At 43.0% G+C, this 63078-nt stretch overlaps 2 protein-coding genes across 2 annotated transcripts; one reads left to right on the top strand and one right to left on the bottom strand.

The window, feature by feature from the left end:
• Nucleotides 1-2802: 2802 nt before the first annotated feature.
• Nucleotides 2803-19874, top strand: cdhr5a (cadherin-related family member 5a). The gene is made up of 14 exons (XM_041940362.1): nucleotides 2803-2872; nucleotides 10109-10281; nucleotides 11019-11078; nucleotides 11230-11319; nucleotides 11709-11795; nucleotides 12274-12378; nucleotides 12698-12883; nucleotides 13692-13782; nucleotides 14373-14470; nucleotides 14590-14796; nucleotides 15527-15640; nucleotides 15727-15793; nucleotides 16239-16399; nucleotides 17549-19874. The coding sequence occupies exons 1-14, from the start codon at nucleotides 2803-2805 to the stop codon at nucleotides 18146-18148; spliced, it is 2109 nt and encodes a 702-aa protein (XP_041796296.1). The 3' UTR covers nucleotides 18149-19874.
• Nucleotides 19875-21006: 1132 nt separating this feature from the next.
• Nucleotides 21007-29305, bottom strand: ctsd (cathepsin D). The gene is made up of 9 exons (XM_041943646.1): nucleotides 29158-29305; nucleotides 26175-26331; nucleotides 24549-24672; nucleotides 24319-24437; nucleotides 24014-24213; nucleotides 23133-23255; nucleotides 22820-22964; nucleotides 21849-21947; nucleotides 21007-21567 (listed from the first exon to the last, which is right to left on the bottom strand). Exons 1-9 carry the CDS (start codon nucleotides 29217-29219, stop codon nucleotides 21406-21408), a joined length of 1191 nt encoding a protein of 396 aa, XP_041799580.1. The 5' UTR covers nucleotides 29220-29305; the 3' UTR covers nucleotides 21007-21405.
• Nucleotides 29306-63078: the final 33773 nt, after the last annotated feature.

Raw genomic sequence — 63078 nt, 5'->3', positions numbered from 1 at the left:
ACTGTGATATGCACAGGTATGAACAGGTATATAAACTCAGACGTAAGCAGGTTGTAAACAGTGAGTAACCAGGTAGGTAAGCAGGTGGAAGCAGTGCAGTAGAACGTGTGTTTATAGTAACTGTAAGTGTAGTATGAGAGGGATAGTATAGGAAGTTCAGGATCTGGTCACAGATGGTGGATCTGAGTCCAAGGTCTCTAAACTTCATGATGAGCTTAGAGGACACAGTGGTACTGAGTGCTGAACTGTAGTCAATGAAGCGTGGAGGGCCAGGGTGATGGACTTTGGTCTGTATGCAAACTGAAGTGGTTCCACTGAATCAGAAAGGGAGGGGGTGGTGAAGGATTTCACTAACTGCGTGCAGCACTGCATGACAGTGGAGGTGGGTGCTAGTGGGCGGGAGTCATCCAGGAGGACGGGTTTGGTCTTTTGGGGGCAATGAGAGACTGAAAATGTCTGTGAAGACATCCACCAGTTGCACTTCTACTAGTGCTACTGTTATTCTGCTGCCATTAGTACTACTATTTTAATACCACTGCTACTTTTACTACTACTATTCATCTACTAATATTACTGCTGTTCTACTACCACTACTACTGTGTAGTCTGGGTGGGATGAGACCCTCTATTAGCAGCCTTGATGATGCTAGCAGAATTTATCGGCCGTCGATAGCTGACTAATTAGCTAACTTAACAGCAGGATGTGGATGCTAACGTTAGCCTGAATTCTAACTGAATTCTGATAGCATCGTCGTAAGCTAATGATGACCCATTGGTGTTGGAAGTAGTGCAGGGTTACTGTACTATGGGTAGCAAGCTAGCAAGTTAGCTCGACTTGCTAACGTTATCTTGTTATGCTAGAGCCAGACCAACACTATTTGATCCATTTCTTAGAGTTTTGCTGTTGTGTTTTTGAATGCAGAAAAGCTTAACAAAGACCCACAACTCTAGTACTGCTCTCAATAAACTATGCGTAGCAAGCTAGTTAGCTGGACATGCTAATTTTAGCTTGTTATACTAGAGCCAGACCAACACTATTTGATCAATTTCTTACAGTTTTGCTGTTGTGTCTTTGAATGCAGAAAAGCTAAACAACGACCCACAACTGAGGAAATATTTTTACACATCAGAAAAACTAAACTTGGCTCTGGAATTTGTTATCAGCTGAGGGCAGAAAGGCTTTTAATCCCAGGTCTGCTTTTCACAGCCACAGTGTTATAATCAGACGTCACATGCAGCAAACAGCTGACAAGTTTTCTAGCAACAGCTACTTTTGATCTCGCTGCAAAGGTGTTCGTGCCGCGGCAGCTCCTGTGGCATGAATATCATTAGAATAAAGTCGGCGGCAATTAGCCTTTCACACATTGTCGCAAAGCCTTGGGAGGAGAAGCAGAATAGCGCACATGCCTAGAAAAGCACAACACAGATGTTTAACTCGCCTAAAGTCCTTTCAGCAGACTGTACATGAAGAGAAGAAAATGAATGGAAGTAAAGGAAACGATTTGAGCTAATCTTCATTTCCTCCTCTTGGATTCAGTGATTAAATGAGAGCAGGATGGTAAACTTAGTGGAGTCGGCTCTTTCGATGCACAGAATTACCTCTGAAGCACACATGAATCACACTGAGGCAAAGCAACAGGCTTGATTAATGAATGAGATGTAATGTTTAAAGATTTTCTGCTAGAAAGTTATCCTACTAATAAAACTGGAGAGTGGTTTGTGTGTGCCACCATTACCCAGATACACATCACTCCAATCCCCTCCAGACCTGCCCCAAAGAAGGTTCAGGGTGCCGGCCCTTGCATGAAGTGTCCGTCATTTTAGATGTTAACAGGCTCAGCTACATAATGCAAAAGTTTGTCCGCAGGCATCTCAAAGCAAAAGTATTAAAACTGTTCTGAAAGGCCACATTTAAAGGTGAGACATGTTCATCTCAAAGGTATTCCAGGTGCTGCACTTGGATGCATGTATGAAAAGTCAAAGAAGTAGCTGTGTGAAGACTGAGATGCTCCCTCACCTCCAGACACCTGGCCAGCTGTTGTCAGGTGTCAGTGTTGCGTTTGGAAAGTGTCAGGAAGGTGGGATTTACGGGGAACTTAGGGGATCTATGGGAGCTATGGGTAGAACCCAGATGCAGACTCGAGGGCGCTTGGTTCAGTTAATTAAATTTATCAAACACAAAGAGAAACACAACTAAACGAACTATGATAAAACACACACACTATGGACAAGGGCTATACATACATCGAAGGCAACTCAGGGAAACAATGAATAAACATAGAACACGCAAACTCAACGGAGCGGGGAAAAGACGAAGACAACACAAGAAACTCACTAACACAAAACGTGGCAGGACTGTAGACAAAGACAAGACTATGAACAAATTATCAATGACTAAAATAAAGAACAAAAAACACTCCCGTAGGAGGAAGAAACTATGAAAGAACTTGAACTTATTTAACAAAACAACAGAAAAAAAATCACATGACTATTAAATAAAACAAAACCAAGGAACAATCTAACAAAGAACTGAAATTCTGCTATAACTAGCGAAAACAAAACAAAGCTTGACTATACAAATTCTAATAAAAGGAAAACTCACAAGGAACACGGCACGGACGAAACCAAGAGGTAACACAGACATGGACCGAGACACGGACATGAACTAAGAAAACACAACGAAGAAACACATACATGAAACGTGACACGGACATGACAAAGATTACGCAACGAAGAAACACGACTCAGACATGACAAAGAAATTACACGACAAACACTCACTATGGGGGCAATGGCTAGGACTATGACTGTGGCTAGGACTATGACTGTGGCTAAGGCTGTGGCTGTGGCTGAGGCTGAGGCTGTGGCAGACGGCAAGGGGACAAGACAACAAGTTAGCGTAGACAACGACCCGACAAAGACAGGGGGGAAGACACGGACTTAAATACACAAGGAGGAAACACTAATGACAGACAGTTGGAACCAATCAGACACAAGGGAGGGAAAACACAGGGAGCAAAGCAAACCAAAGACACATAACATGAACCTTCAAAATAAAACAGCATGCAACAAAAACCAGACAAAGACAACACACTATGGGAAACTTCACAAAAGAATGGTGAAATATGGTGTTTGAAACTGCCCTTTAGAACGACACATGGAACCACGGGCTGAGAGAATGATTGTTTAGGATGTTTAGGGAGGCTTCTGTGAACGTGGTTGCTTTTTGTTGTGCATGCACATGTGTGTGACAGGTGTGTGTGCACAGGGGAGGGCTGAAGCTCCCCGTTAGTTCAGTCACATCAAAGTGTCTCAGAGAGAAAACAGGATTGACAACCAACGAACAAGTCAAGGAGAGGAACAACAGATACCATTTAAATCCTACATCTGATAAAAATGTAAGTAGTTTGGGCTCATTTTGCCTTCTTCACGGTGCTATAACTGAACTCAAATAGTGGTCGTTGATACATTCATAGTGAACTAATGTCCACATGCAATGAAGATGTGACTAAATCAGATTCAAACTGTTACCACCCGGTGAGCTGTTTCTTTCACCTGCAGCACAGCTGGATCCTCCTCCTTTTATTGTGTTCCTGCCACTTGACCGAGGTTTGTACAGGTCAGACTGCCCCCGAATGAGCCTCTGATGGCTTTGTAACAGGTACAGGTAACACACACACGCCACATAAATCAAAGATAAGCCCCTTATACAATAGTTATATTTAAAAAAGCTCATTTCATCAGGAAAGGAAACGATTCCGAGGCTGTGTGAGACAGAGCTGATTGAGGGGATAAGGCTAATTACTGAGGGACAGTGTGTGTGTGTGTGTATATGTATATATATATATATGTGGTGTGACCTCCCAGCCTAAAGAGGAGCAATGAAACCTGATCATCATCTCATGAGGAGACATTCACCTCTGTCCTCCACACCAAACCCGTCTGACATTTAAACCTGTAGCTTCTTCTTCACGCTGTGACAGATACAGATGCTCAGCACTGCCGGCTGGGACTTCATGCTCATACGCTTTTATTAATATGGTTTTAAAAAAGAAACCATCACTTATTAATGTATTCTGCTTTATGACCCAGTCTGTATTTTAGAAGTCAGTTCTGTTCATTCCTTTATATGAAACTAAATACATGTATTAAATTACCACTTTTGCTTGGATACATAATAGCGAATGTGTTATTCTGTAGCATTTCGTGAGCAAATATTCAGCGATGAGCGATTCTTATTGGACTGAACAGGCGCCATCTTTGGGTTGTGTGTCCAGGTTATAATACATCTATGGCCGAAGCTAATCAGACCGTCACAGTGGCCACTCTGTCACTCACATGCCATCCATGTGACAGACCGGCATCCCTTAATCCCGTGATGTCACAGGGTCGGCCACAGGTCAGACCACATGTGAGTTATCCTCGCTCGCCACACTGATGCAGGTCAGGCAGGAACACGATGCATCACCTATGTTTCATCATTACTGGACAGATTTCATATGGAAAGTTTAATGACCATCAATCGGCCAATCAGGAGTCCCTCACCAGACCACATGACAGCAGTGGTGGATGTAGATTTTACTACCATTATTTGCTACTTGAAGCCATCACTCCACCACATTTAAGACAGAATTTTTTTCACAGCCCTGCATTTTTTGATTTGTTACTATTACTACTACTACTAATTATTTTGTACATTAAGTTTTCACATACAAAGATGAACTCAGTGTCACCTTAATAGAAATGAAACAAACGTAACGTATGGTATTGTTATATGTAATAGTACCAAACTGTATCATACAGTGGCTGTGAGAACTCAGTGTGCTGCAAGTTAAGAAACACATGAAGGAAACATTTTGACATCCACACAGTTTTGAAAAATGCTGCGAAGTGAGAAAACAAATACAGAAACACAACCAGAAACCCTGCAGGTCACACTGACGACGATGGAAACAGTTTGAAATGGACGATAAAAAGTGATGCTCAGAGCTGGGACTTGTTGCTGCTTCCACAGTTTTATTGAAGTTAGCTATCTGTAAGTGGCGTTGGAAAAATTAGCTGCAATATTAGATTTCACGGTGGGATAATGAGCGTGTCGCAGCCGTGGTCGTCACTTTTTAGTGTCCTCTGGAAGCTGTGCTACTTGCAGCATTTCTGTATTTGATGCTTTTTCTCACTTTGCACCATTTTTTCCAACAACAGCAGTATAACAAATATATTACTATGTTATATTGCATAAGAAGTACTTTTAGTTTTGATATACTAAGTACATTTTGCTGATAATTCTGCTGTACTTTTACTTGTAATGGAGTATTTTTACTTGGAGGTACTGCTGCCTTTATCTGACCACCGCTGCTCTTCAGTATAGAAGAACCGTTCTCACGGGTGGAGGTTGAGCGTTCCTGCTTAACAACTTACTTAAAAAGTAACGTCTAGATTTTTTTTTAAATTTCATCTTAAAATGAGATTTCCACCTTGTCTCAGAAAAGCAACTTTACACCAGTAATTCAAATAAAAACCACTGTAAACTAACATTTCTGTCTCTTTCTCTGCTTTAGGCACAACAAGAATTCTGTTAAGTAGGTCTCTAATGAGATTAGCTTCTCTGCTAAACCCCACCAACCCCAAGTTAGCGTTACATCACCAACACTGCTCAAATTATTATATAAAAATGGGTCAATTAAAAGTCCAAAGTTTAGCATTACACACACACTGAATACAGACCAGAACAGGGCTGAAGGTTTACAGCCACACTCGCAGCTCCGTGAGGCTGAAAAACTGATTAGAAACAAAACTTGTGTGGATAAAAAACAGACACAACGTTGCTTTCTTATGTAAAATATGTAAATGTGTGATACTGGACTTTGTACATGTACTGGACATGTACGTTTCGCCTCAGTTCTGTCTCAGTTTAGAGGCTCACAGGTGTCACTGATGTGTAATTGTTCTGTAATGAACTCTCATATCTGACAGAATTCACCATGTTGATATCATCCTCTTGGCTGCAAATAGTTGCTTCAAATAAATCTTGATTGTCAAATAGTGCTGGTTAATCTAAGAAACCATCTCTATCTGAAGCTAATAAGGGACTTTGAGGGGGACATAACAGGCAGAGGGAAAAACACAGGATTTGATCTGGGACTGAAAGGGTTAAGTCATTTATACCCTCCAGTTCTTCAAAGGTCAGTTTTTGTTTATTAGGTTGTGTGTTTTGTTTTGATATATTTTAATATTTGGATATAAATGAAAAAGTGTGAAAATGTAGTGAAAATAATTAAATAAGTCTCATTTGAATATGTAGCTCTGAGGTGAAAGAAACACTATCAACGTGAATAAAATTCTACTAAATAACTGAATAAAGTTCAATTGAAAGTTTGAATTAAAGAGCTGATAGTCGTTGATCTGAAGGCTCCTCCTGGTGGTCAGATGGGAAAACAACACCGTGTGTGTGTGTGTATTCAGTGTTTGTGAGGAGCATCTCTGCATGGAAACATAATGCATGAGCTTCATCACGACACTGTGAGCTTGTTGTTCCCACACAGAGGAGCTGAGGGTGGGGCAGCAGTGTGTGTGTGTGTGTGTATGTGTGTGTGTGTGTGTGTGTGTGTGTGTGCGCGCAGTGCATGGCAGCCTGCTGCTGTGTGCACAGCGCCGCCTTGTCCACATGTGAAGCCATTATGTGTCCCAGTTTGTGCTAATGTAGCGTTCCGTCATGATCACCATGTGAAGACTCAGACAGGATGAAGATGAAAACATGTCTGACTCTTTGCTTTGTGTTTGTATAATATTGATCAGTCAGTATCAGCGCTGATAACATGCTATATGTTTTCTTATTGTAAACAAACCCCATGAAAACACCAACATCAAAAATAAGTGGTGGTTCTCCTCCCAATATTTTCTCACTTCCTGTTTGTGTTGCTCAGCTCCATGCTCATTGGTTCCCACTGAAGATCTAAATCTTTAATAACACCTCACAAATATATAATATATATTTAAAAAAAGGCTCAGTAATTTCCTAAAGCAGCTTCTCGCTGTAGCTTTTATTAAACATTAATAAAATAACAGGAAATAAAGCATTCATTGGGGACTATTTTCAGCGGCGGATTAATCCACATTTGGTGCTTGCGTGAGTATTTGTGGCAGCAGGAGGCGTAAGTGGGATCGAGTCAAAATAAAGTAACTATATACTGTGTGTGTGTGTGTGTGTGTTTATCAGCTAGAAATGGAAAAAATTATTTAATGTAGGATTTTAATATCCCATTGTGGTCGAAAGTCGGCTTTCCTACCCAGGAAACTTTTCCAATCCAGGTCCCGTCTGGGAAAATGGGGCCATCCGAGCAGCACGTTCAACATTTACTGGTAAATGTCTTAATTTACTGTGACAAAATTTAGTTTTCACCTGGTTGACTAATTTAACATTTTCACAAATTTCTTTTTCTAGCCTCACACCTGTTTTATTTGTTTCCTGTTTCAGCTGCGTTCACGTTTCAGTTGGTTCCACTCGACGTGCGTTTAGTTTCCTCTTTAAGTGGCTTTAAGGTTGTTAGAAACTCTTCTTCCATCTGACTGACAGGAGCATAAAAACATCGTGTTCCTCCTCTGATGCTCACACTGAGCAAAATATTCAAACCCAACGCTGATGTTTGTGTCTTTATGTTATATGTTTGTGTCCTTTATGTACAGTATGCATGTATATATGTGCAGTATGTGTATGTATGTGTATATATATATACACACACAAATACATATATAAATGTTAAACTTAGAAATGTTTCCAGCTGCCAGCATTCCTCTGCTGGATTCCTCCCAGAATGCATCAGGGCCACTGATACAGAATGACCCGTCCAGCTAAAACAGATGCAAGTATTTTAGTAGGAGGCTGCGAGTCCTCTGCTGGCAGGCGCTTCATGCAATATGTGCCCGTAAGATGAAGTCACAAACATTGCAACTGTAGTCGACTCCCACTCGCCGGGCAGCACAGACGGGGCATTATGTGGACGAGTACCAGCTGGTACCACCGGCTCCTCATCCTCCTCCGGGACTTCATTTGTTGGTGCCTCTGAAATCAGGACATGGAAATGAAATCGAAGAGCAAACCTGTGAACGTGGTCCTCGGATGCATCGCGGCCGTCTGCTTTTGTACAGTTTGTCCGGCTGAAAGACGTGAGTAGAGCTCTGAGACGTGTGGACGGACTCGTCTGTGGCTGGCGAGGGCCGCGGGGATGAGGATGTTGATGAGGCTGCAGAGTGCCATTCAGGCAGACAGCTGAGCGTTCCTGCTCTTCATTTAAACCTTTATGGCTTCTTGACCCTAAAATGAAGCTACGTTTGTGTGCGATCGCTCGTGAAGAGAATTGAAGAAGGATTTTTCCTTTTTGATTTCTATCTTGAAAGATTTGTAGAGGTCTGAGGAGGTCAAAGGCTCCAGAATTTATAAAGAAAAGGCAGAAATAAGACAAAAGTCAGAAAAAATGAACAGAACCACGTGAAACTGAAATCATCCGGTAACCCCCTCGGTTTTTGGGGCCCGTTGTGGGTTCCTGACCCTCAGGTTGCTTTGAAGAGAAAACACAGATTGTCACTGTGTCAGTTCATGTTTCCTGCAGACGACAGCAGAGTCAGTGCAGTTTGCTTTCAGTACAGCATGAAAACAATCATAGATGATAACAACTTTTGTCTTTGGGACTCGATATTGACCCTAAAGATTTGATTAAGAACTTGATTTTGGTCTGATTTTTCTGTCATTTAAACAAACAAGATATAAGATATTAATTAATGAGCTTCACAGGTGCAGGTAGCTTCAGACACAGCTAGGCTAGCTGTTCCCCCCTGTTTCCAGTCTTTATGCTAAGCTAAGCTAACAGGCTTTTTGTGATAGCTTCTTATTTATCATACAGACAAGAAAGTGATTTCTCAAAATGAATCAGACTCTAGTATTAAAATCTTCTTTATTTCAGTTTATGTTTGGTCCATATGGGTTTATTCCTGTTTCATTAAACCACAAACTAATTAGGCTGCTGTGTGAATAAAACCCTGGAGGCCACTAACAGGTTGATAAAGTACTGCAGTTAGTGCAGTTTTAAAGTTTGATGTTGTAATGTTGGTACAGTACATGTGGCGATACATCACCAGGAAGTATCCAGATCCTGTAAATACCACACTGTAAACATATTAGATTAACGTACAAGTTAAAGTCCTGCATTGAAAATGTTACTTTAGTAAAAGTATGTGAGTATAATCAGGAAAATGTACTTCAGGTATTAAAGTCAAAGTACTGAGTGCAGTAAAACGTCCCTGTGACTGTTCTCCTGTTCTCCTGTTCTATCTGTTCTCCTGTTCTACTGTTCTATCTGATCTCATCAGATTACTGTGACTCAGTCGTTCATGTCAAAGCAGGATTTTACTGTTGGAGCTGGCTGAGCTTCATTTGACTCTATTTTGTATCAGACTGCAACTAATGATTCTTTTCATTCTGGATCAATCAGCTGATTATTTCCTCCATTAATCGATCGATCGTTTGGTTTGGAAACATTGTGAAAATAGTGAGAAATGTGGTGACGATGAGGCCAAAGTGACGCCTTCACAGTGTTTGTTTGGTCCAAAGCTCCACATTATTACAAACACATTCAGGTCATTCAGATCAATCAGAGGAAAAGCAGCAAATCAAACGTCTGAGAAGCTCAAACATCAAATGATTTTACAGCAAAAATGACTTGATGATGAAAACAGTCTGTTCATTTTCTCTCAATCAACTATTTGATTGATCAACTCTTCTTCAGATTGTATATTTTCATATGTTTTGTGTGCAAAAATCTTAATTTGTAAAGTAACTAGTGACTAAAGGTGTCAGATAATTGCAGTCAAATAAAAGTACAATATTCCCCTCTGAGGGAATATTGTGGAGCAGAAGTATAAAGTTGCATGAAGAAAAGCTCCTCAGTACTTTTAAATTATTTGAATGTCATTAAAGTCTGTAAAAGTAAAACACCTGAAGATACTCACGTCCATCGATCGTCACGTCACAGCGTTTTCCTCAGACAGCTTGAATGAGCCTGATGTTGATTGCCTGTCTGAACTCTGATTGGTCCGCTGCCTCTCGCCTCTCTCAGTCTGCACGGTTCCTCCGGGCCCCGTGACGGTCCCAGAAAACAACACGGCCGACGTCCAGCTGGTGAAAATCAGCTCCGGGGGCGATGTGACCCTCACAGTGTCGGTGAACCCTGAAGACCTGTTCTACCTGAAGGGAAACGCCCTGATGGTGAAGAAAGGACTCGACTATGAGGTGATTACAGCCAGACTGACCCCGGATCAGCTGCTGGTCAAGTACATTAACTAAACATTTTGATCAGGACGCTTTAAATCTGTTATTTAGTCAAACTATGATGAGCAGGACTGAAGAGTTTTTGAAGATGAGCTTCGTTGGCGATTTCTTGATACGTATCAGCTGAAATATACACCGATATTCAATATAACCATATAGCAACAATAAAATAATAACTGTCTGTAATCCAGTTTAATCCCATGCACTGTGAGTACTGTCCAAACAGGACAAATGGAGATTATTCCTCAGTTTAAAGGTATTGTTTTGGACACACTGGCTCAGGATTAGAAAAGTGTTTCTAACACGTTGCTCAGATGAAAAGCTTTGTTGCACAATAATTGTGGAAAAAATGCTGCTGAGATAATCCTGCAGAATTTGAATTTCAAATCATTGTAACTGCCCTGATTGGACGGATTCTGTGAGTGAGGGGAGCCAATCAGGGCCCGGTCCCGCTGCGATGCACTTCCTGAAGATAGTCTGAACCCGAAATCGATTCGAAGCACTCAAACAAAATGAAAATGATTAAACATGAATGGAAGACAAACCTAAAGCAGCCGGGTGGCGACAGCATGAGGAACTTTGAAATGAAACACATTTTACAATAAATATATTTGATTGATCGGTGTGGAAAGTGTAACTTCCTACCAGGTAACCAAGTTACTGTGTGTTGAAGCTCCGTCTCTGTGTGTCTCTGTTAGTCGCTGTCCAGTGCAGCTCTGGTGGTTTGGGTTCAGTGCAGCAGAACTGGCTCCAGATCAGTGAGTAAAACACAACATCTGCTTAATGACACCTGATGACTGTGAACAGCAGCCGGCAGGTGGAGGCGCCGTGCTTCGTCTCTCACATCACGACGAAGAGAAAACGTTTCTGAATGCAAACTGATCCGGTTGCTGCTTCGCTCTCTTCAAGGTCAACGAGTCCGTCGAGGTTTTGGTTGAAAATGTGAACGACAACCCGCCGAACTTCGCACAAAACCACTTCGTGCTGGAGGTGAATGAGGTGAGTGGACACAGCTGCATGCATGTGTGTGTGTAGTGGGGGGAAGTAACTGAGTACATTTACTCAAGTACTGCACTTAAGTACAGCTTTGGAACCATTTTTACGTCATTAACACAAAATGTTACCAACAAATAAAACATGATTCAGTCTTACAGACGACGTCACACAGCAGAATATAAAGACGTTAAACTCATGTGAGCAGCAGCAACATCAGAGTGATGAACACATTCATACATCATTGATTAGAATCACATGAATTATTACTGATTATTCATAACGAGTTCCTTTAGTTTTGGTGCTTTTTACTGCAGGTCGTGTATTTGTAACAGTATTTGTACATGAGTGCATGTGTTTGAGGGCTGATGCTGACTGACTTCTGTCTCCTGCAGCTCACTCCGGTCAACACCAGCGTTGGACTGATAGAGGCCACAGACGTGGACTCAGAGCCGCTGTTCTATCGCTTGGAGTCTGCCACAGTAAGACTGCTGCAGACTGAGCTGCATGTTCATGTGTTTCTTTATGGAAGACGCTGCTCATTAATAAACACGACGCTTTAACAGCATCAAAGTAAAGAGTTCTGTCTCTGCAGACAGGTGAGGACCGACAGGTTCCTCACCTGGGGGTCCGGACCCCCCATGAGGTCTCAAGAGAAGTCAAGATGATTGAGGAAGAGAATTTTTTAAAGAAGGTCAGGAGATAAAGTCAAAAGCTCCCTCAAAGGCAAACGAGTGAAGCTTGAATTTAGAATATTTCATCTCAAACTCCAGTTTTTCCAGAATCTGAGAAGGAAACCACACGACTGCAGCGTCTGTCCTCAGATAACGTTAATTTAATCCATTTAATTCTCTGGATTTCAGTTGGGTTTTACTGAACTGTGGTCTTGAAATATGTTAATCTTCTGTATAAGTACAGTCTATCCCTCGTTATGTTTCTTTTCTCCCTGTGGTAAAGCAGGATAAATATTTCCGCCTGGAAAACATCAACAGTCCAAAGATTCTCGTGAAAAGCGTCCTGGACTACGACATTGTACAGAAGATCTCTCTGGTTTTACACGTGCAGGTAAACACATCCACGTTCACCTTTGACCTTCAGTAAACCTGAACACTTACACCTCTGGGACATTTTAGAAATTTGATCTCAAACCTCCCAAACCTGCCGTACATAACTGCATTTTAGGTTAATTAGTTGAATTTGTCTATCGGATGATTTAAATGGCCTTTTCCTGGTGGTATTTTCTGTGTGGTCTTTCCTTTTCTTTCTTGCTTCTTTCCTTTGTGAAACTGACTCGACGTCATTGTGAATGAGTTTCACCGCTCAGTGATCTCTCTCGAGTATAAATAAAGGTTGAATGACTCAATGAATATGTCATGTGCTCCAGGACACCTTCAACGGCTCCGCCTCCAACAAGCCCTTCTTCACGTCTGTGGCCTCCATCACGGTGCACGTGAAGGACGTGGATAACCGGCCGCCGTGGTTTCAGCCGTGTTTGAGGACCAACTTGGGAATCTCCAAACTGTGCGTGAGCAGCGGCTACAGAGGCAAAGTGAATCTGACTGAGAAGGAGGTGAGAGACTGAGTGTTGAGCATCACTTCTGCCTCTCCACACTCATCATTCAGAGTGAGCTGGCAGGTGGACGTTAGTCTCGCTGATCACAGATCAGCGTTCAGAGGAGCTGATGACTCGCTGAAAACTGTCACCTCGTCTATAACGACCTGTCGACTCGTGCAGAGCGCGACGTGAGCTTTACTTACTCTACAAATTGAGATTTTTGCACACAAAACATATGGAGAACTTCTAAAATATGTTTTGTTATAAACAAAACTACCAAACAGTTAATACAAGCAGAGCTGAGTCGAGTAATTGATTGATTGAAAACTATTTTGATAACTGTTTGGGTCATTTTCATCTCAATAATTGTATCTAATAATAATAAGAACTCAATGATCTGAATGTATTTGTAATAATGTGGAGCTTTGGACTGTTGGTCAGACTAAACAAACACTGTGAAGGCGTCACTTTGGCCTCATCGTCACCACATTTCTCACTATTTTCACAATGTTTCCAAACCAAACGATCGATCGATTAATGGAGGAAATAATCAGCAGATTGATCCAGAATGAAAAGAATCATTAGTCAGAGTCAAATGAAGCTCAACCAGCTCCAACAGTAAAATCCTGCTTTGACTTCAGTACCTGAAGTACATTTTTGTGATTATACTCACATACTTTTACTAAAGTAACATTTTCAATGCAGGACTTATTTGTAACAGAGTACTTGTACAGTGTGGTATTAGTACTTTGAATACTTCCTCCACCACTGGTGAATACAGATGTGGGCTGCAGAATCAGTGCATGATGATTTGAATCCACAGGAGGGGCCGTTAGTGCTGGAACCTGGTCCAGTATTCGCCAAGGACGGAGACAAGAACAGGAGCGAGCAGATCAGCTACAGGATACTCCGAGGTTTGACCTGAACCGCCTCATTTAAACTAACGGGATCATTAGTGGTAGAGCCAGAGGGAAGAGACTAATGTGATCAAACCACACGCACGCACGCACGCACGCACGCGCACACACACACAGTCCTGATAATCAGTAACATCCAACAATGTTTTTCTTCCAAACTTTAATCTGAATTGTTGTTATTTAGTTGTGAACATTTGATCATGTGTAAATGGCGTCATTCAATTATTACACAGTTTGTCTAATACAATAATTAATATAATTCAGGGGCTTTGAACATAACAATTTATTATTGTTTCAATTTTTTTGTCAAATCCAAACAGTCACTGAGAACCAATAATGTATAAAATATCATTCAAGTTAAAGTCAGACATTATTCTCACAGCTGGAGATGACTCTGGTTTTTCCTCATCTGAGGACTGATGTATTAGTCTGCATTAGATTTAGCTCGACGCATCTGATCGCGTGATGAACGGTGGAGGTGATGATCGCGTGGAGGGACGTGCTGAGCGTGTGAGATCGTTCTGAATGAAGCGTTAAAGTCCAAAGAAAATGATGTCGCTTTTGTTTTCGTTTTCTTTCATCATCAGGAAACGAGGGAAACATTTTCCAGATCGACGAGGAAACAGGAAACATCACCATGACGAAAGCTGCTGACATCATCGGCCCAATAACCCTCACTGTCCTGGTAAAACGCTTCCTGTCTGTCTGTTGATCTGCTGAGCTCATTACAAAACACCTGACAGAGAAAAATCTATATCAGCTGTAACTTTGGTCTCACTCTCGTCAACCTCACCTGGCCGTCAGGCGTCACAGGTGACCAACAGGGATCAGTTTGCGGTGACGCAGGTGACCATCGAGGTGATGAAGAAGAGCAGGAACCCTCCTCGCTTTGAGAAGGAGCGATACGAAGGATTCATCTACAGCAACTCTGTCCCTGAGAACATGATCCTCCGAGACCGCGGCACCAACCGGCCGTTCAGGGTCCGAGCCCGGGACGAGGACTTCGCCACCGTCAGTCCTCTTTATGTCCAGTTAACTACTAATAACTACTAATATTCAGTCTTCACACTTTGATTTCCAAACTGTTCCTGCTGTCACTCTGTTGCTCCAAATAGTTAAAGGCTGAATTAGATGCAACTAAAAAACAGTTTCAGGTTCCTCACCGGTTTGACCCTCAAGTGAGTTGAGCCAATCACATCCAAGTATCCTGTAACACATGTTTAAAAACCAGCCGCAGCTTTATCACTTTGATTCACTCTCACGGCTCTCATCGGCTTCTAGTTTTTAGTGAAAAAACTTTGATAAACCTGCTGAACCGGACCTGAAGTGGACCTGAACCAGACCTGCTCAGGACCAAACAGCACATAGACACAGTTAGACACCAGCTGGTGAACGTAGTGAAGCATTTAGCTGCTAACGGGCAGGTTCCCTTCAGGACCTGGAGGAGACCAAAAGCAGAGCTAAAAGAGGGGGAATGTTGGCCTTATCAGGTGGACACACACGATGTTGATCTGTAATTGGTGGATGTCTAATAAGCAGCTGTTTGCTAACAAGTTCACCATCTTTATGAGTTGATATCTATGTTCTGGCTACAGCTTGTGACGCTGCTCCTGAGTGGTCAAAACAATTCATTAATCTGCATTCAAAGGCACCAAATTGATGGTGTAATGTGACTTTAAATGAAATACGACACCTGCTTCAGGTATCTCTTTGAGTGTTTGCATTTGTTTGTGTGTGCCAGGGTGTGAATCCAGATGTGAAGTATGAGGTTCAGTACAGCAGCTACGTCAACGTGACCTCAGACGGTTTTGTGATCCTGAAGAGAGTCGTGAAGACCGAGTCCTTCGCGCTTCAGGTGACTCAGGCCCAATAACATGTCTTTACTTACATTCACTGACGCTTCCTGCAGCATTGTAAACAGTAATGTTTCCCTGAATACAGCTCAGAGCAGTGGACACAACGACAGGGGAGTTCGGAACAGCTGCCCTCTCTGTTCAGGTCATACCAGGTGAGACCATCGCTCACATTCTAGGAAAAAGCTCATTCACCTCTAAAGACAGCCGCCATCCAGATCTGGTGACTCCATATTTGCCTTGTTGTCAAGAAACATCACGAAAAGACTGAAACGAGCACTGAATGCATCACTTACAGATACTGTGTGTCACAGTCTGATAGATCTTCCTCCTCAGAGCCAAAGAGCGCCACTGTTGTCCAGAAACTATTAAAAACCGGATCATTTCTGGAACAACCCATCAATAGGCAGGAGTCACAGTCGACACACTTCTGTAAAAGCAAAGGTTGAATCAGTGACTTTGTAGAAAATATTTAAATGTCATGCTGTATTTTATTTTCCCATCGTTCTTCTGAGGAAACAGTAACGATGGTGTCAGTTAGCGTCAGAATATACACTCTGCAGGTGTAGTCTTGACTCATCCACCTGTCTCCACCCGCAGCCGTGGCCATCCCGTCTCCCTCAAACGTGGGCTACCGTCCGGGCGACATGGCGCTCCTGGGTCTGGTCATGGCAGCTCTGCTGGTCCTCTGCCTCATTGTGATTGGCTTCCTGATTTCCCGCTTGTGGAAGGGAAACGGCAGCGTGGACAAATTATGTGAGGTCAGTCAGGATTTTACTTTCAGTTTTCATCTCTGAAGGGTTTTGAGCTGAACTTCATCTGGAATCGTCGCCATCACAACTTCAGCATCAGGAAAGGGTTTTGTTTCGGTTTTAGTTTCATGTATTTCAGGTCCTATTTCTCAGGTCCAGTATTAAAGGAATAATTAGAAGTTTTGGCTTTATTGCTGAGAGTTTGATGGGCAGATTGATACCACTCTCGTACAACTACCTTAAGTATGGTGCTCGAGCCAGAAGGCAATTAGCATAGCTTAGCATAAAGACTGAAAACAGAGGGAAGCAGCTAGCCTGGCTCTGTCCAGAGTGAAACAAAAAGAACACAATTAACACATTTTTTAAAATCTTACTTAATTTATCCACAATCAGAAATGTGACGACACTTTGTGTTTAAGTGCTGTAACTTTTTCTGGATGATTGTTTTTATCTCTTCAGCAATTATTTCTCCACCTTAACCACAAATGTCTATTTTATATTTCTGCTTCTGTACAGGTAAACAAATATGATCTAACATGTTAATTACTGAGCTTCAGAGGTGTTGGTACATTGAACTTTGGACAGAGCCAGGCTAGCAGTTTCCCCCTGCTTCCACTGTTTATGCTAAGCTAAGCTAATTGTCCATCCTTAATGCACAGGCACGATTTTCGCATTTAACTCAGCACGAAAGCAAACAAATGAATAAAATAAGACGTGATTACACATTACTGTAATAAAGTAGGTTATATGGATTCATGAAAGTGAAAGAAACTTCCGTTCCAAGCTCCTCACATCCGTCTTTGTGAAGGAACCCTGACAGGAGCCTGTAAAATAAAGATATTGTTTTCAATATGGACTAGTAACGTTTATTGCCACAGTCGACAGTCCTGAGGTCTGTGTCGTACCTCCATACTGTGACGGTTTAGATGTGAGAGTCAGAATCAGCTGTTTAATGCTGCATGTGCAGAACTCCTCCTGTGTGGCTTTGATGAATATTTATCAGCTGAAACCACAGAAGGGCTCTGTGTTAAAAAAGAACAAATGAACCTAGCTCACTCTCGGGAAGCACGGTGGCATCTGCACCGTTGAACAATGCCTCAATATCCTCCATGCTTCATTAACTGCTGTATTAATGAGGGGCCTCTCTCCTGCCTGCAGTGCCTGGGCCCCTGCCTGAAGTCCGAGCAGCCCCGCTCCGGCCACAGGGACTCCCTGCAGTACACCAACGACGGCTTCCAGAACGAGGCCGACCTGAGCCGCGGGGGCGCGAGGCGCTGGAACAACGCTCTCCCCAGACGGAGCACCTTCCCCCAGGCACGAGGCCGGGTCATCCCGCTGGAGAGACGGAGCCGCCACTGCTCCTCCTGTGGCGTCTACACCAACCACGTACCCAAGGGGAGCCCCTCAGTGAGGCCGTCCAGGAGGGGCAGAGGAGACGGGGACGAGTACGGCATGAGGTCCATCCTGACCAGGCAGAGGAGGAAGGAGGGCCAGAAGACGGTGTGGTTCAAGGAGAGCGAGGACTCCTCCGACATCGAGGTGGAGATTATCCCAGACACTGTGGGCCGGGTGGAGGAGGAGACTGAGGAGGAGCTGGAGGGGGAGGTGGAGATGGAGGGGGTTGTCAGGGACCCGGCGGCCCCACTGAGAGAGCCTGATGGCGGGCAGGAGAGCCAGAGCACAGAGACCAGTGAGGAGCAGGACCATGAAAATACCAGATCAGAAAAAACAAAGGGCAGCCAGGAGCAGGAGGGCTGACGGCAGAGGTCAGAGGTCAAACTCCAGGAAATGAAACTCAGCTGTTGGTTTTCTTCTCACTTTTTGGAGACAGCCTGAAGCGGAGGTCTCAGCAGTCCAGCATCTTCCAACACATCTGGATACCTGCCAGACCTGAAGAGTCCAGGAACCACAAACTGTTTATTTTCTGCTGTGAGTATCTCAGAAAACATTATGAGATGAGGTTTTTCTGTAACTTGGTGACTGCAGCTTGGGTTTATTTTGGTAGTTTTGGTTGTCATGTTCATTGGTAACACAGCGTCCTCACTGAATGAAGTCAGACAAGACAAAAAGTCCGGCTGCAAACAAACCCTGCAGACAGAAAACACTGAAAACAAACCAGAAACTTTCTGCTCCGTGTTTCAAACACTGCTTTCACTGAGGGATTATTAGCAACCTGTCAGGTGTGAGCACCTACAGTAGAGAGCCCGAGTTCTCCTCCCTGCAGCCATTGTGATGAAAACAGCGTATTTACAACAGCCAAAACTACTGAAATAAGATCCAAGTTTGACACGAAGCCGCCTTCGTTTCTGGATCCCACTGTCTAATAAGGCATCGTTCATAAAAGGTTTAGAAGTTGTAACGAGGCTGCAACTAACTTTTCATCATCAGCAGATTTTCTCAATTAGCTGAATAATTGTTCTGTCTACAAAACATCAGAAAACAGTGAAAAGCGTCCATCACAGTCTTCAAATGTCTCAAACTAACAGTTCAAAACCCAAATTATTACATTTACTACACTGATCGATGAGGAAATGCAGCTAATTCTCTCAGTTAAAAAGCTGGAACCATTAAAAGTTTCCAGTTTTTATGTTTTCTCTTAATTTTATCAAGTCCTCATTGCAGCCTTAGTTGTAAGTTATAGCCTTAATAATTGTTAATATAGTTTAGGAATAAAATAGTTGAAAATTTACTTGACTCTTGCTGGAAGGTGAACGGTTTCTGATTCTAATACGATATCAGCAAAAGTCGGCCATTCATCTGTAATTCTGAATGTTAATAAAGTATTAATGAAGAGCTCTAATAATCTAAATAATAAGAAGTTGTTATCAATGAAAACTGGTTCAGATGCTCTGCAGCTCTTTAACTGTCTGGTATCTGATGAACTAAAAGGTAAAAAGACACAAAGCGTTGTTCCTACTAACTTACAAATGATCAATAAAACATTAGAAGATGATTAATTAGCTGTTAATAAACCCGTTATAAAGGATGCCTTATCAGAAAGCGATATCTGTCTTGATTTGTCAGGATTCACCTGATCGTTGAGGACAAACATTCCCTTCTTGTTTTTATTTTAGAATAGTTAGTTTGTTTACATAGTTTATTGAATCTAAAGGAAATGTACAGTTTACAGTTCATCAGTACAGAATAGTTTTCAGATGTGATCCGTATCATCTTGTCCTGCTCGCCGCGGTCAGGTCAGGGAGTCGACCACAAGCCCAGAAAGCGACTGAACGTCGTCGCCGTGGTGACGATGGTTTGAGTCTCTGCACTCTGTCCGAGCGTTACTAAACTCAACCACGTGTCTGGATTTCATAGTGAAAAATACATGTGAAGACAAACTTTATCTACTGAATACTAAACAGCTGAGAAGATGATTTTATGTGGACTGTGTGTTATTGGGCATGTTAAGTAACTACTTTCATGGATAAATCTAAGGTTAATGTATAGTTGACTTTTTGTACATTACAGTGATTGTGTCGAGTGCTGGAGGGAATAATAAAGTTTGAAGGATTTGAAGGGATCGCCTCACTGGTTCATTTCTCACACAAGCCTCCTGTAGGACATTGTGATATTTAAAGGAACAGTTCAACCTTCTGGGAAATGTCTATTTGTATCTCATGTTAGATGATAAGAATGATACCACTCTCATAACCGTCAATATGAAGCTACAGCCAACAGCTGGTTAGCTTAGCTTAGCATCAAGACAACAGCAGCATGACAAATAGAGTGCAAAACAAAAGGTTGTGGTTCCACAGGGGGGTTGTGTGTCGGACTATTTGTTGGCCAGGAGCAGTAACCTCCTGTCGTCACCACGAGGCTGCAAAGAACACCCCAGCTGACACTCCAGGAAGTTAAACCCATAAATCCTTAGACATGATCATGTTTACACGTACGTTTTGTACAGGTCAGACAAATGTGGTACATCTAGTTAACTCATGAGATTTACAGGTGCTGGGAGGTGGAGGCAGGCTAGCTGTCTCCCTCTCTTTCCCATCTTAATGCTAAACTATGCTAAGCTAACCAGCTGCTGGCCATAGCTTTAGTTTTAGTGTACAGCTGTAACAGTGGTATCAAGGAAGAAAGTGAAAATTTCCCAAATTATCAATCAATTTAAAGGGGAGCTCTTTCGGTTTTACACATCAAAGTGTGTTTACAGAGCTAATAAAAGTTGTACAAAGCTTCCTGTGCACAGTCTGACAAACGCCTCGAGTGATGTCACTTGAGTCAGCGTCAGCTTGGTCTGAAGACAAGTTTGAAGGTGTGGCGTTAGAAAGACGTGAGCTTACCAGACTTCTGCAGCTGCTCCTCATCTCTGCTGCAGGCTAGCAGCCCAGGCTACATTAAGTGCTGCTAGCATGACACACCTGAATCTCTAACTGTTGCATTGTGGGTAATGTAGTCACCAGTTTTCACATGGAAGAACATGTGGAACATAAAGGATATCTCCGGCTCTGCTGCATCGATTTTGATCCTTTTTGTTTTAAACCAAGTGCTAAAATGTTGCAGGATTTCAATGCTGCGTCAGTGAGGAGCTACCGACCATGTGATTAATTAGCTTTTAGCCCTACTAACCAAGTATTTACTCAGGATTAAAACTACATAAACACAGATTCTTTTAAAAACTGTTTATTCAGGCCAATCACATTAAGATATTCTCAAAGTCAGTAGAAGAGGAACAACTTTCTCCTAAAACGCAAATTAAAAATGTTCTGTTTAAAACAAATCCCTGATTAAAAAAAAAAAAAGTATATGTTTAAAAAGGGCATCATCAATACACACGACTGATCCCTGAACATATACACCTGTCACACAACCTATCAAATCTTCAAACTGTTCACAAACACAAATTGTACACATTCCTCAGATCAGTGCATTTAGGCTCTACACAAAATCTATTGCTAAATTCGGTTTGATTGCAAAGCAACAGAAAAACGTGTGCAGCACAATTTTTGTCTCACAAAACTTGGATTTTTAGGTTTGCACTTGATGTGTTGTTGCTGTAGCGAAGGATGTGCTTATTTGGACTTGGCAAAGCCCACCCTGTTGTTTTCCCGATCAAAGACGGTGTAGTACTGGCCGATGAATACATCTCCCAGAATCCACAGGGGCCCGGCGGGGGGAGGGATGTCCAGACCCATGAAGCCGCTCAGGCAAATGGTCTTTCCAGCCTGACTTATCTGGACGATTGGAAGGAGAAAAACACACAGTCAGAAACGGGGCTGCGGCGACGTTTGGCGATAAATGTGAGAACGTAACACAGAAACAACTGGATCTGTGTGTAATCTCTCCTCAGACAACACACCAGCCTCCTCCTGCCTTTACCAGGACAAACAAAGCTGCGCTTGTTCACTTTGTTATGACGCCACACACAGCCACAGTGTTGCATTGTTATTGCAGGAGCCGCCTCTCTGTCGCCGCCTGCTGGACGACAAACAACATGTCCTGCACGCCGTCTCACCTTGAGGACGTACTGCTCTCCGGTCAGAGTGTAGGGCTTTCCCCCCAGGTTGAAGGTGATGATGGGCAGCGATGGGATCTTGTCACAGTTCACCATGTACTGAAACACAACCACGAGTCACTTCAATACACGCTTCATTCATTCAAACTCATTACTTTGAGTAATGAGTTGAAAATAAAAACATTTAGCATTTGGATTCGACAGTAAAACCTGATGCCACTTATTTTAAAAAGTAACACAACAATATAATATAAAAAAAGGAAAAATAAACTCGATCCAAACAGCGACTGAAACACTTTCTTCCCACAAGCCATCAGCCTGATGAACAGGTAGCAGTCATACATCAAGAAGAGCAAATTCTCTTCATTCAGAAGGTGAAACCAGAGAGAGAAAGCACTAAAAAAAATGTCAAAATCATCTATTGAACTTGTTGCCAGTTGATCGACTCCTCGATCGGATGAACTGGATGTTTCTTGGTTTTTCCGACAGTAAATTCAGCAGGAGAGTCTGCAGATACATTTACTGAACACTGAAAGATGTGATTGTGCTGCTTAATCTTAAGGAACAAATAAACAAATATAGAGACAGGAAATATTTGTACTGTGCAAACATGCTTTTTAATTTAAAATGCTAATTAACAGGACAGAACTTTTTTCACATCCAAATGATGAAGATAAGGCTAGTGTTGTTCTAGATTTTGATTTCTGTCAACATGAAATCACTAAAACCAACAATGTGTTAGTGCTTCTCTCATTATTTGACTCTGTGGCTCTCAGCTCCAAGATGATCGGTTCCTGTTGAAGATGTGAATCTTTAAAAACGGCTCACAAACTTCGTTGGTTTTGGTCTTTTCATGACATCTGCTGTCATCACGGAAAACACTGATTATCATCAGACTTCCTTCCTTTAAGGGAAACCAGATTATGTCGTGTGTTTTATCTGTATAAACCGCTCGGGTCTGTTTATCTCACCTCTCCCTGGATGAGGGGAGTCGCTCCGATGGCCTTCTGCAAGGCCCGGACCTCCTCTGAGGGGCCGGTGATGAGAGACGTCCCCGTGTCCACGATGGCCTCGCAGCCGCTCTTACACAGACTCAGCTGGCTGCCCACGGTCATCCTGACACACACATGCACACACACGTCACATGGTTGATCTACAGATCGCTACCTGCAGCCATCTTTAATAGTTCTATGTCTTATAGTGAATCATAGCCAGCTGGAGAAACTGTAGCCGTGCCTGAAGTATCACGCCCTCAGCGTGTGGGGTGTATTGTCCGGCGCTCACCCGTTCATGTGGATCTGCCAGTACGCCTGACGGGTGACGTTGACGTAGCTAAAGTCTCCACTGTAGTATTTGGGGTCGGTTCCTCCCAGCAGCAGCTCACCGCCGGGCTGGGTGTCCGGGTTCCTGAAACATTTCTATAGTTAAAGCACCAATAAAGCAGCAAACAGTGTGCAAGTTTCTGCCTCATGACGGTTAGTCCAGTATTCACTCCACCGCCTTTATCTACTGCTGTTATCAGTGGACCTGCAGTCACCTGCTTGTGTTCACAGGATGGAGGTTTGTCAATACGCCAGCAGCAACATTTGAGGAACTAAACCCGGATTGATCAACATGAGCTCAGGCCACAGTTTCCTCTGTGGAGTCTAATGCAGGTTACTGCTCCTGGCCAACAATGCAGGTGGAGGCATGTGGAGTCTAATGCAGCTTTAAAACTCAACGTTAACCTTTTCAGTGCAGAAACGTATCGAGAAGTGACACAAACTAGAGTCACAGGTGTGCTGGTGGTGCTGATGACTGATTGGTCAAGCAGATGTTTCGACAACAATCAATAACAGAAGCCTCCATTTCACTTCTGCATCTTCATCAGTCTGCTGGTCCAGACCCTCATTGGTATTTGGGGACAACAGAAGGCCAAACAACAACATGCAGACTTACTTCAGTCGGCTACCAAACTGACAACTGACACATCACACAGGTAAAGTGGAAACACAAAGAGGAACCTGCCAGCAAAACCCCATCAGATCAAAGTTTTAGTTAAGAGAAGTTCCAGATAACAGCTCGTTAGTTCCTGCAGTGGAAACAAGTTTATGTGAGCCATACATACAGGAAACCAGGCTTTAATGCAGCCTGGTGAACATGCTTCAACCTGTCTGTTTCCCCACCTGTTCAGGTAGAAGGAGAAGACGTTCTTGTCCACCTTCTTCTGGTTCATGATGTTGTCAAACACTGGAGCCACCCCGTCTACGGAGATGCGAGGGTAGGCCATGCCGAGGATGCCGTCAAACTTGGCCGCGATGAAGGCCACGCCGGGCTGCTTGATGGCTTCTCCAAAAAGCTGCTTTTCCACTGAAAGGTCTCCGATCTAGAAACACAGGCACCGAGAAGAAATAAGAAGACAGAATGAGAAGTTAGAGAATTTCACTGAAGCTGCAGCTCACTGCGATGCTAACGCGGGAGGTAAGTTTACCGTGCACGTGTCCTGACTGAGATATCCCGACAAGCTGCCAGTTCCATACTGGATGGCGAAGGCAGTGCCGTTCTTCACGTATGTGCTGGACTTGGCAGAGTTATATTTGTGGTGAAGAACTGTGAAAGAGAGAAAAAGAATGAAGAGGTGTTTTATTTAAAGCGTCATTATTTCACCTGGACTGCACTGAGATCGTACAGCCGACACGCCGGGCTCTGTTTGTGACTTACGGCATGCAATGTCTAAGAAGGAGCAGTGAATGGAGGGCACCCACAGGTTGGAGGAGCCCGTGTCAAACACCACGGTGAAGGTCTGAGGAGGGGTACCCAGGCCAATCTCACCATAATACTGGGCCTGGTGACAAAAAGACCAGAACATAACAACAACCATCAGTATCTTGAAAGCTGGAAGAGATTTTCTGTCTTTCCGGGACTCAGATCTTTAAAATCCCAGCAGTAAATAATCCTGCGGCTGATCTCATGTTTTCAGGAAAAGAGATTAGAAAAATCCCTGCGAGCAGAAAACTGGTCGTTTCTGCCGTCAGCAGAGAAACCGAGCAGCCAATGATCCGAACAACGTGAACCAGGATCAGTTTGTTTTCACTGCCGAGGACGGCTTGCAGCTGTTGGTGTCGGCGAATGTCAGGAGGACGCAGGTCAAATAGTTACTGAGTCACGTCGATAAATCACTCGTTATCATTTCAAAGTGACACATGACTGACTGCGTGAATATAAGAGCTGAAGCAAGCGTCTGAGTCATGTGACTGGAATCGCTCAGATCATGCAAGACTTTGTCGAGTCATCCAGACCTTGAACAGCTTCCCTTTTCTGAGCTGCATGACTTTTTGATTTATTCTGATTGCTGGCTGCTTTTGCTTGGTTAGCCCAGATTACAGAAAACAAAACTGATTTTTTTTCACTCATCCCTGCTGGTAGTTATCTGTATGGCCAGTTTTGGTTATATTTGTGCAGATTTTGAGGCATCTGTCTTTAAGAGTTCTGCCTCCAAACCAACATAATGGCGATAAATTTCATTTGTGCTGCTCAAATTTAAAGAATTTAACAGCAGCATTTGCAGATACTCTGCTGGATCCACATGTAAAAGGTCTCGGCCTAGAGTATTAATAACACACATCACCGCACTGATCATGGGTACAACGAGGATAAAATTTGACAGTTGTACCACAGTGTACAACAGCAACACTAAAACAATATTGATGTGTGTGCATTACTACGAGAACTGACATTTAAAATAAAAGCAAAGTTACATTCCATAATAACTAAATACTTTTATAAGCAGTAATCAGTAAAACACCTCATTACTTAACATCTTTTAATGTAAAACATTAAGTAGAGGAAGCCTCTTGTACTGAAACACAGTAGAAAGAAGATTAGCAGTGTTTAATCTTTGTGACAGGTCGAACCCCCCCTCGCAAACCTGGAAATCAGACTGATCTCATTATTGACGGGAAAAGGCGACTGCCTGATAAGTTCAGTAAAACCGGGAGCAAACAAACAAACTTTCTGTCAGCTGACGAGGATCAAGAGGCCGAAGGATCATGGTGCCAGCGCTGAGTCAGCAGTCATGTGCTGAACGTTCCTCTTCTGTCACTCAAACAGTCTCGTCAGTCAAAAGCTGATATTAGCCGACACCCCGATGACTCAGTCTGAAAAGCCCTTTGCACTGGATTTACCGCTCATGTTCCATTCAGCTGGGAGGATTTACAGAAAGACGCAGAGGCGGACGAACACAACAGCAGCTTTGTTGTGGTTCTCCCCCGGCTTGGCTTTTTAGCCTCTGAGTATATTTGGGAAAGTGAAGAGTCCACAGGTTAGAGGTCTGGAGATGATACTTACATCAAGGTAGTTCTTCAGGGTTTCTGGAGTGGGCTCCTTACTGGAGGGGAAGCCGAAGTTGTACTTAAGGGAGTGCTTGTCGGCCAGCAGCTCCTCTGCTCTCCTCCCTGAGTCTGTCAGCTCACGTCTGATGGAACGGAATTTCTTTAAGGGAATTCTGAGTGAGAAAAAAAACAGGAAAAGGTGATTTAAGGAGATCCAGATCTCTGAATTGCCACCCACATCTGACTCTTTCTGTAGCGCCTGAATCAAATCATGTGCAACACAGATGGAGTCTGATGACTTAATTTGTAGAACAGCAACTCAAGTGGTGGCCTTGCAGATAAGATTTGACCCACATTTCAGCCTTATCTGCGCAGCATTATCCCTCAGAGTGTTGTAAAACACTCAAGTATTATACTTAATGCGGCCTGTGATCAAAACACACCCATTTATATGAGTGAGTGAAGGCTGAGTGACAGGAACTCCTCTACTTCAGTTCATCAGCAACACAAACTGCATCAATAATCATACAGTTAATCAACAACTTTCTGAAACGAGCACAAGCTGACCAGAACAACCTTCATGACGGGAGGATTTACTCCAGGACTGCACTAGTTTTAGCTTCGTGTACCTCATAAACTGGAGCCAACACTTATAATTGCAATGAGTTCATGAAGAACAGACCAATTGTTTCCGGCATCAGAAACATCATCAGAGTTCACTGTCTGAGAATGGACACGAACAGGCTTAAACAGGAATCAAACATGGGACCAAAACAGCTGAATACATGACCACCCTGCAGCTACACGGCTACCTGAGGCTTCTGGAAAGTGAGAGTCACAAGAGTGGAAGAATCTTTTATACTTTCATCATATGCCACGACATGTGCATCATCACTAAATAGTGCTGAAACTCCCAGTCATTTAAATATCAGTTCATCCATTCAATGGTTTTATCAATCTTTTAGTGTATGAGAAGTAAAAAATGATCTATACTGCATGAGTGTGGCCCCGATGAGGACATTTTGTCTTCTGATTGGTCATAATTAAAAGTTCATTGTGAGCAGGTGACCAGAAGACAACACTGGAGGAAGATGCTGCAACCTGGCCAAGAAGTACTGAGTAACTGTTTACTGTAGGTGGGTTACTTCCTAATTTTTCCAAATGACAGTATTTGTTTTTCACTCTATATTTACCACCCAAATGATTTAAATTGGAACGTCCTTTACCAACAAAATCAGTTAAGGCGTGACTGTTTCTGTGAGAGCTGCAGGACAGCAGTTAAAGGTGTAAACAGGCCTCAGCCTTTATTTCCCCTCAAACATTAATGTTTGGACTGACTGCAGGCGATCACAGGAGGCCACTGCAGGCCCACGAGAAACTAAAGCTTTGTAAACTGGCCATCGTGTGGAAACCAGACTGGTGCATATTAACTGTGTACATTTATTCAAATACATCAAATATAATACACTTTACTCGAGTGTTTCTATTTTAGAATACTTTATACTTTTACTTTACTACATTTCAGAGGGAAATATTGTACTTTTTACTCCACTTCATGTATTTAACAGATATAGTAACTTGTGCCAGATAAAGATTTTACCTACAAGATTTTTCAGATTATTCAGCTCCTGCATTACTTAACATAAGACTGTGTTTCCCACACATCACAAACCTACTGTGTTACACTAATGTTATTTATGCCAACATACACTCAAATCCACTAAAAGTTGTGCAATATTACTTTTTTTTGCTGTGTCATATTTTCTTCTACTGTGCAATAGTAAGAACACTGTACTGATTACCCAACTATCTATTGCACTGCAATTTCCCAGCTTGGGATATATAAAGTATATCTATCCATCTCTCTGAAGGCAACATATTTTTTTTTCGTCTTGCGGCAGCAGTATTTTCACACTCTTGTAGATAATGTGCATATATGTATATAGTAGACTTTTTATTTCTTATTCTTTATCCCCTTTTTAGACTCTTTTGACCTTCCTATGTCTCCATTTCCTTTTTTGCTGTAACAATTTAATTATAATAAGAAAGTTTCATCTTATCTTACAAAACATATGAAGTAGTTTAGAATTTATGATGCATCATTAGAGATTAAACTACCCAACAGTTTATGAAGCAGATAAAACTAGCTCCACACACTGCTTATATATTTATACATGTTTATTAATGACCCAACAACAAATATAACACACATAGAGGCCATTCTGTGTAATGAGTACTTGTCTTTTTAATGTCGCTAATACTTTAATGTCAGTAAAATTTGGAACGCAGTACTTTATTTATGCAGTATAATGCAGTATATGATTAATAAGTGTTTCTTTTACAAACAAGTCTCATTGAGATGATACGTCCCTTTTTCCAAGGCTGGCCAGGATGACACTGTTTCAAGCAGCAAACATGCAAACACACAAAACCAAACCTTAAAAGCAGTTAGCTGCAGTAGAGTATTTTAATAGTTTGGTATTTCGATTGAATATTTCTTCCACCTCTGCTTGGTTCATGAGTTTCCCCTCAGCGGATTGATAAAGTAGTTCTTCTTTTCCCACCATGACTCAACTCTCAGCAGCTTGGTTCACCTCCTTCAAAGCTTTTAATGACAGAGAAGTTTGAAATAAACCTGTAATACGATGGCAACAGCTCCATTGTCAGCCTCCGGAGGCGTGCCGGGATCACAGCAGCCATAACCCGTGTCACAAGACCAACTGCGCTCGACAAAGGAGCAGACGACACCGCTAACAGCGGAGATAAGAGCTAGCTAACGTTAGCGCCCTGCGTATATAAACGGAGCCGAGGCAGCCGTTAGCTACATTGCAGATATTTTAAATTTTGAATGCGCCACCAGGCCGTTTGTGTCGTACAGCGTTAGCTAACAGAGTTGACATTGTGTAAGTTGCTAGCTAGCGTTAATGTAAGTTCACACGAGTCGCGCTCATGTCGCTCAAAAACACTCGACACTTCGGCGCATTAATGCGTTTTCTTACCGAACAAGCGCGTCGCTCGTCAGGGCGAACGCCGCGAAAACAAACAGGTAGAAGATCCTCATTGTTACAGCCGCAGAATCACAGAGACATGGACTCAACAATGACTGAGCACTTCGACTTGTTGTCGTTCAATCACCGACTTTTATCAGCTGACTGCAGGAGTGGAGTCACGGTCACGTGAGCCTGAATCCTGTCGGGAATTACGACACTTCCGGTGCCTGTTGAACCGTAACCATGGATACTCGCGCTGAAGAAGTAATCAGTGTCAGTATGTTAAATTTGCCTCTACTATTATTAATCTGTCTGTATTTTATTTCTAATTTTTTAAATTTACCTTTTAATTCTGTTAATTTGTCTTATTTTCTGTCTGTGAGGCACTTTGAATAACGTCTGTACTGCACTGCCAGGTGTTAAAAACTGAATCTAGACTGAGTCCTAAATTAAATATCCATGTTTTTAATATTCCTTGGCCATGCTCAGCAGTAATAGTAACCATTATGGTATTTGGAAAAGAAAGCTCTCTACTGTGTTATAGCTGATGATGTGATCTGATTTTCTCAATAAATATGATAATTAATTACAGGGAGGTCACAGCTTTTGTGAGATATGGTTCTCTTAAATTATATAATGAGATAAAATAGAGAAAAACATCTGTAATATGGGTCTATATGTAAATAAACAAATGGATATGTTTATGGCCCACCTGCATCTGGTGTAAAATGTGTAACAACTATTCCGTCCTTGTTTGTTTATTTTATATGTTTCATGCCAAGTTAAATCAACTATATATATATATAATGCTCTCTCTCTCTATATATATATATATATGTATATATATATATATAGAGAGAGAGACAGAGTATTAAGTTATGTTCAACAGTATATATAGGTTTTATATGTAAATATCTTAATCTTGAACATAACCAGTAAGTAAAACTGTCAAATAAATGCAGTGAAGTAAGCAGAACAGTGCAGAAGGAAACATTCATTTCAAATAAGTACAAGTACTTCAAATTTGTACTCAAGTACACAGCGAGAGTAATTTGTACCCCTGGTGCTTTCACAAATATGTTTTGCATCTTATTTATTATTGTTCTGCCCAGTGAGTCACTTCTTCCAGCAGGTCAAATATTCAGCAGTTAAATGATAATTAATAATTAAACCTGCTTGCTGGCTTGTAATGACAAGGACTGAACAGCTGGTGGCTCCCACAGATCAGAGACCAGCGCCCAGGATTCTCCCTCAGAGTCCAATCAAACCTTCTCTCATGAAACCTCAAGGGGAAACTCTGAGCTACTAAAAGATTAAAAGTTACAGACAGGCTCTTCCCTCCTTTATAACATATTCACAACATACACTGATAATGAACATTTACAGATAATATGATATTTAACAGCACATTTGAAGTCTGAGAGCTCGACTGCTCGGCGAAAAAAACTGCAAGTAGATTTTATAAAATGACATGAAAAAACAGAAACAAAGCACAAAAATGATGCAAACTGCAAGAACACGCTTCCAGTCTTTATGCTAAGCTAGGCTAATCAACTCCTCCTCATCCGTATTTAATGCACAGACATGTGGTTGAAATCCAATTTCAGGATCAGGGAGTTTGAATATGACCAAATGGGAAATAAACATGTTTATTTATTTATTGATGGGACTTAGTTTCCCAAAGTGCAGACCATATTACAGATTTAAATGATTTCATATCTTTCTTCATTTAATCTCACTGTATAATTTAAGAGAACCATATCTCACAAAAGCTGTGAACTGCCTGTAATTTATTTTAACTTTCATTAAGAAAATCAGATCATATTATCAGCTACAACACAATACACAGCTTCCCTTTCTAAATATATTTAATCATGTTGGAACTCAGCATGCACAGAACTGCAGCATATTCCTGCTGTCACCTTCATGGTTACTATTACTGCTGAGCATGACTCAGGAATATTAAAACATGGAGATTTAACTCATGATTCAGTCAAGACTTACATTACGTGTCACATGGTGGTGCAGCAGCCGCGATGATTTCATGCCAGCAGCGTCACGTTTCATTAGCCTGCTGTAGAAATGAATCCTGAGCTCAGAAATGACTGAGTCATGTTTCAGAGCTGCAGATGACACTAAACACAGCTGGATCAGAGCCTCATCTGCACTATCCTGCAGCATCACATCCTGTGTTTTGGCTAATTCAGCACCATAAACTAATGTGTCTAAAATGCTTTCAGAAACCCTCCAGCGATGCTTTTAATAACTCCATTCAGCTGTTTCTGCATCAGCCAGCGATCGTGGCAGACATTTCACAGGACGATAACAGCTGTGAATGGAAATGTGTACCTGAGCTGTAAACAATAACTGTGTTGCTCCATGGAAGTCATGCTAGCAGCCCGTCGGCCAATAGGTCCACCACGTTAGTCCAGACGGAAATATTTCAATAACTTTTAGATGGATTATGATGACGTTCATGGTCCCCAGAGGATGCTGGGGTGGAAGAAGTATTCAGAGCCTTTTCTTAAGTAAAAGCACGAATACCACAATATGAAAATACTCCACTACTAGTGAAAGAACGTTACTTCAGTGAAATATTATCAGCAAAATTATCAAAAGTATGAAAAGTGAAAGTTTTGATGTATCAGTAAAATGTTCCTGTCAGTGTTTCTCTATCAGATTAATATTCCTGCTGCATTCATGTGGAGGCTGCATTTTACTGCTGCAGATGTTTCAGGTTGAGCTCATTTGAACAACTTTATATCCTGTTGGCTGGTTTAATCTACAGCGATGCATCATATTCTATAAGATCATCATATGTTTGTAGCCTGGTTGTCCTGTGAGAACCTCGCATCTCAGAAAAACAGCCTGTTTTCAGCTTTGTGACGATGCATTTCCAGCTGATCCAAGAGGCTTTTTAAAAAGTTTATTTAGCTGAAGAAGGACGAGAATTTTCTCAAGACATGAAGGAAAACTTCATCCTTCAGTTTAGCACAAACGCATCTGGAGATATGTGCTTTTCACAGGACAGGAAGGGGATGAAAAAATGCAATCTGACTAGTAACAAAGCTGTCAGACAGGTGTAGTTAAGTTCAAAGTACAATAGTTGCCTCTAAAGTTGCATAAATTAAAAATATTCAACTAAAATTTGTGCTGTTAAAGTACTTAAGTAAAAATATTTACTTAAGTAAATGTATTTACTTAATTACATTTCACCGCTGCAAGCTACACTAACACTAACTAGGTTAATATGGTTAGCAGCATATTAGCATTGTGAGCTTGTTAGCCTGCTGACGTTAGCATTTAGCTCTAAGCATTGTTGTGTTAAAGTAGAGCCTCACAGAGCAGCTATCTTAGACATTGTTTACCCCACACTGAGCTTTATCACAGTTTATCTAAAAATAATCTAATAATCTATTACTCACATGGAAAAGAAAGAAAAGATGGAGTCAGGGTCCAAAGTTGCCATAAAGGAAAGTTATGCATGCAACTAAAGCAAGAGGACACATTTAACTAATCATTGTTTCAAGGTTTTAACAAAGCTGTGTGCAGCGTGAGGCTGACCGGCAATCAGCCGTTTGATGTGAAGCAGCATGAACAGAACAAATCACATGAGCCCAGACATTTAAAAAACAGTGCTTAATGTTCTGATGGGAAAGGTGAACATTTGGCAAACTGCAACAACAAAAGAGGAACACGGGTCACAAGATGAAACCAACCAACAGGCTGACTCATATTCATCACAGCAACAGGAGGATGACAAACACTGATTACAACAGAGAATCAGTCTCAACATTATTTCTCCTGGTCTGAGTTTGACTCGGGCAGAAAACAGAATCAACTTAATAACTTTGACTTTCACCTCACCTTTTGGAGGACATTCAAGCAGCGATGGAGAAAAAAATTATTACGAGTCAGGTCTAATTACGAACATTGTGATCAGTGTTGGTCGGTGCAGGCGTGAACCGATCGGCCTACAGCTCATCACTTAGCACCAGTACTCTGGGGTTGTTTTTCATGGTTTTTATGGTTTTGATGCTACAGGATTCAAGTACGTTTTAGACAATAATGCGCTTCCAGCTGTGTCTCAGCAGTTTGTCTCTTTCCTGTTTCAGCATGGCAGTGTCTCTGTGCATAAAGCGGCTCCCAGAGAGCCCTGACCCGACGCCAACACCAGTGTCTGACCTCACCAGCATGATTCAGACGCACTAGCTTGTACAAACGTGCCTAAAGGAAAAAGAGTTTAAAGCTGCTCTGAATGGTCACACTTTAAGGAAGGCCTGTCGTCATGGAGACGGGTGAGATGCAATAATCGGAGGAATAACTTTTAGACAGCTTCTCCTGAAAGGCCTTCGTGGTGTTGCACCAGGTTGTTCACGCAGTTAGCGAGCGGTGGATATAAAATAAGACCCTGAGAGAGAAGTAAACCACCAATGAATGACACCCTGTCCGGTTTGATCTGGGCTGGAACCTGCGTCCACCTGTGTGGAGGGAGGTGATTTCAGACGCCGTTCAATGAGCCAACCAGCAGCTCGTTTGAAGGATACTGATTCCTTTACGCTGCAGCCAGTTTCCGAAACATGCTGGACAGCCAGAAACCAGAAGGGTGGAGGCTGTTAGAGCAGCAGAATAATATATTCAACGATCACATTTGGGATCTTTGTAAAATGGCTAAAATAACATATTTTCAAATGTTGCTCTGTCCCTTGTCAGTATTTTATATTCCACATTTCTTGTGCTGCTGAACTTCTCTGTCTCTGCTCGTCTCTCTCCTTTAACAAAGCATCATGCAATAATTGCATCAATCTGTCTGGATTCTGAATAACTTACTCTTTAGATAAAGACCTCCATTTATAAATTATTCATGATGAGCTGTAAACACTGGAAGGCAAACTTAAGAAACTCCTGCAGAGCTTTGCAGCGTTACAGTAACCCCTCGCCGGTGCTGTGATGTGCCTGGAAGCAGGCGCTGAAGCATCTTGTGTGGAACGACGGGAAACGATAACAGATGATCCGACGTGCCGAGCCACTGATCGCGCTTCAAGCTCAAATATGAGAGCAAACAAAAACATTCATATACTCAAATTGGATTGTGGCCGTTCCCGGTATTGATCTTTTTATAGAAACCAGAACAGACCGCAGCCTTTGTGAGACTTGTGCCTGTTTAGACGGCTATTAAAAGATCACCTGCACCAGGAATAGCTGAAAGTCAGACGCTGTCACTCATGCACTCGGGCTTAAAATTGCCAAATGCTTTGTAGATCTTGTCAAATCTGATGAATCACAAATCGAGCGCTCACAGCTCAAACAATCTCACACCTCACATGCCAGACTCTCATTTGTCTCTCGTGTTTGCACTCTTTGGTTGGCTCTTTTGGTTGCCAAGCACCTGAGCACTGAAACTTTTAATTAGCACAACATTTCCCTGATGATAATTGTAATGGTAATTTGCAGTTTTTCTGCTTCTCACGGAGCTCAGCTGACTTGCTGAGGAAATTGCCTAAAAACCTCTCCACGAGTCCTTGCTAGCGCTTCCTGTCGTCATTAGGAAATCGAGTCATACATATAAACTGCCACCTGATACACTGAGTTCTACTAAAGGAAGCAGATCTGAGGCTGGGGGATAATTAGCCTTGCAAACAGCACCCAATTAAAAATCTATTATGTAAGTTCAGAAATCATCATTTCGGCACTTCCTTCAGCCTTCGCTCTGAATGCAGTGTTGAGTACTACCTGTTTGTTCCAAATCCAGCTGCAGTGATCTCTGTGGGGTGAATTCCACTCTCGCTTCACGAGGAGGCGACTCAGCAGAAGAGCGAGTGACACTCATTTCAGATTGTGACCCACGCTGAAGAGAGACGTTTGGTCGTCTGCATTAGCCGACCGACTGTGTCCAGTGTTCATTTTAAATTCATTGGTTTGTGAAGGGGTTGGATGTGTCATTACATGAAAGTGCCCCTTCTTTCTCGCTCCACTGTTTTCCCTCATTCGTCTAACTCCTCATTTTCTCGGTAAGTACTTCAGCTGTAAATCATCGCACCTTTCGGTTACTCAGAAAGCCAAAACAAACACCGGTAACTAAATATCGACGGAAAGCACAAGGCCTGTCAATCAAACCTGCGCGTAAAGTGATATGATTTTTAACTGTGAGGCTGGGATTTGATGAAAGGATGCAATCTGTTCATTGAGAAGCTTCTTTTACTTCCTGTTTGAATGTAGCCCAACAGTGACTCAAACACGAGGTGACGCTGCATTGCTCATTTCCTTTTTATCAAATATTCCACAACCACCTCAGTGCATGTAAGAGGGCTCGTTCAAAAACCGGCGTCTTTGAGGGGACCTGCGCTGGCGCTTCTATTCAGGGCTCATTCACAGCTGAAAAGTTCATTGACTTACTTGTTAGTGGTAATGAAAGCAGCCAGCGGGAGCATCCTGTGTTTCTGTTTTTAATCATGAAACCTGCATGTGAAGACTTGAAGAAGTCACACTTCACCAAAATGCCCAAAGAGATTAATTCACAATGTCGATGATTTACTCTTTTACGCTGAAAGTGTTTCAAACGCCGCCAAGAGTTGTTTGTTATCATGAAAAGAGCACGAAGCTCAATCAGATCAGTTCTTCAGGCAAAACAAGCCGCTCTGTGACGCTGTGATGCTAACATCCCCATGCTAACGTGCTCACAGTCAAAATGCTAACACACTGAGTGGTAGTTAATTTTGGAATGTTAGCATGCTAACATTAGTTTGTAGGTAGCTAGTCGTACATTAAAAGTACCAGACAAATAAATAATTTGAGCTGAAGGTGGCGCTACATGAAAAAGTTAAAGGCTCAACAAAGTTAGTACAAACATCCTGATGGTGACACGGATCTCTGAACCAAGTTTCATGACAATTCATCCAACACTTGTTGAGAAATTTCAGTCAAAATCACAGATGTCAGCCCGATGGTGGAGCCTGATGGTGGAGCCCGATGGTGGAGGCGAAGGAAAAGTCAGTGAATCACCAGAGTCGGTACGGTTCATCCTCTGGGAAACATGAATGTCGTCATGATGATTCATCCAACAGTTGTTATCCATCAGTCTGGAAGTGGTGGACGTACACACGACACAGCAACGTGTGACTAAAAATTACCAATTAAGAGAATGAGAAGGTGCATCAGAGGCATCCTGCGGTAAGTCTTTAAAGTGTTTTTAGAGAAAAAGAGGAATCGAAGTCATGAACACGATGTAGTGAAGATTCATGTCCTCTACATGTGCACTGTTCATGCTCGGTGCAGCTGTGGGTGTGCAGCTCAGGGGATAAAATGGATATAAAACCGTTTACACTGCACACCTCTGCAGAGCCTCACTGTGAGTGAACAATCATATCAAGAACACAGAGGAGACGCTGTAAACATATTGTTGTGCAGCTCGAAACTGAGTGAAGTGGCCAAAGACTGAACACAACACTGAGAGTACGCCGGTAGAATTTATATTTGGCTGTATTCTCTGTCTCAGCCATCAGCTGAAACTCTGTCCGCTGGATGATAACATCCCTTCTGTTGATCATAAAGTGCATCGCTCTGTCAGGACCTGAGGCTTTAGAGCTTCCTCAGGTTGAACAATGATACTCAAAGTTCTGTCAAAGTCAGCAGAGATGTTATGCAGGACGTGTTGATTAGCACGTAGATGCTAATCGATTTGAAAATATCTGCCTCATTCCCCAAACAACAGAAAAATCATTGTAGTTGAAAAATATGGCAGCGTGGACTGTTGGTGTTATTTTGAATATTAATGTATATTTATATTCATATTACTAATGTATTCAACATGCAGTATGTCATTTCTGCCACTAGGGGTCTCTTAATTAAAACAATAACAAAAGGCATTGTGCTTGATGTCAGGAAGTAGCATGGGATCATGGGAGTTGTTGTTTTCGTTCATCTGAACATTCACAGACGAGTTAACGTATTCAAGTTTTACTGTTTAGTCTCGTTTGTCAACTTCCTTTGGCGACCAAATGAAGCGTTGAAGTGAAGTGAAGTGTTATTTTTGCTGCGGTGTGACAGTAAAGACATCTCTTAATTTCGTTTAAATTCATTTATCTGCATTCGAGACATAATTTATGAAACACAGGACAATTAGATGTTGTTGTCTTGTTATTTACATGTTCTCAGCTTCCTCTCAGTGTCCAAAGACTTGCAGGTGAGCTCAGAACCCTCAGGAAGTGACTTTAATGTGTATTTGATGTGTATTAGTGTTATCTCTCTGAGATGGACTGATGTGGTCCACGCTGCTCATCCACCGTGTGCTGCCATAGGGTCCAGCTGCCCGGACCCTGAATTCAAAATGCATGAATTTCAAGAAGTTCCATTAAAAATCCAATTAGTGGTGTTGGGATTAGGGTACGTGACAGATGGGAAGGAGGACAGACTGTGGCCAAATACGCAGACCTTCCCCTCGATGTCATCTTGAAGAAGGAGATAAATCAACAAAGTCAGCTTCCTCTTTCATCCCCGACTGACGAGTCACGGCCTGCAGTCGACGGCATCGTGGACGAGACTTTGTTCTCAGATTCCTCTCTGAGATAAAGACGTTTTTTCTTCGAGAACACTAACAGGATACGACAGCTCGGGGCCACAGGCACAATGTGAGGTTCATAAATTAAGTGGTATTTTCCAATGACTGCAAAGATATGACAGCTGAGTGTGAAAAATTAGAGCTAATTGGTCTCCATGCCAACACCCCGAGTGCTGGAACGTGATAATTGACTTCATAAAGTTGGCAGATTGAGAAGCACACACACACACACATATGTACACACATACACAGCAGGTTACAGAATTACTTTGCAACAGATATTTATGTAAATACCAAATGATTTCCATATGTGTAATCTTGCATAATGCTGTACATCAGTGTGAGGCTTCTTTCCAAGCATTACAGCTCGTAATGCAGCTCAGAGACTAAATGAGCTTCAGCTGTGGAAGAGCGAGCAAACATATAAATAAAACAAATTCCAGGTATTCAACTCAAGTTTCATTGATTTTTTTTTACTACTACATTTCCACCTGCTGCTCCTCTGAAGTATCAGGTCTCATCTCCTCAAGAGGTGTGAAAACTCTTTAGCAAACAGACGGTCGGACAGACGGAACAGCAGCACAGACAGACGAGATTCTTCAAAATGTGAAGAGATGATAACCCGAAAAGTGATTGGCAGGCAGAAAGGCAGTAACACACACACACACACACACACACACACACGCACACACATCTGCAGGCAGATAGGTAGACACTCTAAAATCCACATCTTGTTTCCATGGCGACCAAGTGAACAGGAATCCTTGCTCAGATCAAATTCTTTTCCAGTCCGAACCAGTCATCGACTGGCGTGTGTGTGTGTGTGTGTGTGTGTGTGTGTGTGTGTGTGTGCGTGTGTGTGTGTAGTGCTTTGAAATACACTCCAGATCAAATCAAAACCCCAGAGAGCGAAAAGTTTTCAGGTCTGAGTGGAAACTAATGCAGCAGATCTCCATCCAGGTGGGGTTTCGGGATGATGACGGCGCGCCGCTGGTCAGACAGATATGAAGTGTGGTATAAATATTCATGTTACCGCGGGGATGATGTAAGTTTGTGTTGCTTTGGGAAGGAAAAGGACAAACCAGCCGCTCAGTGAACGTCAGGTTGAGACACTCGGTTACACCTGGAGATAGGATGAAGCGTTACACTAATTAACCATGAAGAACACAATTTTTTATGACTAACTGATAGAATATTTATTGCTTCAACCTGCACTAATCAATATTTTTAATGAGGATGAATTACTTTGGCGATCTCGCACATCATCTGGTTTCGACTATGTGCCTGCAAAGTAACGACACTCCCATCAGCCTCGGCTGCACTTTGTTGTCGCTCATTAGCGAATGTTAGCATGCTAAATTAGGCTATCTGCAAAGCTATGGTGGCGTTGAACCTAGTGAATAAGAGCATTTTAGCACAGTCATTGTGAGCAAATATCTTTTTGTGAATCACTCTAGTCGGCCTCTGCTGAACTTACATGATGTATTGATATCTATTAATCTATCTATATTGATATATTAAAGTATTATGGTTTTCCATTTGCCTACAGAACACGATCATAAAGGCTGGTCCGTCTCACTCTTCTTATCTAATATTTCTTCTTCTGAAACAAAAAAAGTCCAATCAGAAACAGTTTTCATCTGCAGATCTCAAGAAATTTAGGCACCTGAAGCCTTAATGAGTGGACAGTCTGAGGACCTCCACTGAGGTCAAAGGTCGCAACACCTCTGTCGAGTCAATTTAACAGCGATTTCACATTTTGGTCATTTTCTACCACAGGTGTTGACATGAGGACAGTTTGTACAGGTCTGGAAATTCAGAAACAAAAGTACATTTGTTTTTAGGCCGTCTGTCGTTTCAGGCGGCGGTCAGCAGTGATTCGCTGTCACCTGTCCAGCACCAGAGTTAGCAACTGCAGTTAGCTGATGAACCCAGTGCAGCAATGAGCAGCGAAAAAGACGGAGAGGAGAATTAATGTTGGACTTGACTTCATGAGGCGGCCAGAAACAAATAAACGATAACGTAGCTTCATAAAGAGACAATACTTCTGATATTCAACATGTTCTGTCGCCCTCAAACAGAAAACAACCACAAACAGTTAGCAACGCTTAAAACTGTTGATTCATTAATTTCTTCTTGTCGTTGTTTTGCTTTGTGTGTAAAACAGTGTCAGACTTGCATTAATGTGCTGTTCAAATACACTCAGCACAGCTGCCTGTTCATCAATACGTTATAAATAAATGATGCTGCGTATGTTTGTGTATTGTGTACCCGCTGTGAGGAAACACAGAACGGCTTCATTATAATGTGTATTCTCACACAAGACAAACTGAAGGTGGTTTACAGGCGATGAACTCAGTGATGAAGTTTATCTCACATGATACATGTCACATGACAGGATAATACTTGGATTACAATGATCATCCTGCTGCTGTGCTTTAACTCTTTTGTTTTTTTTCAGATGTTAAAAATTAACTCAAAGATTTTGGGCCGTGAGATAAAGACGCACACTCTGAAAGCCGCCTTTCATCTTTGTGCTCCAGGAAAAGAAACAGTAGGTGAGCCTTTCATTCCTGCTCGACCGTCTCATATTCAATACTTCATTGTTCCCAGAGGTGGAAGAAGTACTCAGATCTTTTACTACAGTAAAACAAGAAACAGCACAGTTCAGAAACACTGCACACACACACACACACACACACACACACACACACACACAATATAATAAAACTAAACTAAAAATACCTAAAGTAGCAAAAGTAAAAGAACTCATTGTGCAGAACGGTCCATTTCTAAATAATGTATATTATATCACTTGATATTATTATTGATGTATTCATGTGTTCATCGCTTTAATGTAATCTTAATTAGTGACACGATGCAATGCACGAGCAGCTCGCCTCCGTAGCTCAAAGAGCCTAACCCTAACCCGAATTTCGAGCGTAACTCGTCCCGCAGCTTTGAGAAAACCCTTGCAAACTATATATCAAAACATGCGGCTCGATCAGGAATGGTGTGCTATGTACTTATCGGATTCGTTAATAATTAAGTTAATAATTAAGTTATTCGCAAAAAACTGCGAAAAATTTCCCATAAGAAATGAATGGGAAACTTCTTTAAAACGTAGATAATTTTGTCGGCTCAAAATGAACCTCGGCTCTTTTTTTGATATCTCTTACGGTTTTTGAGTTATGACCATCTGAAGGCCATAAAGTTTCTCAAAAATTGCTCAGAATTTCTGCCCCTAGAGTGGATGACATCATCACTTGTGTGAGAGTGAGAGAGCCAGTGAGAAATCGCCTGAAACTTTTTAAAAAAATTGCCATAAACTCCAAACGGTGAAAGGAGACACATAATTTTTGGATCTTTTTGTAGACAAACGTCTCTTCTCGCCTCTGATTTCAATTTTAAAAGGTTAGCCCCCACCAAATGTAAAAAAAGAGGGATTTTGCACCAGCTGCCCTGCTCTGCTGCTCCATGTAAGGTGTGCTCCAACACACCTGATTCAAATGCTCAGCTCGTTACTGGGCTCTGCTGAGGCCTGATAACGAGCCATTCATTTGAATCAGGTGTGCTGGAGCAGGGATCTAAAACATGCAGGGCAGTGGTACTCCAGGACCAGGCTTGAGAAACAGTGGTATAGATAACACCAGCAGCCCCCTCGTGTCACTGTCAAAATTTAATTAATTGTCTAGTTACTTTATATACTGCTTGTTAATTTCCCCCCAGGATCAATGAAGTTTTGTCTTAACCTGATAGATCACAATTTATTTGCTGATTAGATTTTGTATTGTCAATCTGAGTCCATGAAGTAACTAGTAACTCACGCTGTCAGAGAGATGTACTGGAGTAAAAAGCATGATGTTTGTCAAAATTATACTTAAGTCTAGTACTTGAGTAATTGTACTTAGTTACTCTCCATCACTGATTGTTCCACAGCAGGAATTTGTCCTGACTCTGTCCTGAACATCAGGACCATGTGTGTTTTAGGATCACAATGTTAACCTCGAGATGTAACAGAGTAGAAGTATAAAGCAGCATGAAATGCAAATAGTAAAGTACAAGCATCTCAAATTTGTACTTAAGTACAGCACTTGAGTAAATGTACTTAGTTGCATTCCACCACTGATCGCTGCTCACAACATTCCTGCACGTCTGGTGAAATCTCGAGTGTGTGGAGTTAAATAAAGCTGCAAAGCGGAGCGCAGTCGGTCTGCTGTAAATAAAGCAGCAACAGCAGAGCCTCATGTAGACGGCTTCAGGTGGATCCGGGTGTCACTTTAGTCCCAGAGCTCGCAAGTAATGCCGAGCTAAGCAGCCTGTAAGCCTCTCTGGCTCACCTTGGCAGCCGGCTCTCAGCTGCGTAATGTGTCTTACTAATGAGGTTGTGATTTCTCTGACGGCATCATTACCGCCCTGAAAAATACCCTTAAATGGGAATTTCCATTAAATCTGGGCCAGCTGGCTTGATGTATGGTGAAATATGGAGCTGTGACACTGTCGCATTATGATGCCAGTCTCATAAATATTTTAAAATAAACCAGGGCTGCAGAGATTTATTACCTGTGTCCTTTGGTTGTTGTGGTTTGTGTGTTTGTAATATTAATTTGGATGTGTTGGAGGAGGCTGCAGCGTGTTAGCCAGCCGCTGAAACATTTTACTGAACAGCCATTTGCTTGTTTGTTGGTTTTTCCTGGCAGACTTCACTGATGATTCAAAACAAAATTAAATCTCCATCCATCTATTTTCTATACCAGCCTCTATTTTCAGGGTCAGGGTTGTTGCAGCCTGTCCCAGCATGCATAGGGTGGGATGTCGACCAAAGACCAAAGCATATTTGACAGACTGTAAAGAATATCAGAGTGTGTTGACAGACTGTCATGTGCATCAGGTCCAGTTGTTCTGAATTTGTGTGTTTTACCTTCAGTAAACTGAGCTGACGGTGGCAGACTGAGTGGGCAGACTGTGCTTATTGTACTCACAGCCTGCAGTGTTGGAGTTGCAGCAGCCGCAGCGCCTGCATGCTGCTCCGCTGCCTTTCTGTCTTGCCTGCGTTTATACTCACCTAAAGCATTTAAAATTGCACCAGTGAAGCTCTTATATGTTTCTGAAATTCACCAAACGGTGCACAGCCGCTGCAGAATGAGGCAGCATTTTACTGGACTTCACATCGCCTTAGGTGTCTTCAACGTAAACGTTGGGAGAATGTCGCAAAAGGGCAGAAATAATTTGAATGACTTTTACTGGGAGGACACAAAAAGGTGCAGGCTTCACCCCTCCTGCACCTTTTTGTGTCTTGCAGGTGTCGTCCAGTGAAGTGCTTCTGGATTCTGCAAAGTTTGGATGTTTCAGATAATTAAAATATGAGATAAACATCGGATTCACTCTTTAACCTCGCTGACTGGAACAAAACATCAAATGGCAAAATTCATGTTGACTATAGCCCCTATAAGAAACAGCACAAAATAACCAAGTGGGACTCTAAAATAAAGCTTCCTACCCTGCTTTTCTGTATGTCAGCTAGTTTGTAGTACTTTGATTAAGCGCAGCTTTGCATAGAAATCTGCACCACAACAGTCTTAAAACTAGATCTTTAAACGTGGCCACGTTTAGGACTGGGCCTCAGATATTGCATCGTACTGGTTCAACATGCAGTGAATCACATGCAACGAAACCACCTGACATGCAGCGAACCTCCATCTTTAGGCTCCCAGAGGCTCGCCTCAGGTGTTCTGCAGCTTTCCACAGGTGTGAATGTTTTTGTTGCAGGGGGATCCAGCTATTCATAAAACAAGTCAAATATCATACAGGAGGAAAACAGGTAGAGGAAAACAAAATGTTTGTGGATTACCTGCAGGTCAGGTGTGCTGAGCCCTGCTGGGTCATCATGAATAGCTGATTAGCATCGTCTCTCTCTCACACCTTCACCACATGCTCGCACAGCCGATCGAAGTTCCAGCCGATCGGGTTTTAAAAGAAAGAGACTTAATGATGTGATCTGACTTCCACACTACAAAGCACTGCTTCATTAGATTAGAGTGGGAGTCAGTGATAATTATTCTAGTCATTACTTTATTGGGATTAATACGTGAGTGAAGTCAGAGATAAAAGGCGTTGGGGTGTCAAGGCCGGGGCTGTCGAGCAGCTGGTGATCTGCTTCTGATTTCGCCGCCAGACTCAACTCTCTGCTCACCAAACAGGTCCACAGAAAAGAAGTCTTCATCATCGATCTGTGCCGCTCAATGGTGATTAAGTGTTGTTATTTAGATTTGAGGACAAGTCATTTTCTCTAAATCTGCCTCGTTTACCTCCACATCAGTGAGTGATTTCCCTCATGTCCCAGAATCTCTGTGGATGTTTTTCTGCTTCAAATTTGTCTCACAGTCAGATGAAGCACAGACCCGAACACGGGACGGACACGGCAAGTTTATCTCTATCACACCTGTCAACAACAAGCCAGTTCACAGCGCTGCACGTGAGACGGAAAGAAAAAAACGAAATAAAATAGAACATAGCAAGAGTTCAAACAAGAGTTTGAGCTCTGATTTAACAGAGCGGAGACTTGGAGCGGATCTCAGCTTTTGCAGGAGTTTGTTTCATATGTGTGGAGCATAAACACTGAAGGCGGCCTCTCCAGGTTTAGACTGGACTCTGGGGACAGTAAGCAGACCTGATCCGGACCATCTGAAAGATCTGGACGTAGCTGCAGCTAAGACGGGCAGTTGGCCTGAAACCTTTCAGTGCTTTAGAGACCAACAGGAGCATTTTCAAATGAATTCTTTGACAAAGAGGAAGCCAGAGTAAGGATCTGAGAACTGGACTGACGTGGTCTCTCCAGGACTCCAGCAGCAGCGCTCTGAATCAGCTGCAGCAGTCAGATTTTTTTAGATAAACATGAAAGTTCTTAGAAATCCTGCTGAGACATAAAATTCCTTTAATTCCTGACATATTCTCAAGATGACAGAAGGCTGATTTTGTAATTGTCTTAATGTGGATGTTAAAATGTCCACAAGGACACCAATATTTGTCTCAGTTTGTGGTCTTGAACATTAGAGAGTGGTCCTGACTTTCAATCTCTTCCTCTTTGGGTCCCAAATTCTTTATTTCTGTTTCATCTTTATTTAACAGAGTAAATTCTGGCTCATCCAGTCACTGATTTGTTGAATGCACTGAGTGCTTGTGTGGGACTGCAGTCAGCTGGTGACCTGTGTGTCATCCGCTTAATTATGGTAAAATATTTTGTTGTTTTCCATAAAACTGCTGAAGAGGAAGCATGTAGTTGAACAGAAGAGGCCAGACAACTGAGCCTTTAGGGAATCTGTGTGGAATTACAGATTAAAGACACATAAACATTTAATAAAAGTTATGCAAGGTACCATTTAGTGTCCGTATGAGACACACCAGGCTTTCAGCTAACTGTAATGTAAACCCATCTGCAGCGATTTTAGACACTCAGAACAACTGCTCCATAAAAAGATCAGTGACAGCACAACAAATCCTGGATCCATCTAGGGATCCAGTGATCAGCGGTTAAAACAACACCAGCATACTGCAGATTGTCCAGAGAGGAGACAGAGATCAGAGTTCACATCTCCACGTGGAAGATGGACACTTGGAAAATGACTTGTACCTTTGAAATCGTGAGTCAGATCACACATTTTAACACTCGATGATCTTACCGGCCACTTAAACCATGTGATGCATCCTGGTCTTGCTACCTGTGGAGAAAGGAAGTCATAACAGACCAGTCAGAAAACGTCATTCTGAACTCGAATGAGCGCCAGCACTCTTCTTTTATTTGAAATAACGTCAGATGAAAAATAAGAGCGAAAGGATCCTTACGTTCAAAGAAACCCTGAGTGCTGTCAACAGTCGAATGAAGACACTCATCACACTGTGGCAGCTGCATGTAGCTGCAGCAGCTAACAAAGACCAAACAGAAGAAAAGCCGGATGAATCATGAGGTTCATTCCTCTTACAGCAAAACAAAAACTGGAGAGACCAGCTGAGACTTTGAAGCAAGTGAAAACGTCAGAGGCTGGAAGTGGAGCAAACGTATTCCAGTTTAAAGTGAACACAGATGACACACCTACAGATCCACACCTGGATTAGTGTCCCATACAGCTCCAAGGCAACACCAGCTTATCTTTTAAATATGTTATGTCTCGTTTTTCTGTTAAGCTGTTTGTTTCACGAGCGTCTAGTCTGGTCTTGCACTTCCTGTTTTATTGTGAAACCCTAACTCTCCTCTCGTTTCAGACCCTGACTTCCTGGTGTGTTTTCCCGCCTGTCTGATTGTCTGCCCCGCCCTGATTGTCTCCACCTGTTCATTGTTACCCCATGTGTATATATAGTCGGCGTCTCCCCTTGTCATGTGCCTTGTCTCACATCACTCCAGCGTTAACCATAACCTTCGTCTTGTCATTGAGAGAGTTTTTGTGATGCCTTTTTGAGAACTGAAAACCTTTTGTTCTTTTTTTTTTTGAAGCCTTTCACTCCCATCCTGTCGGTGTCGTGCATTTTGAGTCCTGACTCTCGTGCCTGGGAAAAAGAAGAAAAGAAGCCTCATGTTTTCAGCCATCAGCCATCAATTTTTCCACCTGAAATAAAACCAGCAGCAGTAGATTTTATCAGAAGCTAACTAGCTAATACGTTAGCTCTGTGAGCTGGTCGGAAACCTGGTCTGCAGCTGCCAACAACCTCTGTGAGTGGGCCTTTGATTGACAGGTGCTTCCCCCGCCTCCCCGATGACATCTGAACTCGTGTGATTGTGTAGTAAGATGTGCTCTGATTGGTCGGGGTCATACGTTCAGTCTTGCCAGTCACCCGACCGAGACACGGCGAGAGTTTCTGCCGCTGTGATCGTTAGATCTGACACGGCGACCATCGTCAAGGACAATGCAACCACGTGGTCTGATCCCGGCATTAGGCGACAAAAACACAACGATTCTTATTTCAGTCATAATAAACTAATGAAGACAGAACTGTAGATCCCCTTAAACCCTGGCTCTTCAGATTCTGGGGAAACACGGGAGGTTTGTCCTTCACCTGTAATGAGACAATCCTCCTGAAAATAGTTGCTCTCAGAGCTAAATTCACGGCACAGAAAACATCCGCAGTGCCAAGTCTGTGCTCCTCCAACGCTGATATGTTCCAACACATTTCCAATGAGTCTGTTTTGGCAGCCGAGGCAGCGCTGTCATTTCTGATTTATCTTCGCGTGTAAAACATTGATCTGAGGGAAGCTTCTCCGATCACTCTAAATTACTCTGCAGGCAGCTCGTTGAACATCGAGGAGGAGTCATCAGGACACGATCAACACACTCATTTCTCAGCTGTCTGACACTCGTGGCGTTTTCATTTTCAGTGCGTTTACCTCATGCAGCCTTTCAGCTTTCAACCTCTGGCGTCTTCCTACCACACTGAAAATGAATGATTTATCTACTTGAACATGGATAAAGTCATTCTTTCAGATTATTCTTCTTATTATTTAATCTATAATAACAGAAAAAGTATCTGCTCCTGTACTCAAGAGGTCTAACAGCCAAGTGGACTTCAGGCACACCTGTCCAACTGCTCGTTAACACACATTTCTAATCAGCCAATCACATGGCAGCAACTCAATGCATTTAGGCATGTAGAAATGGTTAAGACGATCTGCTGCAGTTCAAACCGAGCATCAGAATGGGGAAGAAAGGTGATTTAAGTGACTTTGAATGTGGCATGGTTGTTGGTGCCAGACGGGCTGGTCTGAGTATTTCAGAAACTGCTGATCTACTGGGATTTTCATGCACAACCATCTCTAGGGTTTACAGAGAATGGTCCGAAAAAGAGAAAATATCTAGTGAGCGGCAGTTCTGTGGGCGTTGCTGTGTGTTGATGCCAGAGGTCAGAGGAGAATGGCCAGACTGGTTCGAGCTGATAGAAAGGCAACAGTAACTCAAATAACCACTCGTTACAACCGAGGTTTGCAGAAGAGCATCTCTGAACGCACAACACGACGAACCTTGAGGCAATGGGCTACAGCAGCTGAAGACCACACCGCGTGCCCCTCCTGTCAGCTAAGAACAGGAAACTGAGGCCACAATTCGTACAGGCTCACCAAAATTGGACAATAGAAGATTGAAAAAACGTTGGCTGATCAGATGAGCCTCGATTTCTGCTGCGACTTTCAGATGGTAGGGTCAGAATTTGGCATCAACAACATGAAAGCATGGATCCATCCTGCCTTGTATCAACGGTTCAGGCTGCGCTGGTGGTGTAATGGCGTGGGGGATATTTTCTTGGAACACTTTGGGCCCCTTGGCCCCAATTGAGCATCGTTTCAATGCCACAGCCTACCTGAGTGTTGTTGCTGACCATGTCCATCCCTTTATGACCACTGTGTACCCATCTTCTGATGGCCACTTCCAGCAGGATAACGCACCATGTCATGAAGCTCGAATCATCTCAGATTGGTTTCTTGAACATGACAATGAGTTCACTGTACTCAAGCGGCCTCCACAGTCACCAGATATCAATCCAATAGAGCACCTTTGGGATGTGGTGGAACGGGAGATTCGCATCATGGAGCTGCAAATCTGCAGCAACTGCGTGATGCTATCATGTCAATATGGACCAAACTCTCTGAGGAATGTTTCCAGTACCTTGTTGAATCTATGCCACGAAGGATTAAGGCAGTTCTGAGGGCAAAAGGGGGTCCAACCCGGTACTAGCAAGGTGTACCAAATAAAGTGGCCGGTGAGTGTATAGAGCATATATATGGGCAGAATTATATAAACACAGTTCAAAGATTGAGATTGAGACATTTTTGGACTGTGATGTCCACATTGGAGAGAACAGGCGCCTCCATATTGGGGTTTACAGAAAACCTACTCACACAGACCAATACCTCCTTTTTGACTCACATCACCCACTGGAACACAAACTAGGTGTTATCAGAACTCTACAACACAGAGCTGATAATGTTCCAACCAGCCAACAGGCAAGGGACAAGGAACACAAACACCTGAGAGGGGCCCTCAAAACCTGTGGTTATCCCAGCTGGTCTTTTGTGAAAAGTTCAGATGCTTCCAGAAAGAACAGGGTGACAGAGGAAGAAAAGAGGGACAGACGACATAACATCGTCATTCCATATGTGTCTGGTGTATCAGAGAAGCTCAGGCGAATCTTCAACAAACACAACATCCCGGTACATTTCAAACCTGGGAACACTCTCAGACAAAGGCTGGTGCACCCTAAAGACCGGACACCTCACACTCAGAAGAACAATCTGGTGTATGCAGTCCAGTGCAGTGAGGAATGCACAGACTTGTATATTGGGGAAACCAAACAGCCACTGAGCAGACGCATGGCACAACACAGAAGGGCTAACTCTTCAGGGCTGGACTCAGCTGTTTGCCTGCATCTCAAGGAGAAAGCACACTCCTTTGAGGATAAAAATGTGCATATTCTGGACAGAGAAGACAGATGGTTTGAAAGAGGGGTAAGAGAAGCTATCTATGTCAAGGTTGAAAAACCATCTCTGAACAGAGGGGGAGGTCTTAGACACCACCTATCTCCCAGATACAATGCTGTCCTTTCATCTCTCCCTAAGAGATTCAAAGATTTAGCCTCTGAAAACAAACAACAAAGCCATTCACACATGGCTCAAGGAGCCTCCCAATGACAACAATGGGACACTAACGAGGCTAACGACTGTCGTTGACACCAAAGGGTTGCACCCCACCCCGCCTTAATGGGGGGATCGTTTGCCTCACAATAGTTAATTTAAACACAAGATACTTGTGCTCAAAAAGAGGATTCATTCTCAGTGAAGAACCTTGGAGCTCTAATCTGCCTCTATACCTGCCAAAGAGCAGTGATTCCTAACACGTCTCTGGGGGTCATCAGGTGGAAACCTCCCTTCAACAGTGTTTCGCCTACTTAGTCCCACTACACCTCCAGGAGGTTAGGCAGTGAACTCCGGCGTCCCAGAGTCACCCCCCCTAGTGCCAGTTCACACTGCTCCTACACAATCCAAACAGCACCGCCACGTTCAACTGACCCAGAGATGCTCCAGGTAGTGGCCAGTACCGATGCTACCATTTAACTATTGCTAATGCTACTGCTAACCGCTAGGAAGAACAGAAGAAGACAATGGAAAATTTAGAAGGTGCTGAAGGTGGAGGCCTAAACCACAGACTAGATTTAACAGCCTCTTCTAACATTTCCTTCAAGAAGCAGCAAACCCTACCATTTCCTTCAAAAAGCAAACAGAGCAGGAAAACAAACCCTAACATTTCCTTCAAGAAGCAGACAAAACAGGAAAACAACCAAAAAGATCAAAAAACAAGCCAACTCTGTGTCTTACCACGCAAACTCACCTGAACAGGCCGCATGGTCCCAAAGAGAGACTCTAGCTGGCCACACCCCCACCTTATCTAAACTTCCTGGTTCTCTTCCTATTGGCAGAGCGAGAAGATGGGGCGGGGAAAGCAGAGCAGAGGAGAGGTGTCTTGTTCAGACTTTAAGACTTTTTTAGAGTGATACCATTCTTGTTTTTGTGGGTTGGTCTCACTCAGGGGATCAGTACTTGAACCTAACATCATTGCATTGGACTAGAGCTGTCCTATCTAGTCTGGTTGCGTACGAACTGATGAAGCCTGCTCGGATGAGAGGCGAAACATCTTCTAAGACAAACTGACGAGGTCCAGTTGCGAACGATTGAATGCCCTAAAGCTTACAATGACCTGGATGAATGAGAATATTCACAGGCATGTTTCAAATATGAAGCATTTCAGCACAAAGAGCACATTTCTCTGACTTTCATGTTTTGGCTCCTTCAGAGTGACCACACTTACTGAGAATGATTGTGATTCACAACAGGAAAAATATGAATTAATAGACAAGTTGGGGGAAAAGGGAGTAAAAATCTCTGACATAAAATGAGAATCACAACAACGATAAGGTGGCAGTTAAAAGTGGCAGCAGTCTGCAGTCAGCAGAGCCAGAACATGTGGGCAAAAGCAGAAAGTCTACAGTGCTGAATCAAAGCAAAGTACTTCTCCTCAACATTAATGCATCGTAACAAGGTCAGCTGCAGACGGTGCTGTGAAATGTCTTCAGTCCTCCGCACTGAAGCAACAGGTTGAAGCCGCAGCTGAGCTACAGTCTCTGGGCTATAAAATGACATGTTGTGTCTCCCCAGCAGCCCTGAAATTACACAACAACAAAAGCTTTGTTCTCTTCCCCTTCAATTATTTAACATGGATGAAGCGGAATAATACAGTGTTTCATCTGCAGGGTCAATAAACTCTGTTCTGTTGTGAAGCAGCTTTGTCAAACTTTATTTCCACTGGTTGTGTAAAGGTCTGTCCCTCTGACATCCAATGCTGCGTGTCATTGTTAAACCCCCTGCTCACTCCAGACTTCACACCTGATGCTGAGAGGCGTCTGCAGGCAGACTGAGGGGGGACACATCAGGATCTGATGCTGCTCTCACTCAGGTCCTAAACTTAACCTTAACCTGTGGATCAAAGCCTGGGCTGAGAGTCCTAAATGAGATACGGGGGGTGTGATGTGTGCAGGTGTGTTTGCTCCTGGACTGCAGTACACTGAAACGCTGCCTGCACAGAGGTGAGACTGAACTGCACAGCCACAAAACCAATGAGCTGCAGGAACCAGGTTCAGTTTGTCACCTGACAAATTCAGGGACTGATGTGAACAGAAAACTGTTGGTTTGTGTCTATTTCAGTGACATTTTGCAGGTGAAGCACACCTGTAAAGTGCTGCTGTTGGTCAACAACTTCAGTATTTTAGTTTGTCTAAATCAGTCATGTCAAACTGATTTCATAAAGGGCCGTGTGGCTGCAGGTTTTCATTCCAACCAAGGAGAAGCACACCAGGCTGGAGTCAATTAATCAGCTGATCTCAGTCTTCAGGTGATAACTAAGTGATCCCTTGATGTTGATTGATTGGTCTGGTGTGCTCGTCCTAGGTTGGAGCAAAAACCTGCAGCCACATGGCCCTTTATGGAATCAGTTTGACATGCCTGGTCTAAATCCTGTAAGACTGACCGACATCCTCGACTGATATTATATCAAATATGTGAATTCTATATTGAAGATTACAAAAACTCTAAAACACCATTTGCTTTATGCAGAGCTGCCCAGATGTCAAACTGCTTTAATAATTTTAATGCAGGTCTTCTGAAGGCTGAGTGTGCGCTGTGAACTGCATGACCAAAAAAAAAAAAAAAAAAAAATGTAAAAAAAGGACGATAGAAAGTGTTCAGGAGATTAGTGAAAATCTGCACGTCATGACAGTCTAGGATGATGATCTCTACAGCCTGCATGTGAAGCACTAATCGGCAGACTAGCTGAAGGCTGGTTTATATCTTGCTTTAGTGGTGCAGACAGTATAATCGAGTTGGGGGTTTCAGACACTGCTCCATGAGCTCACCGGCATAGTGACACATTAAGGATTTGGGGTCTTTCCCAGTCGATCCAGTTCTGATTTCTGTCCGAAGTGACTAATAAAAAGTGAAATCAAACATCACTGGAACAAGAGCTGCATGTCACCGGTGCATCCTCCCAAACTTAAAGTGTGTTCTGCTGCAGCACCAGAGAGATGAATTTTCACAAGCCCCCCACCCTCATTAAAACAACAGCAACAACAACATGAACAGAGCAAAAAAAAAAAAAAAACAACAGCATCAGAAAGGTGTTTAATTTCAGACGAATCTTCCATCCCATCAGACAGCGACGAGGTTTTAGGAAAAACTGAGAAAATCTGCACAATTCACCTCCTCGACCACATTTATCATCACGAGATGGAGCCGTCAAAAATAATGAGTCAGCACCGTCAGGACTCCGCTCATTATATCAGTCACAATGACGGATGGAAATGGATTTCACTAAGCTTCATTGAATGGGGTAAAGCTGTGTGTTAATTAAAAATAACAGAGAATAACAGATAACAGAATACATTTGTGAATGTTAAATGTTCCTGAAGGTTTTACCTAATTTACTGTATATTAAACAAATGGGCTGCAGATAGACCAGAGTCAGTGTTCTAGGAAGATACGAAAAAGAGAGAGAGACAGCGGGACACAGAGATAGAGATAAAGCGAGATCAATAAAAAAGAGATATAAAGACAGAGAGGCAGAAGAAAATCAGCAGAAGAAAGTGTGAATTTATGCAGGTTTAAAGCCAGAAGTTGATGTAGATGAACAGCAGGTGGCGCTGATTCTCCTGTCAGGTGTCATTTTACAGCTGCAGAAGAAGAAGTCACCACGTAGTTAAGAGAAGTCCAATCAAAGCTCAAATGATTGAAGACAAGGAATGATGAAAATATGACTTCTCTGTTTGTGTCATTGTGAGCATGTTTGTTTCACGTCTGTCGTCATTTATTCGCTAAAAAGTCAGTTTCTGTTTCACTTTGTTGCGTTTTGCTTTTTCCGCTGTAAAAACTCGTTTTTATGCACAAATTGAAAATTGCGCATAAAAGCAGGTGGATAGAAACACACCTCGAGAGATTAAGAGAGAGAGATATGTGGAGGGAGAAGAACGGATATATAGATAGATGTTTTGAGGATGTGTTTCCATAGTAACAGAGTCAAGTGCTGACAATGAGGCTCTGCTGCCTCAGTGTGTATTTACCATTGAGTGTTTCAGCTTTTCCGAACTGTTTTCAGATACGAAAATAATGACTCTCTGCATCCTCTTCCTCCTCGCTGTCTGCACTTTAATCCCATCGAGCTGCTTTTCCATCATCTCCTTTTTTTTTTTTTTTTTTTGGAGGGGTTAGCTTTGTTTGTCTTGCTTCTGGCCATCCTCCCCCATTTTCCTGAGCAGGTTGAGAGTTAGTTAGAGCCCCCCCACACCTCTGACAGATGAGGAGGTGGAGGTTTAGGATGGCCAGGAGCCAGACTTTCTCCTGGGTCTATCAGCAGTGGTGAGCTGCCACATCCAGCTAGAAATGTATCACTAGAGAGGAAAAACAAAGTATTTATGATTCCTGACTCAGAATTTCAGAATTCACAGAAACATATAAAAAGGTTTTGAATGATCTCCTCCAACAGAAAAAACACCTACTGTGTAATCATCTTAAGCTTTTCTGCTTCAGCTTTTAAATAACGGCTACACGGTGCTTTACATCAAATAAAAAACACAAAATCGTTTATTAAAACTTTAATCAAATTAGATTTTGCTGTTGCTGGTAAGCAGGAGAAAGACTTCAGTCTGAAAACAGTTTCGCATTGATGCAGGAAAAGTATTTTGTGTATTGATCCTGACTGTTTTTGATCAATCACCAAAACGACTCTGTGCTGGATAAGCTTCATAGAAAAGGTTTTCTAATCTTTGTCTGGTTCAATAGTTAAAGGATCGTTCATTTCAAATGACATGATGTGTGGACAACAGGCAGGCTGTGGTGGCACCAGCCTTCTGGTCTGCTGAGGCAAGACTGCTGACAGGAAGAGACACAGCAGACAGCCAGCTCTGTCCTGGGATGCTCCCTCCACCAAGTGCAGGTGGTGGTAGAAAAGAAGGATGATGGCTCAGCTATCATCCCTGATGCAGAACATGTCCCAGCCCATGTAGGACACTCTGAGAGCACTGAGCAGCTCCTTTAGTCACAGACACAGACAAGGACAGACACTGCAGCTCCTTCAGCTACAGGCTGCTTCACCCACAGTGTGTGAAGGGCAGATAATGCAGCTACTTCACCCACAGTGTGTGAAGGAGAGATACTGCAGCTCCTTCAGCTACATGCTGCTTCACCCGCAGTGTGTGAGGGAGAGAAACTGCAGCTCCTTCAGCTACAGGCTGCTTCACCCACAGTGTGTGAAGGAGAGAAACTGCAGCTCCTTCAGCTACAGGCTGCTTCACCCACAGTGTGCGAAGGAGAGAAACTGCAGCTCCGACAGCTACATGCTGCTTCACCCACAGTGTGTGAAGGAGAGAAACTGCAGCTCCGTCAGCTACATGCTGCTTCACCCACAGTGTGTGAAGGAGAGAAACTGCAGCTCCCTCAGCTACATGCTGCTTCACCCACAGTGTGTGAAGGAGAGATACTGCAGCTCCTCCTAAACTCAAATAAATGAGTGAAAAAACTGATATCAGACATAGACTAAGGCTTAGCTAACTGTCAAGCACAGCCTCACAGCAATTCATGAAAAGTCACGAAATTTACAGGATTTCTGTCCTCAGACACATATTTCACTCAGCGCTACTTTCAAACTAATGTATTTCAGTTGAAAGTATTTTTCATGCCTGCATCCCATCCTCCACCATTCTCTAAACAGTCACTAGCTTGGCTAGTGACTGTTGTGAATAGAGCAGCTGACAACAAGGGAAAGACCATGTGACTGCTTGGAAAGACAGCTGACAGGAGGGAAAAGACCCCACAGGTGCTGGTATGGGCTAGCAACCCATGGCAGCAGTGGCAAGCCTTAACCTTGCTACAACCAGACTTAGCTACAACCAATATAAGGAAAATACCCCAAGAGTCAGCGAGAGCAGGGGTGGAAGATGACTCACAGGTGGATTGCATGGTAACGAACAGGATAACGGATATGACTATGCCTTGGATACATGACTCAGTGAGGGATGGGGGCACGGACCCATCTCTTAGGGCCAGAGGTAGCAGTACTCAGATGACAGTGAAGGCAACTAAGGAGAGCAAAAGTTGTGCAGCAGAGGATAAGAAGCTTCAAGTTTGCCCATGTGGCTGGCAGAAAATAACATCAACAGGAAGTGTTTAGCGGTGGAAGGGCAGAGTGGCCGCATCGACCAGTATTTCTTGAGAAGTCAGTCGAATCAGTCGGATGAAGTCCAGCGACAGGTAGAAAACCACAGTGCGCAGGATATCAGTAACACTATCCCTGGAGAGGAGGAGGTACGGAGAGGGGATGCAGTTGGTGTTGAGGTCAACAGGCCAGCCAAGGAGAGAAGCATGGAGCAGAAAGCTAGAGTTAGGTGGCCGAGGGCTAATGATAGCAAAGAGTGGGAGGCAGTTGATAGAGATTTATCAGTCATATTAAGCAGGCTTAGAGGAGATGTAGTGGAGAAATTGGATAAAATTGGAGATGTGATCTACTCCTATGGTCAAGAGAGATTTGGGGTGCTTGTCAAAAGGAAAGGCGAGAGGGTGCAGGTCGGCAAGTCTAGGCGGCAAAGAGAAATAGAGAAGTTAGTAAAGGAAAGGAGGCAGTTAAGAAAGCAGTGGAGGAAGGCGACAGAAGAAGAAAGGGAGGGAATTAAGGTGTTGCAGGAGGAACTGAGAAGCAGGTTAGCAGTACTCAGAAGGGCAGAACACCTTAGGGAGAAGAGAAAGAAGAAGGAACGTGCAAGGTCAGCATTTTTTAGGAACCCCTTTAATTTTGTGAAAGGCTTGTTTAATCAAGAAAAAGGAGGGCAACTTAAGGCAACGAAATCAGAGATTGAACAGTATTTGAAGTCGACGTATTCAGATTCAAAGGAGAATAGGAACATAGGTCTTCCACCTGACATGCCACCATTAGGGGAAGTGGAGCAGGAGATGGATGTGAGCCCACCTAGGTGGAGAGAAGTTGTGGAGGTGGTTAGGCGTGCAAAGGCTTCTTCGGCCCCAGGGCCTAATGGAGTCCCCTACCGTGTCTATAAGAGTGCACCTGGCATCTTAAGGACACTATGGAGATACCTTAGAATAGTTTGGGAGAAACAAAGTATTCCAAGAGCATGGCGCAGGGCAGGAGGTGTCTTCATCCCTAAGGAGAAGGAGTCATCGGACCTTAGCCAGTTTCGGATGATTTCTCTCCTAAATGTTGAGGGAAAGATTTTCTTTAGTATCGTAGCACAGAGGCTGGCTAAATACTTAGAAAGGAATGGTATGATAGATACGACAGTGCAAAAAGCAGGGATACCAGGATTTGCGGGATGCTTAGAGCATACTAGCATGATTTGGCATCAGATTCAGACAGCTAAGAGGGAGAAAAGAGACTTGAATGTTGTATTTTTAGATCTGGCTAATGCGTTTGGGTCAGTGCCACATAACCTTATTTGGAGTTCCTTTGACTACTTTAAAGTGCCGGAGATAGTTGTTAACTTGGTGAAAGCATATTTCCAAGACATCAGACTGTGTGCCAGTATCGCAGAGCTCACAACAGGCTGGCAAAGATTGGAGGTTGGTATTATGGCAGGATGTACAGTTTCTCCGCTAGCTTTCACAATGGCTATGGAGGTAATTATTAGGGCTTCCAAGTGGGTCGTAGGTGGGGAGAGACGGCAGAATGGAATGCGTCTTCCACCAATTAGGGCTTATATGGATGATATGACACTGCTAACTTCAACAGTGCCATGTACAAGGAGGTTGTTAGATAAAGTCAATCAGAATCTCAAGTGGGCTAGTATGAAGATTAAGCCTAGTAAGTCAAGGAGTATTTCAATATACAGAGGGAAAGTAAGTGATAGGAAGTTTGCTATAGATGGTGAGGAAATCCCAACAATTAGGGAGAAATCAGTTAAGAGTCTAGGACGGTGGTACAATGTAGACCTGAATGATGTTGAACAGGTTGTGCAATTTAGAAAGGATGTTGCAGAAGGGCTGGAGAGAATAGATAAATCAGGGCTCCCAGGAAAACTGAGGTTGTGGTGCTTGCAGTTTGGCTTGTATCCTAGGTTAATGTGGCCAATGTCAGTATATGAAGTCCCATTATCTGTAGCAGAGAGAATGGAAAGGCTAGTTAGCTCTTATATTAGAAAATGGTTGGGTGCTCCCAGGTGCTTAAGCAATGTAGCTTTGTATGGGAAAGGAATGCTTCAGCTGCCAGTATCCAGTCTAACAGAGGAGTTTAAATGCACTAAGGTTAGGACAGAACTTTTATTATCTGGGAGTAAGGACATGTTAGTTAGCAATGTGGTTCCGAATCCTTCTGGGGGGAGGAAATGGAACCCAAGGGCAGCAGTGCAGGAGGCAGAGGCAGCTCTTAGGCATGCAGAAATAGTAGGAAATGTTCAATTTGGCCGGGGAGGCTTGGGGCTTGGCCCAGGCAAACCAGTGTGGAATAAAGCAGGTCTAAAGGAGAAAAGAAAGCTTGTAGTGGAACAGGTGCGTAGGCAGGAGGAGTTGTTAAGGGGGGCAAAAGCAGTTGGTCAAGCCAAACAGGGACAATGGTTGAATTGGGAAGGTGTTGAGAAGAGGAAACTTAGTTGGAGGGACCTGTGGAATATGGAGGAAGGCCGTATTAAATTTCTGATAGGGGCGACATACGATGTGTTGCCAACCCCGCAGAACCTAAGTCTCTGGGTACAGGGCGATCAATCGTGCCCACTCTGCTCAGGTACAGCAAGTTTAAAGCACATTTTGTCAGGTTGTAGAATTAGCTTATCACAAGGCCGGTATACATGGCGGCATAATCAGGTGCTGAGAAGCTTAGCCGCAGAGAGAAGGAAGCAGGTGAATTCTGGAAGTTCTAGAAAGGAGAGGTTAGATGTGCAGTTTGTTCGAGAGGGGGAGAAAAATAGAGCTGCTAAGTCAGGGAGAAGGCAGGTAGGTGGCTGCCTGGTAGGGGCTGATGATTGGCAAATGCAGGTCGACTTGGGAGGAAAGCTAGTTGTGCCCCAGGAAATAGTTTATAGTAATCTGAGGCCGGACATTGTCTTATGGTCCATGAGTAAAAAGACTGTGTTTTTTATTGAGTTAACAGTCCCTTGGGAAAATTCAGTGGAGGCAGCTTATGAAAGGAAGAAGACTAAGTATGCAGATTTAAAGACAGAATCTGAGCAGAGGGGATGGAAGACCAGGGTCTGTCCGGTTGAAGTGGGGTGTAGAGGTTTTGTTGCAGGGTCAGCTGTTTCACTGTTGAGGGAGCTGGGAGTGCATGGGCAAAATTTAAGGAAGACAGTGAGGGAGATGTCAGATGAGGCTGCTAGGTCTAGTCAGTGGATATGGATCAGGAGAAATAATAGTAGTTGGGGGGTGAAATAGGGACAGTGAGGGAGGGGGGGAGGGGGGGCAGAGGACATGCATGCCTAACCCGGCGGGAGAAGAGGTTAAAGTCTGAACAAGACACCTCTCCTCTGCTCTGCTTTCCCCGCCCCATCTTCTCGCTCTGCCAATAGGAAGAGAACCAGGAAGAGGAAGTTTAGATAAGGTGGGGGTGTGGCCAGCTAGAGTCTCTCTTTGGGACCATGCGGCCTGTTCAGGTGAGTTTGCGTTGTAAGATACAGAGTTGGCTTGTTTTTTGATCTTTTTGGTTGTTTTCCTGTTTTGTTTGCTTCTTGAAGGAAATGTTAGGGTTTGTTTTCCTGCTCTGATTGCTTTTTGAAGGAAATGTTAGGGTTTGTTGCTTCTTGAAGGAAATGTTAGAAGAGGCTGTTAAATCTAGTCTGTGGTTTAGGCCTCCACCTTCAGCACCCTCTAAATTTTCCACCCCCTACCCGAACAAGGGTCTGTATCCAATCCCTACTTTCATCTTTTGACTCTACCTCTTTATTTTCTACCCCCTACCCGAACCAGGGTTTGTATTCCCACCCCGCTTTTTTGGTGCAGTTGGTGAGAGGCAGGTGCAGATGATGGTAGTGTGGCAATCGGCAGTTACATGTGGCATCTAGGCCTGTGGTAGCATTGTAGCAGCTAACAATAGCTAAAGCGGTGAGAGTATGATAGTATCTTAGCAGTTAGTATTGGTAGCTAGCAATTAACATTAACAGTATAGGTGAATCTAGCTTTATTGTCTTCTTCTGTTCCTCTTAGCAGGTAGCGGTTAGCACGTAACATTAGGTAAATGGTAGCATCGGAACTGTATTGTCTTCTTCTGTTCTTCTTAGCGGTTAGCATTAGCAATAGTTAAATGGTAGTATCGGTACTGGCCACTACCTGGAGCATCTCTGGGTCAGTTGAATGTGGCGGTGCTGTTTGGATTGTGTAGGAGCAGTGTGAACTGGCACTAGGGGGGGTGACTCTGGGACGCCGGAGTTCACTGCCTAGCCTCCTGGAGGTGTAGTGGGACTAAGTAGGCGAAACACTGTTGAAGGGAGGTTTCCACCTGATGACCCCCAGAGACGTGTTAGGAATCACTGCTCTTTGGCAGGTATAGAGGCAGATTAGAGCTCCAAGGTTCTTCCCTGAGAATGAATCCTCTTTTTGAGCACAAGTATCTTGTGTTTAAATTAACTAAAGCTTGCCCTGAAACATTCATGTGCCACCCTTGGGTTAGGTTTAGGCACCAAAACTACTTGGTTAGGTTTATGAAAAACAAGTAACTACTTCCTGCAAAAAAATATAGGATGACTATTGGCTTCATATGAGAATAGAGCTCTGGTCTGCAGAGTGAAAGTCCATCACACAGGACCACCTCCCTACATGGAGTTTCTTGCACTTACTATACTACACTGGTCCTTATTATTCCGTCTGTATATATACAGATATATGTGTGTGCATGTGTGTGTGTGTGTAGTTATTAATATCCCCAATTTAGTTGAGCATCCTCGTGGCTTTTTGTGTTGGCTTTCACTTTATAAAACATCATACAGCATTCGCAGGTCTCTCTGACCTACTTCCTCTTCGACAGGTCTACTTTCCTTTGCATTCTGTTGCTTTTGAAGCAGCTGTCTGAAGTCAAACAGTCTAGTAACAGGCGAGCTCTGACTGCACTTTGTTATACATTACTTTGATTTCAGCGTTAACGTAACATTCAAGTGGAGAAGTGCTGTAAGTGGGTGTTTGCTGAAGCAAAAATAGACACTAGAAGCCGGACACTGAGGGTGCAGATTGTACCGTCAATACTTTAAATGGACTGATTTGCTGGTGATATGTGAGAAAATGAATTCTGAAAACTCTGATGCTTCAGCGCTCAAACCGTGTGACAGATAAGGCCCTGGAAAATTGAAAGCCTGCTATCCAAGAGGCTTTGTTGTGGAAAAAGAGGCTGGAAAATTGAAAGGCACTTTGTGTACCTCTGCTGCTGTCCGCCTGCTGATGAGTCCATTCATCAATCAGCTATCTGCCTTGACAAAGACTTCAGTGAAAACTTTATTACTTAACATCAAAACAGCAGCGATTTTGTCTCGCCGTTTGTTCGGCAGTGAAGTTGTCACTGGACAGGTTAATGGCTCCGGTGCTGATTGGGTGTGTAGCTCATCTGACAGAGCTGCAGTTAACGATCACCTTTTTATTAATCACATCCACCATCTTTCCCCAATCGATCTTTCCCGTATAAAGTGTTTAAGCTGCAAAACTTAACTTAACCTTAAAGTTGTTAGTTAACATAAAGTTCTGTTTGATAATTTTCTAATATCAGTATGTGAAATGACGACGTGACGACGTGACAGGGGTCTCTGGAAGTGATGAATCGACAGAGAATTATCAGCTGAATCTGCAGCACCTTGTCAGCTTTATAGTGATTGATTGTTTCGCTGTCCAGCCACAACTTCACAGCAAAAACCAGCTGGTAAACACACTGGAGCAACGCTTTTTATGATCCAGTTCAGATGGAATTTCTTGCGGTCATTCAGGTCTCAAATCTTATTTCAAACTGTCCTGAGAGAGACACACAATACACGCCATGCAGCCAACAGCGCTGAGGTTTGATTCTGCGCTACAAAAAACAAAGAACAAACACATATACTTTGTTGAAGCTGTGACCACTTCAGGTGAACGCTGCTCGAATGCACAAACCCAACCTGATTAATGCAAACAGCCACACTGGATTTCAGAGACTAATTTGTCTGCGTAACTGAGTCGAGGACGGAAACAAAGACGCCGGCTGCAGAGGACTGAGCTGGCAGAGACGCAGAAACAAACAATAGAGCAAAAAAGCAGGTTAGAGGACACGGAGGGAGAGAAAGAGCGTTGTAAATGGGAAGGTTAGATAACGTAGAAGGGGAAAGCGGAGATAAAAGTGAATGGGGAGAGATGAGGCGGCTTTCTTGCGTTTCATCGTCATTTCGTGTCTCAGTGCTTAAAAAGTCATCTGGACGTTTCACCTCCCCTCCAAGAGGCTTCTTCAGGTCTGACTGAGTGGTGGGGAGACCCAGGTATTTCTCCTCCTGCTCCTTCACACCTTGGGGGTCGTCATGTGAATCGTTGGGTCACGTGAGTCCCGGTGTGAACGGCTGTTAAGCCACCTGGGGGGGAGGGATCTGAGGGCTGATCAGTGGTGTCATAGACCGCCTCCTCTTCTCAGCGATGGCTGTCACAGGCTGGCATGGATGGCTTCTTTAACTCCTCTTTCAAACCATCAGTCTAATCTGTCCAAAATATGTTATTGTCATCAAAAGAGTGTCCCCTGTCTCGAGTTTTTCAGAAAGGTATGACATCTCGTTCTGGTTATTGTCCCTTTCTTCTCTTTCTGCTCTGTCTTTTTGTGGTTTTGATGAAGAGTAACCACACGTCTCAAGTGCTTCCCTGATGTGTTTCTTCTGCTTCTCCTTGCCTTCTGTCCTCGTGGGCCTGGTGGTGTAGGGCTCTGATAACCCCCAGCTTATGCTCCAGAGGGTGACAATCAAAGAGATATTGAAATATCTCCCGTCTTCTAAGAGCCTTTGTGTTTGCTTCAGCTTCACTGCAAAACGTCTCCAGTCGAATCAGATATCTTGTCTGTTATGAAGTTCTGTCATGTTCGTTTATTCTTTCAGAATTACACATTGTTAATAAAAGCGGAAGCAAAGACTGTAACGACCTTAAACTGAGCTCATTAAGAGTTATAGCAGCTGAAGGAGCTTTCTGCAGAGGAAAACCTTTTGTAATGAAAGTGGTTATGAAGTGACTGTGATGAACATGACATCAGTGTAAACGGCATCAGTACCGCCAAAGCAAGCTCTTCAAAAATTTGTCTTAAACAAAATGTATTCATCACAAATGATGTACTTTAATCATTTGTCAACACGGCGCTCAGCTTGTTTTGTCTTCTTTTCTTCGTGAGTCCAGTTTTCTGCTGCAGTGAAGAGCTCATGAACATCAGGGGAACAACTTTACTTCACTTTACTGTCATCTATTGAACATTCTGATCAAACAGACTCTCACTGCACAGTTTTGACATTATTATCAGAAATAGTAAAATGTCCTGTTAAAACCACACATTGTGAGGTTGTGCAGTTATGGGGGGTTATGTGCTCAGTTCTAGTTTCAGAATCAGTATATGCAGACTACAAAAACAAGCTCTGTCCTGGTTTCATCTGAGTCCTAATCCATCCAGAAAGGATTATGTGCAGTATTATTCTGGGTTTTTGTTCTTTTAACTGAGTTACTGTGTGAAGCAGCTCGTAGCTCAGACTGGTTAAAGCTTCTGTCGGAGAACCTGCAACTAACTCAGACTGAGGTTTTACTTCACCCATTATCCTCATGATTATTATAAATCCTTGCAAATGGCTTTTTATGTTGTATCAGTATGTTGCTCAGATGCATTCAG

The sequence above is a fragment of the Chelmon rostratus genome, chromosome 1, assembly GCF_017976325.1.
Source record: "Chelmon rostratus isolate fCheRos1 chromosome 1, fCheRos1.pri, whole genome shotgun sequence".
Taxonomy (NCBI): Eukaryota; Metazoa; Chordata; class Actinopteri; order Chaetodontiformes; family Chaetodontidae; genus Chelmon; species Chelmon rostratus.
This window is presented reverse-complemented; position numbering and strand designations above follow the sequence as displayed.

What these genes read in the sequence shown, in the direction of transcription:
- cdhr5a (XM_041940362.1), top strand. Translation starts at nt 2,803, where the DNA reads ATGACTGTGGCTAGGACTATGACTGTGGCTAAGGCTGTGGCTGTGGCT. An exon ending in GCAGAACTGGCTCCAGATCA is followed by an intron (nt 11,079 to 11,229) that starts GTGAGTAAAACA and finishes GCTCTCTTCAAG; the next exon opens with GTCAACGAGTCCGTCGAGGT. An exon ending in CAATAACCCTCACTGTCCTG is followed by an intron (nt 14,471 to 14,589) that starts GTAAAACGCTTC and finishes CCTGGCCGTCAG; the next exon opens with GCGTCACAGGTGACCAACAG.
- ctsd (XM_041943646.1), bottom strand. Translation starts at nt 29,219, where the DNA reads ATGAGGATCTTCTACCTGTTTGTTTTCGCGGCGTTCGCCCTGACGAGC. An exon ending in TCAGTCAGGACACGTGCACG is followed by an intron (nt 24,214 to 24,318) that starts GTAAACTTACCT and finishes CTGTGTTTCTAG; the next exon opens with ATCGGAGACCTTTCAGTGGA. An exon ending in TTCTCCTTCTACCTGAACAG is followed by an intron (nt 23,256 to 24,013) that starts GTGGGGAAACAG and finishes GAAATGTTTCAG; the next exon opens with GAACCCGGACACCCAGCCCG.